The sequence below is a fragment of the Pleuronectes platessa genome, chromosome 14 (genome assembly GCF_947347685.1).
Source record: "Pleuronectes platessa chromosome 14, fPlePla1.1, whole genome shotgun sequence".
Taxonomy (NCBI): Eukaryota; Metazoa; Chordata; class Actinopteri; order Pleuronectiformes; family Pleuronectidae; genus Pleuronectes; species Pleuronectes platessa.
In genome coordinates this window covers 24,120,750-24,192,201 of record NC_070639.1, presented here as the reverse complement: position 1 = coordinate 24,192,201, position 71,452 = coordinate 24,120,750, and the positions used below count along the sequence as shown (strand labels likewise).

At 45.3% G+C, this 71,452-nt stretch overlaps 4 protein-coding genes across 4 annotated transcripts in view; 2 read left to right on the top strand and 2 right to left on the bottom strand.

Annotated features, from left to right (window-relative positions):
• The window catches only part of tnfsf11 (TNF superfamily member 11), an 11,916-nt gene extending 4,506 nt beyond the window's left edge, over positions 1–7,410 (top strand). The window contains exon 4 of the mRNA XM_053439844.1: positions 5,274–7,410. Within this exon, the coding sequence (XP_053295819.1) occupies positions 5,274–5,713 (440 nt within the window). The 3' untranslated portion in view covers positions 5,714–7,410. The remainder of the gene's footprint in view (positions 1–5,273) is intronic.
• Positions 7,411–35,583: 28,173 nt separating this feature from the next.
• epsti1 (epithelial stromal interaction 1) lies at positions 35,584–49,666 on the bottom strand. The gene is made up of 10 exons (XM_053439999.1): positions 49,421–49,666; positions 48,141–48,199; positions 47,937–48,020; positions 47,762–47,835; positions 47,558–47,641; positions 43,912–43,985; positions 42,797–42,881; positions 39,479–39,528; positions 38,925–39,121; positions 35,584–36,801 (listed from the first exon to the last, which is right to left on the bottom strand). Exons 1-10 carry the CDS (start codon positions 49,567–49,569, stop codon positions 36,656–36,658), a joined length of 1,002 nt encoding a protein of 333 aa, XP_053295974.1. The 5' UTR covers positions 49,570–49,666; the 3' UTR covers positions 35,584–36,655.
• Positions 49,667–50,720: 1,054 nt separating this feature from the next.
• idh1 (isocitrate dehydrogenase (NADP(+)) 1) lies at positions 50,721–57,923 on the bottom strand. The gene is made up of 9 exons (XM_053440363.1): positions 57,764–57,923; positions 56,598–56,727; positions 54,297–54,588; positions 53,282–53,384; positions 52,710–52,887; positions 52,443–52,594; positions 52,209–52,349; positions 51,944–52,106; positions 50,721–51,553 (listed from the first exon to the last, which is right to left on the bottom strand). Exons 2-9 carry the CDS (start codon positions 56,717–56,719, stop codon positions 51,460–51,462), a joined length of 1,245 nt encoding a protein of 414 aa, XP_053296338.1. The 5' UTR covers positions 56,720–56,727; positions 57,764–57,923; the 3' UTR covers positions 50,721–51,459.
• A 4,572-nt stretch (positions 57,924–62,495) lies between these two features.
• The window catches only part of kcnh3 (potassium voltage-gated channel, subfamily H (eag-related), member 3), a 91,147-nt gene continuing 82,190 nt past the window's right edge, over positions 62,496–71,452 (top strand). Inside the window, 1 exon segment of the mRNA XM_053440428.1 lies at positions 62,496–62,571. Within this exon segment, the coding sequence (XP_053296403.1) occupies positions 62,496–62,571 (76 nt within the window).

Here is a 71,452-nt window from a genome sequence, read left to right as displayed (position 1 = left end):
ACATTGTTAAACTGAACATTCCTCTTGATCTGAAGCTGCAGCCTGATTCAGTACATCATGGGTTTGAATGAAATCTGTCCCTGAAGAAGTCCTGGACTTTAGTGAAGGAGCTGAATGTTGTAAACCAGTGAAGGAGCTGAATGTTGTAAACCAGTGAAGGAGCTGAATGTTGTGAACCAGTGAAGGAGTGAATGTTGTAAACCAGTGAAGGAGCTGAATGTTGTAAACCAGTGAAGGAGTGAATGTTGTAAACCAGTGAAGGTGCTGAATGTTGTAAACCAGTGGAGCCAGTGAAGGAGCTGAATGTTGTAAACCAGTGAAGGAGCTGAATCTTGTAAAGCAGTGAAGGTGCTGAATGTTGTAAACCAGTGAAGGAGCTGAATGTTGTAAACCAGTGAAGGAGTGAATGTTGTAAACAAGTGAAGGAGTGAATGTTGTAAACCAGTGAAGGAGCTGAATGTTGTAAACCAGTGAAGGAGCTGAATGTTGTAAACCAGTGAAGGAGCTGAATGTTGTAAACCAGTGAAGGAGTGAATGTTGTAAACAAGTGAAGGAGTGAATGTTGTAAACCAGTGAAGGAGCTGAATGTTGTAAACCAGTGAAGGAGCTGAATGTTGTAAACCAGTGAAGGAGCTGAATGTTGTAAACCAGTGAAGGAGTGAATGTTGTAAACAAGTGAAGGAGTGAATGTTGTAAACCAGTGAAGGAGCTGAATGTTGTAAACCAGTGAAGGAGTGAATGTTGTAAACCAGTGAAGGAGCTGAATGTTGTAAACCAGTGAAGGAGCTGAATGTTGTAAACCAGTGAAGGAGTGAATGTTGTAAACAAGTGAAGGAGTGAATGTTGTAAACCAGTGAAGGAGTGAATGTTGTAAACAAGTGAAGGAGTGAATGTTCTAAACCAGTGAAGGAGCTGAATGTTCTAAACCAGTGAAGGAGCTGAATGTTGTGAACCAGTGAAGGAGCTGAATGTTGTAAACCAGTGAAGGAGTGAATGTTGTAAACCAGTGAAGGAGCTGAATGTTGTAAACCAGTGAAGGAGCTGAATGTTGTAAACCAGTGAAGGAGCTGAATGTTGTAAACCAGTGAAGGAGCTGAATGTTGTAAACCAGTGAAGGAGTGAATGTTGTAAACCAGTGAAGGAGTGAATGTTGTAAACCAGTGAAGGAGCTGAATGTTGTAAACCAGTGAAGGAGCTGAATGTTGTAAACCAGTGAAGGAGCTGAAGGTTTTAAACCAGTGAAGGAGCTGAATGTTGTGAACCAGTGAAGGAGTGAATGTTGTAAACCAGTGAAGGAGCTGAATGTTGTAAACCAGTGAAGGAGTGAATGTTGTAAACCAGTGAAGGAGCTGAAGGTTGTAAACCAGTGAAGGAGCTGAATGTTGTAAACCAGTGAAGGAGCTGAGTGTTGTGAACCAGTGAAGGAGCTGAGTGTTGTGAACCAGTGAAGGAGCTGAATGTTGTGAACCAGTGAAGGAGCTGAATGTTGTGAACCAGTGAAGGAGCTGAATGTTGTAAACCAGTGAAGGAGTGAATGTTGTAAACCAGTGAAGGAGCTGAATGTTGTGAACCAGTGAAGGAGCTGAATGTTGTAAACCAGTGAAGGAGCTGAATGTTGTGAACCAGTGAAGGAGCTGAATGTTGTGAACCAGTGAAGGAGCTGAATGTTGTAAACCAGTGAAGGAGCTGAATGTTGTAAACCAGTGAAGGAGCTGAATGTTGTGAACCAGTGAAGGAGTGAATGTTGTAAACCAGTGAAGGAGCTGAATGTTGTAAACCAGTGAAGGAGCTGAATGTTGTGAACCAGTGAAGGAGCTGAATGTTGTAAACCAGTGAAGGAGCTGAATGTTGTAAACCAGTGAAGGAGCTGAATGTTGTGAACCAGTGAAGGAGTGAATGTTGTAAACCAGTGAAGGAGCTGAGTGTTGTAAACCAGTGAAGGAGTGAATGTTGTAAACCAGTGAAGGTGCTGAATGTTGTAAACCAGTGAAGGAGCTGAATGTTGTAAACCAGTGAAGGAGCTGAAGGTTGTAAACCGGTGAAGGAGTGAATGTTGTAAACCAGTGAAGGAGCTGAATGTTGTAAACCAGTGAAGGAGCTGAATGTTGTAAACCAGTGAAGGAGCGGAAGGTTGTGAACCAGTGAAGGAGCTGAATGTTGTAAACCAGTGAAGGAGCTGAAGGTTGTAAACCAGTGAAGGAGCTGCAGGTTGTAAACCAGTGAAGGAGCTGAAGGTTGTAAACCAGTGAAGGAGCTGAATGTTGTAAACCAGTGAAGGAGCTGAATGTTGTAAACCAGTGAAGGAGCTGAAGGTTGTAAACCAGTGAAGGAGCTGAATGTTGTAAACCAGTGAAGGAGTGAATGTTCTAAACCAGTGGAGGAGCTGAAGGTTGTAAACCAGTGAAGGAGCTGAAGGTTGTAAACCAGTGAAGGAGCTGAATGTTGTAAACCAGTGAAGGAGCGGAAGGTTGTAAACCAGTGAAGGAGCGGAAGGTTGTAAACCAGTGAAGGAGCTGAAGGTTGTAAACCAGTGAAGGAGCTGAATGTTGTAAACCAGTGAAGGAGCTGAAGGTTGTAAACCAGTGAAGGAGCTGCAGGTTGTAAACCAGTGAAGGAGCTGCAGGTTGTAAACCAGTGAAGGAGCGGAAGGTTTTAAACCAGTGAAGGAGCTGAATGTTGTAAACCAGTGAAGGAGCTGAAGGTTGTAAACCAGTGAAGGAGCTGCAGGTTGTGAACCAGTGAAGGAGCTGAATGTTGTAAACCAGTGAAGGAGTGAATGTTGTAAACCAGTGAAGGAGCTGAATGTTGTGAACCAGTGAAGGAGCTGAATGTTGTAAACCAGTGAAGGAGCTGAATGTTGTGAACCAGTGAAGGAGCTGAATGTTGTGAACCAGTGAAGGAGCTGAATGTTGTAAACCAGTGAAGGAGCTGAATGTTGTAAACCAGTGAAGGAGCTGAATGTTGTGAAGGAGTGAATGTTGTAAACCAGTGAAGGAGCTGAATGTTGTAAACCAGTGAAGGAGCTGAATGTTGTGAACCAGTGAAGGAGCTGAATGTTGTAAACCAGTGAAGGAGCTGAATGTTGTAAACCAGTGAAGGAGCTGAATGTTGTGAACCAGTGAAGGAGTGAATGTTGTAAACCAGTGAAGGAGCTGAGTGTTGTAAACCAGTGAAGGAGTGAATGTTGTAAACCAGTGAAGGTGCTGAATGTTGTAAACCAGTGAAGGAGCTGAATGTTGTAAACCAGTGAAGGAGCTGAAGGTTGTAAACCGGTGAAGGAGTGAATGTTGTAAACCAGTGAAGGAGCTGAATGTTGTAAACCAGTGAAGGAGCTGAATGTTGTAAACCAGTGAAGGAGCGGAAGGTTGTGAACCAGTGAAGGAGCTGAATGTTGTAAACCAGTGAAGGAGCTGAAGGTTGTAAACCAGTGAAGGAGCTGCAGGTTGTAAACCAGTGAAGGAGCTGAAGGTTGTAAACCAGTGAAGGAGCTGAATGTTGTAAACCAGTGAAGGAGCTGAATGTTGTAAACCAGTGAAGGAGCTGAAGGTTGTAAACCAGTGAAGGAGCTGAATGTTGTAAACCAGTGAAGGAGTGAATGTTCTAAACCAGTGGAGGAGCTGAAGGTTGTAAACCAGTGAAGGAGCTGAAGGTTGTAAACCAGTGAAGGAGCTGAATGTTGTAAACCAGTGAAGGAGCGGAAGGTTGTAAACCAGTGAAGGAGCGGAAGGTTGTAAACCAGTGAAGGAGCTGAAGGTTGTAAACCAGTGAAGGAGCTGAATGTTGTAAACCAGTGAAGGAGCTGAAGGTTGTAAACCAGTGAAGGAGCTGCAGGTTGTAAACCAGTGAAGGAGCTGCAGGTTGTAAACCAGTGAAGGAGCGGAAGGTTTTAAACCAGTGAAGGAGCTGAATGTTGTAAACCAGTGAAGGAGCTGAAGGTTGTAAACCAGTGAAGGAGCTGCAGGTTGTAAACCAGTGAAGGAGCGGAAGGTTGTAAACCAGTGAAGGAGCTGCAGGTTGTAAACCAGTGAAGGAGCGGAAGGTTTTAAACCAGTGAAGGAGCTGCAGGTTGTAAACCAGTGAAGGAGCTGAAGGTTGTAAACCAGTGAAGGAGCTGAATGTTGTAAACCAGTGAAGGAGCTGCAGGTTGTAAACCAGTGAAGGAGCGGAAGGTTGTAAACCAGTGAAGGAGCTGAAGGTTGTAAACCAGTGAAGGAGCTGAAGGTTGTAAACCAGTGAAGGAGCTGAATGTTGTAAACCAGTGAAGGAGCTGAAGGTTGTAAACCAGTGAAGGAGCTGCAGGTTGTAAACCAGTGAAGGAGCGGAAGGTTTTAAACCAGTGAAGGAGCTGAAGGTTGTAAACCAGTGAAGGAGCTGAATGTTGTAAACCAGTGAAGGAGCTGAATGTTGTAAACCAGTGAAGGAGCTGAAGGTTGTAAACCAGTGAAGGAGCTGAAGGTTGTAAACCAGTGAAGGAGCTGAAGGTTGTAAACCAGTGAAGGAGCTGAATGTTGTAAACCAGTGAAGGAGCGGAAGGTTGTAAACCAGTGAAGGAGCGGAAGGTTGTAAACCAGTGAAGGAGCTGAAGGTTGTAAACCAGTGAAGGAGCTGAATGTTGTAAACCAGTGAAGGAGCTGAAGGTTGTAAACCAGTGAAGGAGCTGAAGGTTGTAAACCAGTGAAGGAGCGGAAGGTTGTAAACCAGTGAAGGAGCGGAAGGTTGTAAACCAGTGAAGGAGCTGAAGGTTGTAAACCAGTGAAGGAGCTGAAGGTTGTAAACCAGTGAAGGAGCTGAAGGTTGTAAACCAGTGAAGGAGCTGAATGTTGTGAACCAGTGAAGGAGCTGAAGGTTGTAAACCAGTGGAGGAGCTGAAGGTTGTAAACCAGTGAAGGAGCTGAATGTTGTAAACCAGTGAAGGAGCTGAATGTTGTAAACCAGTGAAGGAGCTGAATGTTGTAAACCAGTGGAGGAGCTGAAGGTTGTAAACCAGTGAAGGAGCTGAATGTTGTGAACCAGTGAAGGAGCGGAAGGTTGTAAACCAGTGAAGGAGCTGAATGTTGTGAACCAGTGAAGGAGCGGAAGGTTGTAAACCAGTGAAGGAGCTGAATGTTGTAAACCAGTGAAGGAGCTGAATGTTGTAAACCAGTGAAGGAGCTGAATGTTGTAAACCAGTGAAGGAGTGAAGGTTGTAAACCAGTGAAGGAGCTGCAGGTTGTAAACCAGTGGAGGAGTGAATGTTCTAACTGGGACCTGCTCTTCTCCTTGTTGCCCTGCAGAGAGCGAACAGGCCATCACCATCGACTGGGACGAGGAGCACGGCTACTGCCACAAGATGAGCTACCAGAAGGGCAAGCTGCTGGTGAAGGAGCTCGGCTTCTACTACGTCTACGCCAAGACCTGCTTCCGCTACTACAAGCTGGCGCCGGAGGACAGCGGCGTCCCGCCCGGCGGCCCGGACGTCCGGAACACGCAGCTCATCCAGTACGTGTACCGAGAGAGCATCAAGCAGAACAGCAAGGCCATCATGCTGATGAAGACGGGCAGCACCGTGCGCCTCAACAGCACGAGCTACAACATGTACTGCGCCCAGCAGGGCCGCGGCGTGCGGCTGGAGGAGGGGGACACCCTGTTTGTCAACGTGTCCAACGCCTGGATGCTGGACCTGGAGGGAGAGGGGACGTACTTTGGGGCCATCAAGCTGGGTAACTCCAACTGAGGAAGAGACGTGAGGAGCGGACGTGCTACTGAACATTCCATATGCCAAAGAACCACTGTTAGTGATTTACAATGTGCAAAGAGTGTGTGTTGTTTTTATTGTACATGTGTTATTGTTGTTTTTCATTTGCTCTTCACCAATTAGCCGTGGATTCCTTCATGAGAACATCTAATGGAAACGTAATCACCTCTTAGAACCCGTCTTGCCACTTAGCCCCCCCCACCCCCACTCTCCCAGAAACGAAGACCTTCATCCCCAAAAACACAGCACTGGACTTTTCTTTTCTCTTTATTGTTTTGAGAGTTTTTGTTTTTTTTTACAGTTGTGCGGTTTGTATTGAGACATCTCAGTGCAGATTACAACATGTTTGTGCACTAATTAAACAAACCACAGGGGAGCGAGCGAGGAAGTGAAGTGTGTTGGCAGGAGAAGTGCAGTGAGAAAGGATTTATCAGTGTTTATTGTTGGAAGAAGAACATTTGTAGCTGATGGAGCATCTGCTTGTACTTAGCAGATTATCACAGGATAGAAATAACACAACTTCCAGAGGCCTGTGTCCGACCCGCGGCAGCAGAGACACTGAGAGGTTCTGTACACGTGAGCAAGGCAGCGAGGCGTGACTCAGCAGCAGTTAGACGCTGGTTCAACTTCCAAACACTCCGGATTCCCCCGACGTCCAGGTGGGGGCGCTATAACGGAGAGGTTTGGAAACGCAGCTGGTTTTAGTCTGGATGAGCAGAAACTGAGACGATGGGTCTTTTCTGTCAAGTCGTAGCCGTCGCTGATTCGCCCGGCTCCTGTCACATGACCATCACGTGTACAACACAACATGGAGAATCAATCACAGGCGTTAAACAGTGTATTCTACCATGATGCAACAGTTTTCAGGTGTTTTCAGTGTGGACGCGGATTAAAACTGATTTAGAGACGAAACGCTCGTCGTGTGGATGAGGCCTTCGACTCTGACATCGTTTTTTTTTTAAAGCAACACAATCAGTTTAACAAGAAGAAAGTTGTGTGTTTGTCTGTCTGTCTGTGTGTGTGTTTGTGTGCGTGCTCCAGAGAGTTTTCTGTCTCTAATGAAATCTAACGAGTGGCCTGTTCCTTTCAAGTCATTTTGAACTAAGGAGGAAATGACACGTGTGTGTTGTGTTGTGTTGTGTGTTGTGTGTTGTGTTTGTGACGATCACCACGCGATGCAGGCAGCTGGCCTGTCTGACCACAGCTGACATGAATAGACTCTTCACCAGAGGAACCGAGTTGACTTTGGTTCATCGTTAACTTAAAATTCTGTTTTTCGTTTGGCTCTTCACGGAGGTAAATGGGAATATGCACTAAATATTTATTTATTAGCTCTAGAAGAACAGCGACGGCTCATTGGTACAGTGACGCCGCGACTGCAGAAATCATCTATATTTTATGACATCCATTACGCAGCACTTAGAGGAAATAGTAGACACGCTTTTTCTTATTAAAACACAGGGGCTTCATTTTAAATTCCATATTTATGTATCTTAATTTTTGACAATTCTGTGTGCACTCGCCTAGCCAAAAGCAATATGTAAGGATATGTTGCTTCTTCTACGAGATTGTAGCAAACCTGTAAGACCTTCATCTGATTATTGTTTTTTCCATTCAGTGTTCATTTTTTATTTATGTGTGTGTACGTTCTAATAAAAACAAAACTACTTTTGTAACGTTGTGTGTTTCCCGTGTGGTGTGTGTCGGGTTCAGCTGCTGTTTGAGGAAAGTCACCGGGTGAGTCTCTCAGCCGCTCTGTGGCCAAGTCACGTGGCTGCTGCCCCCCCCCACTCAGAGCGAGTCGGGTGCACCGCAACACACAGCGACCTGCACAACAAACACACACTGAATGATGAGAACCACTTTACTGGATCGTTTGTGCGTCGTGCTGATCATTGTGGCGGTGGTGGATTCTCCCATGAAGCCCGGTGCCGTGTGAGAGGGAGAAGCCATTTTGAACGTCTGACCCAGAACCAAACAATTCCTCTATTGTCTGCAGGTTTCACACGTTTGTTGTGCGAGTCGAGACCTCACACGTCTTCCAGCTCTTTGTTCAAACATCACTGAGGGTTTGAAATCAAATCTGAGGAGAACAGACTTGGCCGAGCTGCTGGAGGAAGTTCGACTTCTGACGTCAGTGAAGTCGGACGTGACTGCAGAGTTTGAATCATCCCAATGAAATGAAAAGAATTAACTTCTCCGAACCTTCCGAGGTGTTTTTAACAGAGCAAACAACAAACCACTTGAAACTGAAGCAGCTGAAGACTGGAGTGTAAACACCGGACTTCTCTAATGTGGCTCCGTTTGAAAGTGACTCTCATTTCTCAATTCTTGGAACCGAGCAGAAACCATCAGAATGTGTTGTGTCAGTAAACAGTATGGAAAGCTTGAGGTCTATTGGACCCCCGCCGAAGACACACACACACACACATATATATAGTACCACTCCACACATGCATAGACTCACACTCAGAGGTTTCACTTGCTCGCTGGAGTCATTGGTTCATAAAAAGCCTCATTTGGCAGAAGTAGAGAAGTTCAGCAGCTCATTTTATTGCTCACATGTGTAAAAACACAGTGAAGCTCACAGGGCCGATCCGTGTCAGAGCAGCTATGGACTCCACTCACACTACGGGACATTAAACGGTTTGCTGACTGGTGTTTTCACTCCTGCCTCCGGCTCGTTAGACGTTCCACTCCGACCGGCTGCAGACCAGCTCCAGTGGAAAGTCGAGTCCTCTCTCTCTCTCCGTCAGACATGAGTTCAGATCCTCTCCCTGTGGCTCCGAGGTGGAGCTGTTGATTCAGGAAAACAAAGTCATGTGTTGGAAAAGGGATCAGGGTGTTTTTCCCCCCAATAAGAAGCAGTGGAGGCTCTGGGAGCTAATGGTCTCCCAGTGAGTGTGGGTGCTGGGCTTTATGAGCCTCTGTGGTTTGGAGGAAATGGAGCTCTGAGCAGCTGGAGGTCTTTGTTATTGTGTAGCCAGGTTGCTTAGCGTCCTGCACACTTTGAATGATCCACACTCATGCTGTCGATGTATGAATGTGTGCCCCGAACACACACACACACACACACACTCCTCTGCTGAGTCAGCGTGGCCAGTTATTTTCACAAGCGGGGCCCTCGCCCTTTGTCTTCACCCCGATATAGCTCAGATGTTTCTGCTCTTTGATGTCTGACGTTCTTCCACCTCTTGGCTAATGCTAACACGAGTGTTATTAAAACAATAACACGGAGAGATTTACAGGCTACGCTGCAGACGCATGGGCGTGAGATAGCAGGAGGGTTGTTACTGTAACTGGGCCCTGTCATCTCCTGCATGAGTGTGTGTCTGTGTGTGTGTGTGTGTGTGCCAGACAGTTTATGTCTGTGTGAAAGTGTGAAGGTCGTAAGTCATGCAGGGATCAGCTGACACACCCATTAGCAATGGAAATAAAAAGCCTGGGCGAAGGGCTTGATGGTTAATATGTCGCCAGAACATTTTCAAATCCCTCTTTCTCTCTGTGAGTCTCATTTCTCTGTGTTCACTCGCTCAAATCTCATGGGTCCATCACATCTTCAGTTTTTAGTGTAACTGACCCTTTGACCATTTGACCCTTTGACCCTTTGACACGGCTTCAGCACCATGGATAGCACCTCCAACATCTGTGTGTCTGTGTTCATTGATTCCAGTAGATTCAGAGGTCTGTGAGTTTTAGTTTTCAGTGAATCGACACCGACATCATCACAAACTCTGTTCACATCTTCATCTACGTGATGCCTCCTGAGATGTTTGCTTTAGAAACGTCCTCAACCCACCAGCTCCCAGTGAATCCACCAGAGAATCTCCTGCTCCTCACATCAGCTCCTCCTGACTCTCAGAGGACTCAATACTCGTGGGGCCAGAGGGAGAACGTTCTCAGGAACTCTGGAGGCCCTCACCTGCATGTCTGCGTTCACACATACAGATGTTGTGGATCAAGTCTGGAGGATCTCAGGTCTGAATCCAGCTTTATGGAGATCAGAAAAGTGGAAGTTCTGTGACTTAACGTGAAATCTGACGTTTTATTAATATTCCTTCAATTTGAAGCTTTGAATCATTTCACCTGCTCGTTGAAGATCTGAGATTCTGTCCCAGACACGATTGTTTGGGAAACTTGTATTTTTCTGCTCATAATTAAACTCAGGCAGTTTCCGCCCGTTCCAACAAATCCCAGTCGTGTGTGAACATTCTTGTTGGTCTTTGTGGACTGGAAGGAGCTGAGATGCCCCTTCAGCAAGGAACTGAACCTTCAGCTGCTGGAGCTGCTCAGCGGCAGCGGATCAGTCTGTGGTTATTCTGGACTTCTCCCAATTGTGAATATTTGTAACTGCGTCTGTGTCTCCATGTGCAGCAGCGAACATCTATCAACCCTAAACAGGGAGAAACACGTATCATTACACAGCTTGTCATAAACAGACCCATCATCATGTTGAGAAAAACACAGCAGCCGGTTGTTCTGCTGTTGGCGCAGTGGACGAGCGGACGAGCCGACGGAGTCTCAGCAGCGTGGAGCCAGCATCTGGCCGTCGGCGCTGAAACCGAAAACAAGAATGTCTAAATCTGCTGCGCTCTGACGAACTTCCATCGGAAAAGAAGGTTCCCCGCCCTGCTCCGGAGAGACGGCCGTGTCTGGTGACTGAAACAAGAGGCTGGGGAATTTCACTGAAACTCACAACAATCATCAGACTAAGCCGGAGGTTCTGTGAAGCCACAACATCCAACTGGGCTGCCAGGTGAGGGAGGAGGGAGCCAGAGAGACGATTCTGAGAGTTCAGCTCAACAACCAGGAGAGGGACGGTGGTTTGTGTCCTCCAGACCCCCCCCCCCCCCCCCCAGTGACCCTCAAAGGAGGAGAGGGATGATGGATGATGGATGGATCATGGGATTGATGGATAAGTCTGGTTTTAATTTGTTATTTGAGGATATAAAAACCTGCTGAAACAATATGATTGACAGCTGAGACTGACTCCTGATTGGTCGAGGGGCTGTATTAATGGGGCCTCTCTACAGCGGCCTCCACCCCCTCAATCACTACCACGAAAACGAATAAATTAATTCTGTGATGCAAGAGTTGAATCCTGAACGAGAGCGACGGGATCCTGAAGGGATGTTCTGTCAGGTTCTGGTTCCAGCTTCTCTCGGGCTCGGACAGAAAACTGGGTCCAGACCTCAAAGTGGTGAAACCCCTTCAAGAACTGCAGAATCACCACAAAATGGTAAATAGATTAAACACTTGTAATTATCCATTTAGTTGTTTCTAAGAATCTGAGCTCAGGATCTACATTTTTACTAATGTTCCAGATCTGCTCCAACCCGCCGACTACTGGTTCTGGTTCATGGGAATCGTTACATTTCTGTCTGTTTCAGTGGTTTCCATTTAATTCCCAACACTTTGACCCGAGCCCGGCGGCGCTCAGGGTTCTGATCGCTGGTGAAGCCACAGATTGAATCATGAGACTTCACATTTCACCCAGAGGCACAGGGAGCATCAATAAAGTCAAAGACAGAGACGACTGTGGTCGAACTTCCACTGATGGACACAGAATAACACAGACACAGACAGACACACACACTCACACACACACAGATGCATGCATCCATGCAACCGCACTGGAGTGTGTGCACGCACTCACACACAGACGTGCGCACACAGAGGGAATCCCCGTCCGAGGGAAGCAGCAGCTCGGTGTGATCCCTGGATTAAATGTCTCAGATGATCTGACGTGGTGACACCTGCTCAGAGACAGAGCCTCAGGGCCTGAGGGGCGGATCCTCCTCAGACCACCTGCACCACACGGCCTCGCTCACCTAGAACACGCTCTGTGACATGGAGATGGTCTGTCAGATAATCTGTAGATTAATTGAATGTATTTTTATCAGCCCAGCGTCGGTGAGTGAGTTCTGAGCGATGACTCACACCCGAGGGTTGTGCCAGGACAAATTCAACACATGAGACCGAAATCAGCCGAGGCTCCCAGACTTCCCAAACCACCGGCAACAACAAGCAACACACCCAGAATCCAGACGAGCTGGAATGTCATTCATATGGTCCTGATTTCACCCCCCCCCCCCCCCCCCCCCCCCCCCGACCTCTCGAACATGGTCCGCCCCATGTGCAGAGGATGACTCGGCTGTTTGGCAAATCTGCTGAACCCAGATTGTGATTTACTGAACGTCACTTTATATTCTACAGGTTGTTGTTGAAGAGGAGTTACGTATATATTACATTTAATAAAAGATATTCTTGAATATTTGACATGACCTTCGAGGTCACGTTCTGCCTGTTTGAGGTCATGTGCGTAGCCGCCCCGCCCCCTTGTCATTCGGACCAATCGGATTTGACGTGATGTTATGACATTTATAAACATTTTGCCAATTACAGGAGGGAAAAATCCAAAAGTGTTTCCAGTAACCAGAATATTGCTTTTCTTTGTTTCCACCTTGGTCCATGTCATTTCTCTGGTTTTGTTTGTGTTGTGGTTTCGGTTCGAACCCGTCGTCCACTTCGGATTCAAACCTCCTCAAACTGAGACGCTCGGAAACATGTGACTTTCTGAAGCAATGACACGTGACCGGCGTTCACTTCCTGATTGGTTCTGACCTCGGTCGTAGTATCTTCTGTGACTAAGCAGCCGATGTTTACACCTCATGACCAGTGTGTGTGAATGGTCACATGATGGTGTGTGGAGCTAAATGCTTTTTGTAGTTGGAGATTGTTTTTGTTATAAAACCACTTTTTATAACTAAAACTTTGAAATCTAGTTTAGAAGAAACCTTTGAGTGTTTTCACAGATTGTTCGGTTCGGACATTTCAACTTTTAAGTTTCGTCCAAATCCAAATATGAAAAGTACAGACAAATGGACAAATATATATTTATTTAATTATATATATTATATATATCAGCTCCTGTAGTAAATAAACAGATGCTGTTGGTAGAAGACTCAGTTTTTGGTTCCATGACGAGTCAAAACTTCTAGTCAGATTCAGAATCACAGGTTTTTATTATTGCTTCTGTTTGTCTCCTTCGCTGAAGCCTTTATCTGATGACTCGTCAGTTTCTCAGCCGGTAGTTTGATTGGTCGGCTGCTAATTGGCCCGTTAGCTCAGTGAGTGAGTCGCCGGCTGCTCCTTTGTTTGTCTCTGTGTGCGACTGGTTTGCTGATGGTTTGATTGACCTGCGGCTTGTGGTCAAACAGTCATGGCTGCCCCCCCAGCCGGTTGTTTGTGTAGATTCAAAATATTATAATCTTGACAACCAGCGCATTGTGCAACGAATTATGGAGACAGCCTAATTGTTGGTCATAATGTAGTTTTCAGTTCTTGTATTTAGAAGAATGAAGAGTTTCTTGGAGCCAAACAAGTGACTGTCGATGGAGGACTGTATATTACACTGTGACCACAGGCCACAGGCACAGCACCAAGACGTTTTACTTTCCATAACTCGAATGACAAAACTTCCCCTTGACACTCAGATGAGAATCGATATCTCGGCTGGCGATCTTTCTGACTCGTTGTCAAACTAGGTCAGATTTGGCTCCACTGCACCGGATCAGATAAGATCTGTATCTCAGCATGAGAACCAACAAACCGGGTTGTGATCCGAGCGGCAGGTTTCTACCAGGCTCGCCCCGGGGCCACCACACGGCACAGCCTCACCACAGAGACGCAGCTTTACCAGGAAGGGCCTCAGCCTTCTCTATCTGTCAGATCCACACGGCTCATATCTGAAACCTCACGTCATCAAAACCTGCTCCCACTGGTTTTCCCCCAGTGCGCTGAGGGCTGTGAACTCACCGGGTGTCGGTGGATATTTGGACGTTGGTCTGACGTTGGCACATCAGGAGATGAGGTCTCGTGTTACACTGCGGACAATGAGAGGAAGGTGTCCTGCCAGAGATCTGTCTGTGGCCCGGTCGCCTCCTCGGTAAGAAGGTGTGATGCTGGAGGAATGTTCACAAACTGCTCGACGGAACATTTAGGTTGAACGAAGGGGAAACACAAGTACAGGCAAACTGAAGTTGAGTGTTGGACGCGTGCACTTCTAAGTGAGTCGAGATCTTTGGCGCAGATTGAGATATATATTTTTTCCAAAGCACATGGATCATAACAGGTTAATCAGGTTTAGAAAAGAGAAAGCTGTGGTTGAAAATGGAACTTGGACCGAGATCAGGAATGATGAGCCATCAGGAAACATCAGGAGGTGAAGACAGAGTTCAGCTCAGGCACCTACACGACTGACACTATACTGGTTTTGACACAGTTCAGTTCCTCAGAAGTTGATTCGACCTGAAATAAACCATTACAAAAATGTCTCCATTCCATTATGCAACTGCAGAAATTACTCTGAAGACATAACAGCTGCAGGAAGCTTTTATTCTTTATCTGCAAAAGTGATTAAGTCCAATAAAACGTGTAAAATGTTCTGGACAGTGGTGGAAAATGATTGTGTAGATTTAATTATTCTGTTTCCTTCTCCAGTTTTATGTTGGATAAAGAAACAAGATGATTCTGAGTTGCACTGAATTTAATCTTCATTCAATGCAACAGTGCAATTAAACATTAAATCACATCTGTCAACATTAATTTGTTTTAAACACCAACGACAATTAAAGTAGGAAATTGTTAATTATGCAACATGATTGATTTATTTCCTGCAAGTTGTTTGAGGTCACATCACTTCCTGTTCCTCTTGTTTCGTGCCCCGCCCCCTGATGACCTGCACATGTCCTAACATGTGACACCTGTGTCGTGTTGTTTCTGTCAGTTTGTGTTGTTCATCCATTCTCTATGTTACGATCATCACATGTGAGCAGGAGCCAATCACTGGACACCAGGGCATCACCTGACCAACAAACCACCAATCCTGAGTCTGCACGTGGGGATTGGAACCAGGAACCTTCCTGCTGTGAGGCCACAGTGTCAATCACCACCAGTATGTCCCAGTGAGTTTCCCTCTGCTGAGTTTTACCAGCTCTGTTTCCTGGTTTTTACTTTACCATTATTTAGACGTCTTTACTCACTGGACTGTGTGAGTCGTGTCCTCGGCTGGTTTTATTTATAATTCCCATTATGATGTTTAAATGAGTTTGACTCATGTCAACATTATGATCACTTTGTCACGTGACCAATGTTTCAAAAAGAATAAAAAAAACAACAACCTTGAAATGGTTTGATGTTCAATTCTGTCTTTTCTATTTTAAAGTTTTTCTTTTTGAAAAAGCTTCATATCCTCGTTATTAGTATTTTACATTCAGAGTCAGGTCATGTTTCGTCAAACAGCAGGTCACTATTGTCATATCTCAATTATTGTCTTAATCAGGGTGATATCAGAATATGAATGTCCATATGAACATGTCTATTGATATAAATGGATCAGTGCTGCAAACTGCAGTGCATCAATCTGTAGGAGTGTTTCCTGAGGGGACCTGTACCTAATAAACTGATCTTCACAGTATCTGTGATCTGCTGCTGACGGAGGTGACCACGGAACTCAAGGTATGTGCCTCCTCAGATCAGTGAGTGTTCAGGGGGAAGATCTGCTGAGACAGACAGGAAGTGCTCGTCTCTGTTGTCGGTGCAGGTTCCTGGAAACTCGTCCTCAGTGTAAACGACAACCTTCACACATCGTTTACGTCTGTGGTGAAGTGAGATGACGAAGACTCTTCTTTCTCCTTCGTTTGCAAACAACCTGTGACGACATCACATGAGTCCACGGCTGGACTGCTGATGTGTTTACAATCATAACACAATAGACACATTTTGTGTTGTCGACACAGCTTCCTCTGCACGTGTGTGTGTGTGTGTGTGTCGCTTCTCAGTCCTTTTAGTTTCCTGCAGATACATTTGAGGAAAATGAAGCTTTGCTCAGTTTCCTGCTCAAACTCTGCAAGAGGCTTGAAGATGTGCAGGTGGACTTCAGGACGGTTTGTAGACACGAGGTCGGGTTAGGGTTAGAATAGACTCTCTGTGGGTGTAATGACCTCTTTGACTCTTCTCAGGTTTGACTTTCAGAACCTTAAGAGAAACAATAATCTACACTCGAGTTACTTTAGCTGAACAAGAATGAACAACCTGGATGTCTGAGGCTAGAAGTCGTCAGGTTCATGTTGCAGAGCTGAATATTCAGAGTAATAAAAGTATGATGAAGAATAATCAGACAGTTTTCAGACTCTGTGTTTCACTTTTCACTTCTCATGTGAAAATGCCTGTTTCCTGTGTCTCAGGTGTGAACGTCCTGGACTTCATTAGAGAGCATCACTCTGAACTATGACAGATACATTTATAGATTTAATAATGTATTTGCACAGTGCTTTATCTTACACAAAGGTCATAATCTGTGCTTTGTACAAGTAAAAGCATAAAAAACAATAAAACTAATTATAAAATAACATATTATTCAAATGGTGAAGCTCTGGAGTGCAGGATTAAGTGAAGGCAAAGAGTAAATGGATCAGTTTTGAACTTAAGGTTTTGTTTCCTGCTGCCAGTCACTTTCCCTCGTCACAGACTTTATGAGTCAATTGGACCAAAGTCCTTCAGCAGAGAAAAGAATGAAGCGTCTGTCCTCTCAGCGTCGCCTCATTCAATCAGACACGATAAGAGACATCAGATAATAAACTGATTGTTTTCACTTGATGCACAGAAGAGACATTTAGGAGGTGTCGCGGTTAAGAGAAGTTCGTTTCCATGACTCAGAACTTCTGTGTTCCCACTTCCAGGTCCCTCCACCTTGGACGTGAGGCTCCTGACTGGAGGTAGAAAGTTGACCAGACCATCATTACAGCAAAGAGGTGCTTCTGTTATGACTGTGAGAAAACTCATCGACCAAGATGACCCCTTCACTTCCTGTGACATCTGAAACATCCTGTCGCAGAACACCCGTCATCATCCACGTGCTGGAGGCAGCAGAGCAGCCCACACTCGTCCCCGAGCCAGAGATCATTCCAACATGTTATAAACAAGAGAGTAATGCTCCAAGAACAACTGCTGTACATCCACTGGCTTCATGAAGCTGACGTCTTCATTACTTTATGTCTTTCCACTGCCGTGAATCATAATAATCTGATTTCATCGTCTGTCACAAATGGCATCTTCCAGATCTGTGGCTGATTGGAGGTGATTATGTGCAGCAGTTAGGAATCGTCCTGAATTATGAAGCAGACTTTTGATCACAGACGCATGATGTGATTTATTTTTCTCCGACTGCTCATCGTTCCTGACGCAATCTTTTCTCGCGCTCTTTCTCTCCAGCTTTCATTCACTCGCCCGACTTGTGTTCCTCTTTCCAGACGGCGTCATCGCTGGTTCTGGTTCTGAGTCTCTGTCTCTGTCTACTACGAGTGTCTGTGAAGCTGAGCAGACAAACCAGTGACTCTCCCTCGCTGGTGAACACACTCTGACATTCGTACAAAAGAAGCAAGATGTTGGAAGAAGGAAACACAACCATATGCACACACACACACACACACAGAGTTATACAACAGGATGCACACAGAGAACTAGTAAAAACCTCCACCCACAGAGTTATTGACATGAGCTTGTGCACCTCTGCCAAACATCCTTTTACCAGAATCCAGCCGACCTTGGGACGAGATCAAACTCCAGTCCCGTCCTGATTCCTGGATTAACCAGCAGCAAAACCACATTTATGAGTCGGAGGCCGAGTGCGTACGTTGTGAGGGATGAGATGCATCACCTGAGAAGGAAGACACTATTTATTCTCAGCTAATCCTCGCGCTGATTGGAAATAAATATGTCATGTGGAGCCGCTTCCCTGCAGCCACCCGTCAGCTCGTCTGCTGTAAACCACGGCAGCAGATTAGAGAGAGGAATCCAGGAATCAACCAGCGTCTGTCTGTGTGGTGTGTGGGGTTAACGTCAGTCTGGGAGGGGATGACACACACACACACAGAGACACACACACTTTGATATACACATAGGATTACATGCATGCATAGACACATTTAAACACACAGGCACTTACTCACACAAACAGCTGTTTAGAATTACATAGCCCGGGTGATGAACCCACTGACAGCGCCGCGACTCATGCAACATTCAAAGACACACGAGGACGTGGGAAAACAATATTCATAGATTTCTTGTAATCTCTCTTTTGATGTCTGCATGTGGAGTGTGGACAGTTGGCGCAGCGTTAAGACCATAATCTCACAAACAGGTATCTGATTCCCCTGAACTCGCCCGAGGGTTATTATTCAAGTTGCAGAATCAACAGAATCTGGGCACCGGGAGAGTTCAGTGCTCGTAGGGATCCTGGTTTCACGTATCATCTCAATCAGGTCTCCATCTACAACCGGAGCTTTCCAACACAACGCAACACTAATTGCTTTCGTGCTGTTATGCCCGATCGTTATGTTAGACGCACCGAGTCTCTTTGATATGATGATGCAAAAACCTCTACGGAATACATTTGGGACAATGCATAACTGCTCGTAACTTTCTGATGGTGCGTTTTCTTCAGAACTTCACCCAATCAGAAAGACGGAGCCCAGATATCTATCTCGTTCTTGCGATCACTAGCCAGAGCTCATGACCTCCAGTGAAGGTCGTAGCATAGAGCGACCGGCGAATGGAAAGCTTTGCATGTCAGCGCAGCTCCTCCTCACCACAGTCTCTTCTTCTACTAAATATTTGTAGGACAACCTAGCACTTTCTACTTTCGAGTCTTTTTGGTTCTGCACAGAAGTGAGTTTGTTGACATGCGGTCAGTCTTTATTTAATCTGTTTGTTGTGATGAGGTTTATATCTTCTTTTCATGAGGGGCCTGATAATTAGAAAGATAAGCTAAACTAGAAAGCCTGGTTTGAAGTTTCATCGTTGAATCAACGTGGATTATGCACAACACTGCGGTCGAGCCAAATATTTAAGTGCTAGCGTGTTTCAGAAGGAGATAGAGTTAGGGGATGTACAGCAGCATATCATTTACATAAAAATGGAGGTACCACTAAATATTTTTAGTACAACCTAGTACTTTCTACTTTGTGCCTTTTGATCATATTTTAAAACCTTGTTTGTTCTGCTCAGAAGTTATGGGCTTTGTTTCTTTCTTTATTCGGTTTGTTGTCTTGAGGTCGAGATATCGTTTTTCAAGAGAGACACGATAAGAAGAAACATTCATTTTAAACTAACAAGAAAGTCTATTTGATGTTTGATTTTAAATGTTGGCTGTTGAGACATATAATAAAGTACTAGTTTGATTCAGATAGCGAGATTTATTAACATTCACATTTCTAATGACTAGATGCACAGCAGGGTATCATCTGCATACGAATGGAGATGGAGCTACTGGATTCAGGTCAAGATGGTCGCAGCCTGAGCTGAGTTCACCAAACTGCTGGTGCGTTCCAAGTGGTTTCAGGTCCAGACGGGTTCTGGGTTTGTTCTGGAGTCTTCTCCAGAAAGTCCTGAAAACCTCCAAAGGAAGAAGCTCAGGAGGGAGAACAGGAAGGAGAACAGGAAGGAGAACACGAGGGAGAACAGGAGGGAGGCACAGGAGGGAGAACAGGAGGAAGAACAGGAGGAAGAACAGGTTCTCCACAGAGGAAGCTCATTCCTCTTGTATCTCTACCAACTATGATCTCATTCTGTTGATCACTTCCTAGAGCTCGGGACCTTCAGTGAAAGTCCTAACGTAGATCGACAGTTGAATCTGAAGCGTGACGTCACAGCTCAGTTTCTCTTCACCGGTCAACAGTCTCGCCTTCTTCCAAACACTTGGAGGAGAAGCTGGTTCTTTCAGCCTCGGGCGTTTGGATCAGAGAATCGTGTACGATCTTGTAAAGTCCTTTGATCTGCACACAAGTGAGTTTGTTGACGTTCTTTCATTCTTTATCTAATCGTTAGCTGTGTTGAAAGTGAGATTTATTTTGAACCGAGAACGAGAAACACAAACACTAGAAAGTCCACTTTGATGAAAGACAAGTCTGGAGGAGAAATGATCAACATACTCACAGCAGCATATCGTCTGCATAGAGACGACTAGGAGTAATTCTATTTGGTAAAAATGTAGAATATGTAAGATATTTGAATTACTGTGCTAATTGTGTATTATCCGTCTATTTTCATTTGGGCAAATGGTTAATAAACCATAAAATCTTCTGGAGGTTTATCAAGATTTGTTAAATCTGAAGAGAACATTGTGTTTTCTCAAAGTTTAATCTGTACTTGTTCTTATCTGAATTTACATGAAACTAGTCAGTGATGAAGAAGTGATGCAGAAAGATTCTGAGCAGAGTAAACATGGACCAGGGTTTGGATGGTTCCTCGGGGCGTTTGTATCTGTGTAAACATGTCAGTACTAATTATGATTATATATTGTATTATATGTGTATAATTTGAATAGCAACAGAATGAGATTAAACCTGAAGTGAACTCTGTGTTTTCTCAGAGTTTGATATCAGGACACAACCACAACTCATGTTCATGTTCTGCACGGACACGCCCAGTAAGAAATACTCTGAAGTGTTTTACAAGACAACTAAGTTCTTCTTTAAATTCTCGTCCACCTTTTAGAGCCTTTTTTTTTATAAATATTCAAATCTTTGCTCAGATCCGAAGCCAAACTGGAGGAGAGAGGGACACGACCTGTGTGGGCCCGGTGAGGGGGGGGGGGGGGGGGGGGGGGACCGGCGCTGGGCCTGGATCCTGTGGCGTCGCTCACATGTCAGGAATGAGCGCTCGAATTACTCTTCGCAAGACAAAAAGCTAATTTCAACCTGACAACACGAGACGGTTTAGATGTTGACGTTTCTCTGGATACCTGGAACCACACGGGGTTCGAATCCCACACTTCAGCACTTGGCCTCTGGTTTGATTCTGATCCAGTAAGTGTTTGTTCCACAGCCAGTGAAGAAGGAGGCAGTAGCTTTACTGTAAACACAATTATGCCAACTGCGGCAGGATTCAGTGACCACATGAAGGGAGATGGACTCTCACGCAAAACACACGCTCGGGCTCTCACACACTATACTTACTCACACACTCGTAAACCAAAGCACGGCATGCATCCGCACCTGCAATCGCACAACACAGACCCACTGGCTGCACACAAGGACACACACCTACACAGAGTAAACAACTTCCTCTGTGGTCGCTGTGATTAGAAAGAGTCCAACGAGTCCGGCCCCCTCACTGCACACACACAGACACACACAGACACACACACACACACACACACTCACACTCACACACACACACACACAGTTTGGCACCACAACAGACGAGGGGGGGTTTGCAGTCCAAACACTCCACAGGGGGCCTCACTGACGCTCTCCAGCACTAAATATCTGCAGAAGATACACAGGCTGTTTATGGACAACTGCTGCATGCAAGGCAATCACACACAGACACACACATACACACACACACACACACATGGACAGACACACACGCACAATGCCCAGTGTCTTACCTCAGACAAGCATTTGTTTGGTCAGTACTGTCATTTACAGAATAACACATCATTCTTTCCAGCGTGGGAGTGGGCGGGGCACTTTGGTTTCACAGTCACTGTATTCCCTCTAGGCAACACACACACACACACACACACACACACACACACACACAATCAGAGTCCTCGTCGCACACTTCTGTACAACACTAGTTCCCTTCCTCTAAATCGTGAATTCAGGGGAACCCTCAGCTTCATCTCCATCAGTTTGCACGTGGTGCAGATCGATGCTGTCAGAAGGTGAAGGGTTCAGATCCCTGGCTGTGGGGCTAGTCTCCTCGTCTTGGCCCTTTGACGCTGAGCAGACATTGATCCAGAGCGACCGGCTGTTTACAGAGCATCGTCTGCAGCCTCTACATGTCCCACAGAGCGGAGAGCGTCTGATTCTTCAGCTCAGAGTCCAGTGAGGCTGAGTTCAGTCACAGAAACCATCGTAGGATGCTCTGTTTGTCACAGAGCAACACTCAAGCTGCACACGTCTCCGCTCTACCAGAGGACCTCACTGCTCTTGGTAACTAAACAGGTTTCGTGCAACTCAGATAATTTTCAATCTTATCGTGATGGATCTGCTGCAGCATCGCAGGCACCTGGTTTATTTGCAGTTTGCAGCGCAGTGATAAACTTCTGTGTCAGCTCATAGAGAGCGGCTGCCTGTCGAAGTGAAAGCTCACATCTAGAGCGGCTGCTGCTGAACCCCCCCCCACCGACAGATAACCGAGCAATGTCCTCACATTTCCTCCCGGGCTTCCTGTGCCCCAACATGTGGTTCTAATGCTGAATGACAACGAGCTTCCCTGAATTTCAGATACTGTGAATTTGAGAGGCTTCAAACTCTCGTGGAAATTCACCACACGGAACAAACGATTTGATTTGTGGCCGAGTTGCAGGTTTGGAAACTGTTTTTTTGAAAATTAATAAAAGAAAACATGGGGCCTGTTTCTGTTATCTGCTGTTTGGGCCTTTTGTTATAAAATCTATAGTGAAATAAAGTAACATCTGCATTTCACATGTTCAGATCTTTGGCCTCAGGTATGAAGTGATGTGAATCTAGAGTGGAGGATGATTTTCAGATGAAAACAATCACTGTAGATAGAGAGTAGATGTGGCTTCGGTGTCCCCTGCCTCCATTACACAAAAGCAGTAATCTCCAAGGGAGGCATTTATTTTTAAAAGAGGCTAAAAGATAAATCTCTTATCGACGTTTCCCTCACAGAGCAGAAAGTAACAGAACCACAAAACCATTCAAAACACAGACACTTCCAGAGTTTGCATCTGTCACACTCGGGGAGCAGAAGAAATCCAAAAGCTGAAGAACAAGTGAACATGGTCGTCTGAAAAGAGCGAACTGAAAAGACCTTGAAACCGAATATTCCCTCTGCACAAACGTCACTGCTTTATTGAATCTGCTATTCACAGAGCGTCCAGGGGTTGATTTCCCTTCAAGCAAAGGTCGACAATTGGAGGAAAGTGTTTGAAGAGACTTCTCAAACAAAAACGGTTTTGAAATCTGCCTTTGCACAAATCCTCGGTCTCATTTTCCTGCCGCCGAGTCAGAACCCATTTCTCAGCCCAAGTGGTTGTCACAGCGCGACATGTCATCAGGCGGCTGACTGGTACCCACACAGCCGGCCTCTCAGGACCAGCGGAGTCCTGGTAATTTGATTTGTCTTCCCAATAATTGCGACAATTACGCAGCATCAGTTGAGCCCGTCGGCCCGGCCCCGGCCCCGGCCCCGGCCCCGGCCCCGGATGATTCTACACAGAGCCGACGGCAGGAAATGACGGAGGAGTCGAGCTGTGAGACAAGAGTCGGTGGATCTGGGATAGACGTGAGAGACAGGCCAGGAAACACTCACTCATACAGTCATGATGTGTGTGTGTGTGTGTGTGTGTGTGTGTGTGTGTCTGTCTGTGTGAGGCTTTGGCAGTGTGGTTGTGGTATAGATCTCATTTCTCAGAACGACACTGGGCATCATCTCCTTTTGAGGGTGTCACATTTTTCCCCCTGTGATGCTCTTGCAAACTTTTATATTTTGAGTCCACACACACACACACAGACACACACACACACACACAGACAGACCCACACAAATGAGGGGTATTTAGAGACAGCAGCATCTACTGTACATTCTTCAGCTGTACTTTTCCGAGGTGTGGCCTGTGCAGCGGCTCAGCGTCTGTGATTCATCGACCACACAGACGTCCAATCAGAAATCAGGACAGAAATAGAACGTGTGCAGTTGATGATCGTCCTAATCGCTGTCTCTTAATCCTCGAAGTGGGTCCTGGTCCCTCTGTGGGCGGGTTCCGCGGCTCTTTGGGTTCTTCTAGGTTCCGTTTCCTTCATGTTCCACCGTGACCTGGTTAGAAGAGAGAGAAGTTTGCGTCACGACTGAAGTTTCCTGGAAATCTCTTTTTTTTGCAGATTTGTCAGATGTGATCAGTTTGTGTTGTGTCGAGAGCAGAGGAGCTGATTCCACACGCCCAGTGGGATCGATGGGTGAACTGGTTGTTACAGAACAGAACCTCAGGAGTAACGTTTCTCAGACGTTGAGGCTTCAGTTCACAGGTTCTTCAGTCTCCAGGTGATTTCCTCATCATTTCATTTGGGCAGGTATTGAGTTGTTCGGGGGTAACGTTGAACTTTCCTGTAAAACTTCTTCTTTTAAGGAAACTGGGCCTCAGCTCTTGTTCTGGTCCTTTGTGTCTGTCACTACGTGTCTGTGGTGAGAGGAGACCGTCCTGAAATGTTGAAAACACAACATTTGTGGCATCTGAGAATTATTGAAACAAATGAAAATGATTGTGCCTTTTTTTTCCGTATTATGATGGTGAAATGTGCATTCATGAGGTTTGGTCATGGTAACACACACACGCACACACACACACACACACACACACACACACACACTCACACAAAAGTGGGTCAGTAAACACAAGGTTTAACAACCTCTGCTCGGAACCGACGCTCGTGTTTTGTGTTGATGTGACGGACAAGTGATTAAACCTGTGTTTTATCATCAGATTTTTTTAATTAAATAAAATTTAAATAATAGATTAAATATAAGAAGATTAGATGTTTAAGATTCTGTTTTGAAGCTTTTAATGAAACATCTTAACCTATTTATATTTTATAATCCTTCAATTACAAGTCATATATAATCAGTCTTCATTATGATATTAATGCTTTTATTTTATGTGTGTGAATCACTTTTTCACTTTGCTCTATAAAGGTAATAATCAAGTTATTACAATCATTATTTGTTTATTAAGTTAAATCGACGGATGCAGCTGAGGAAAGCGTTACGACCACATCAGGCATCGAACAGTGAGATCGAACCAACACTCATTTGCATGTGAACAACACAAATTATGAAACACCTCCTAAAAGTGAGACTTTCAAATAAACAATGTCAACAACTGCATTTAAATGACACTTCATGAAGAGACCTTTCTTGTACTGAACTTTACTGACTTTCATTTATAAGTAAGACGAGTGTGTCTCATCAGAAATCTAAGACGTCACAATAAAAAAAATAAATAAAAACAAAGCAACAGAGGAGAAATTCAGACAAAGAAGTAAACAGATCTAATTAGAAATCAGGATTTTCTTAAAGAACGAGAGAAGAAATGAAAACGTCTACGTCAGCGAAGCGCCGAGGGATTTACACAAGACTCCCCTTGTGTTGTTGTGCAGCAAAGTGTTTACACAAAGTGTAACTTAACTTGCTGGATGAACAAACACCAATGAAGACGCAGCGTCCAGACTGTAAACACGCTGTCCAAAGATATATTGTCCGATTTAGAAAATGCATTTAATCATCTTGATTTAAAAGGTTTTCTTGTGAAAGTGGTCGGAGCACGGAAAGTAAACAAAGTCTGAGAATGCAAAGCATTTATCATTCTTAAGAGTTTCTGAGGATGATTTCTGAGGACACCATGTTTATCACAAGTTATTTTACAAACTTTGAATATTAATAATGTTCTATAACCCCCGCAAAGAACATTTAAAGTCTGTTCCCCTGAGGGGCCGCTCTGTGAACCTCAAGGGGTCGGGGGGGCGACACTCTGCAAAACACACACACACACACACACACACACACACACACACACACACACACACACACACACACACACACACACACACACACACACACACACACACAGAGACAACAGTCTGTTTCCCTAAATGTCAGATTTAGAAGGACAATAACCACAAAGTAAACACAACAACGACTCGGACGACGAACACAATCTCATCAACATTCTGGACAGAAAGGATTTGCATAATGAAACCGATGTAGTTCGGTGGGATGTGACCACGAGAACGTACACATCACAATTACCCTGTGAGATCTGTGATGTATTGTGCGCGATGGGTCCAGGGGGACGAGCGGCTGGACGGACGCTGTCCTCAGAGACCTGTTTTGGTACCAAGACCATAATTGCCTTGAATTGGCTCTTACGCAAACGCAGCAGTGCTGAGAAAGCATCGCAGTGTGCAGATGTGTGTGTCCTTCTGCAGCTGGCTGTTTCTGCACATGCATGGGTTACTGTGTGTGTGTTACTGTGTGTGTGTTGTTTTTCTGCAATCCCCCGACTTGATGAAGTGGGGCCACTGAGCCAAAGCGCCGCTGAGAGTTCAGAGTCATCAGTGAGGAGAGAGAGACAGCGGGCGACCGCGGCTCTGGTCGGGACTGGAGCTCGGGTCAGGGCCGGGGCCGCGGGGGACGGGCTATATTAAGTCACCGAGTTTGTTTCAGGGAATGTTTTTAAGGAAAGCAGCTGACCGTGTGTTTGGGTTCATTGTGCTGTAGCTGTTTGTGTGTTTTTCTTTGTGCCGCTCCTGAATCCAGAGTTTCCTGATCTCGCCCGTCATCCTGATTTCAGCGTGAGCGATGTGGACGTCTGTAGGGGAGCGTTCGTGCAGTCCTGAATCTTTCTGAATCATTTACGTTTCACCACAGAGACTGGGCACATTGTTTTCCCACAGAGCGTTTTCATATTCCGTTGATCCCTCAGAATGTGCAGCTGAATGTTTTTCCTGCGGCTGCACAGGAGACGACAGGAAGCTCATTTGTCATCTGTGGACGTTTGAGCTGCAGACGTGATTTCTGCTGAGGACGTTTTTCACACCTTGTGTCGTTTGCACCTTCGGACTTTTCAGTTCTGTCAGAATCAAACACCAGGTGTGAAAGGATCCGACCCCAAGTGGTGGTCTGGGTCTGGATCAAATATGAACCCTGGTTTGGTTTGGAGAGTTCGGAGTTTGGAGCCAATCACAACAAGTTGAGACGTCATTAAACAATAGAAGGATCAAACAACTGAGGACGGCTTCTGTCCAATGGAAACCACAGGTTCTAGATTTACTAGATTCTACTGAGATGTTTGAGATTAATGTTCCTTTTAATCATCTGCTCACTGGAAGCCTCCATCTGCCTTCATGTGTGGCTTCTAACAGCTCCACATACTGTAAGTGCATTGGAACTAGTGTGGAGTACTGTAGTACTGTGGAGTACTGTAGTACTGTGGAGCACTCTGGTAGTGGAGTACTCTAGTACTGTAGTACTGTGGAGTACTGTGGAGTAGTGTAGTACTGTGGAGTACTGTAGTACTGTGGATTACTCTAGTACTGTAGTACTGTGCAGTACTGTGGAGTAGTGTAGTACTGTGGAGTACTGTAGTACTGTGGAGCACTCTGGTAGTGGAGTACTGTGTAGTACTGTAGTACTGTGGAGTACTCTAGTAGTGGATTACTCTAGTACTGTAGTACTGTGGAGTACTGTAGTACTGTGGAGCACTCTGGTAGTGGAGTACTCTAGTACTGTAGTACTGTGGAGTACTGTGGAGTAGTGTAGTACTGTGGAGTACTGTAGTACTGTGGATTACTCTAGTACTGTAGTACTGTGCAGTACTGTGGAGTAGTGTAGTACTGTGGAGTACTGTAGTACTGTGGAGTACTCTAGTAGTGGATTACTCTTGTACTGTAGTACTGTGGAGTACTTTGTAGTACTATAGTACTGTTGAGCCCTGTAGTACTGTGGAGTACTGTGGAGTAGTGTAGTACTGTGGAGTACTGTAGTACTGTACTGTGGAATACTCTAGTAGTGGATTACTCTAGTACTGTAGTACTGTGGAGTACTGTGTAGTACTGTAGTACTGTGGAGTACTGCACATGAAGGTGCTGATGCTGCTAGTGATACCATCATGTTGGGCAACCAAATGTTTTATTCATGTTCACCCCCCCCCCCCCCCCACACCTGACCACAGTCCCACGTCAGAAGCCGTCTACAAACCAATCAGAGTGAAGTACAGGTAGACTCCGCCCCTGTAGGGACCGCCCTCAGACTAGTTAACAGTAAAGTGAATCCGGACCCGGCTCCACGTGCACATCTGCCGGCCCGTGGGATTTTCCCGAAGTTCTTTCCCAGACCCGGCGACAGCTTGTGTGCGTCGCTCCCTCCATTCATGAGCAGGACCTCCAGTGCTGTCCCAACCTCCCAGTACACACCATCAACCTCCCAGTACACACCATCAATCTGTCAGCGTCACTGTTACTGTAAGGTCTGTTCCACTTGAAACAAGCCTCTAATTACCCTGCCAGTCGACTCCCACTGGACCACATACTGTACGCTGCGCCACCATGCCGCTGCACTGTGGGTCTGCGTCCACACGGAGCCGTGGCCTCTCGCTGCCGCTCGCTGTGTCGCTGTCGCTCATTCAATTCCCAAACCTGCTCTCAGAATAACCCGTACAAGAGGCCACAACACCGATTTACACCCGTGTCAACACCCAGCTGACACAAGGAGACAAATCCGAGCACCGGTTTCTAAGTTTGGGGTCTGGGGTCTGGGGTCTGGGGTCTGGGGCCCGGATGTGAAGCTGAGACCTGGTTACACACAGCAAACAACTCTTTCTTTCTTTTTTAGCTCTTCGTCAGTGAGTGGAGGGACGAGTGGGAATCGACACAGTGGCCCTGAAATGATTAGTGGTTTTCTTCCCACTGTGTGTGTGTGTGTGTGTGTCTGTGTGTGTCTGTGTGTGTGTGTCTGTGTGTGTGTGTGTGTGTGTGTGTTGTGATGGAGTGTAAGCAGTAAAATAGAAACGGGGCACCGTGTAAACCATCCTGTGGGCGGAGGAAACTTTAGAACCAATCGGATGATGACATTGCCTTTGGTCGCGCTGTTGACAGTTGCTAAGCTGGAAAGCTGCTATTTTGGCTTTTTGCACGAAGGGCAAATTACGGGAACACGTGGTGCTCCTGTATCAGCAGAGTGTGTGTGTGTGTGTGTGTGTGTGTGTGTGTGAGTGAGTGTGTGTGTGTGTGAACCCAGCAACCTTTCACCTCAGTATCTGCATCTGAACTTGTAACCTGCAGCTTGGTCCGGAGCCGGCCATGATAAACACGGTGAGTCACTTTCATTAGCAGTGGAATGATGGGTTCAGATCCCACTCCCTCGTCACAGGCCATCATTTAACTGAGATTTTCTATGGTTATGATTAAATTAGATCCAGAGCAGCAGTTCTCCGTTCATTTCCTCCGGTCACATTTTATTTCCTTTGCGTTTTGCAGCGATGGTGTCAGAGGCAGTCGAGCTGCAGCGGAGAGCCAGAGGCGTCCAGCGTGTCTGAGCTCACTGCTCTGCCTTCACCATGAATCTCACAGAGTTAGGAGTGAGCCCATAAATCATCATCATCATCATATCCACGCTCCGACCCGCTGTTGTCTGTGTGATGGATGCTTTAAGAAAACCAGGCTCGTGAAACAGGAGACGCAGAATGTGGACCACACAGGAAACGACTGAGGAAGAGGAGCCAACAACCTTCCCCTCTTCAGCGTCTCTCCAAACTGCAAACACTTCATTGTATTGTTTCACTTTGTATTTTTTACACACACACACAATGAGATAGTGTTTCCATTGATAATTAATTCATCCCAACTCGATCATAAAACCTGTCTAGATTTATTAAGATGTATAACCGCAGATAATCACAGATTCTCTTACTGGGCCTCTGGATTCAGTAAACCAGATTTGTGTTCTTACATTTCTGATACAGGTCATGATGAATAAAAGGAAATAAAAGATATCTGTATATAAATAAGATTAAAAAGAAACAGAATAATAGGTGATTATAGAGAATAAATATTAGTTTTGTTGTTGGTGCCCATCTTTTAAAAAAAGCTGTTATATAATAAAGACCTTTTTTAATCTAAGATAAGAAGAAGCAGCGCAAAGGGAAAACAGATTCTAAGATAAATAAGATAAAATAGACAAACTGTGTAAAATAAAAAAATAGGCTATTTTTATACATGTGCAAAATAAAGGTAAAGGTTGTGTAACTTTGTCCAATTTCTTTGCAATATCAGGAAGTCATGAACACAGCAGCTCGTGGTGAATCCTGCAGATGTTTCCTGTCGTGTCTCACATCTGCTCCTCCGGACCTTCTCCCTACTTTCTACTTGTGAACAGGCTGAAGAGACTCTGCAGAAAGTCTGGAGACCCCCCCCCCCCCCAGACACACACCCAGCCTGAGTTCAGCTTGTCTCCTGTCTCTTAATGTCTCATCTCTTCCTACATTTTGTTTCCTGTTCCCATTTCTGTGACTTTCACATTCTTCTCATCAGAAGCATGTGCAGAGTTTACTGTAGGTTTTTGTCTCGTGTCCCCAGGCTGAATGTCCCCCTCTGATAACTGATGGACTTTTGTGATGAGTAGGATGTGTGTGCCAGCAGAGGATTGTGAGTCTGTGGGAATGATGCACAGGACATGTGCTGCTGTCAGCGCTCTCGGCCACTTGAGACGCCCCGTATGTAAAGTCTAAGAGGAGCGTGCAGGGAGCTGTCTAAACCCCGAAGCTCCCAGACGGCCCAGTGTCCCTCTCGTCTCCTGGAGGCAGAAATAGCCTGAAGCTGAATGGACGTCAGGCCCAAGTCAGCCGAGCGCTTCACGTGTTGAAGGTCATTTAAAGGACCAGTACAGGTGATTCACAGAAGGACATGTTTCCTTCTCGCTGACCCTGCAGAACAGTTCTGGTTTCATGATGTGTTGAAGTTTTGAAATATCCGTCTGTGAGACTTCTGTCACCCCCCCCCCCCCCCCCCCCCCCGACGCGATGGAGGTTACTGTAAGTCTGCCTGTGGTGTTCAACGTGTTGAAACATTACAATTGTCAAATTTAAGATATTCCTAAGAAGAATTTGTTTGTGCGGTTGGGTGTGTGTGTTTGTGTGTTTGTGTGTGTGGATGATCCATGGACTGGGACCAGTTTGTATTGGAGCTACATTCTAGAAGCTTCCCAGTGAACTCTGTGGTTTCCTCCGAACCAGGACATTGTTTTCTGATCATTTTCTCTGGAGCACCAGAGTGAAAGTGTGTTCAGGTCTCTGTGTTGTTGCTGATGTCTCACACAGTGTGTTTGATATATCTACACATTAAAACTTAATGACTTCAACACATAAAACATGATGATGTATCTGCAGAGTGAAGCATCAGGTTCTGTTCATCCTCACAGCAGCAACAAACATCTCACCCACATTCCTGATTCACCTATGTGGCCCTGAAGTCTTTTATTATTTATCTGTGTCGTACACAAAGTCTTCAAAGCATCTCAAACAACAGACGCGGTCACAGACACAGTCACAGACACAGTCACAGACGCTTCGATGCTGTAACTTCACGGCTGCACAGAGGAAACTTGGCCGATCTCCTGAGGTGAAAACTGTGGAAACTTTTCTGCTAAATTCCAACGTATGGAAAGAATGCACCGTGTCATCATTCTTAACATTCAGTGGAAAGCACCTTGAATTACCAGAACATGAAGCAGAGTCTGAATCTGGTTTGGTTTATACTGAAGATTAAAAAAGGGCTTTAACATCAAACTACTTTCCTTAAACCACAATGTCAGGTGTGAAAGGTTCCTCGGACGTGATCTGGATCAAACTGGTTCGGTTCCTTTGCAGAATGAAAACACGTTAAATTCAGACTTAAAGACCAAAACACAGGAAGTTCATATTATTATTTCTTATCTTTATTTGTTCATCTTTCTTAGAGCTCATCATAAATCATCGATCCTTCTTTCTCCCTCTTCTAGTTCTTTGGATTCATTTGCTTCAACAGGTCTTTTTACAGCGTCAGATAAGAATCAGTTGTTAACTGTGAAGCCGCTCAGATGTTATCTCCTTACTTATTACTTATTACTTCATATCACCTCTCGTGCACGAGCTCGCATCATAACTGAATGCAGATTTCAAATAACTCATCTCCGGAGCTATAAAAAAACAAATGGAGGTGATTTCTGACTAATCCAGATTTCGCTTGGTGCTTTTTCAAACCAGTGTTTAATAATCTCCAGAGCTGCGTGACAGAGCGGCTGTTTCTGAAGCCGAGAAACTTCACTGTGATTTTCACCCAGAAGTTTTGGGGTGTGTGTGTGTATCACTACAGAATGAAGTGACCTCATTCTGACTCTGAACCACCCACTGGGAATCCCCCAACTCAACGCACAACTGTTTGTGGGCCTGTGTGTGTCTGTGTCTGTGTGTGTGTCTTTCTCTCTGTGTGTGTGTGTATGTGTCATATGCTGAGGTAATGGCCGTCCTCTGGAGGGACAGCTCATCCTCAGGAAAAAGAACGTTGGGTGGTCCCGTGACTTAAACATCAACAATTACACAAATGAAAGTCTGCAGTTGATGATGTTGCTGCAGTGAGAGTCTGAGGAATCAAACCACGGATTAACAACCAGAACCACGAGGCTCAAGGGCCGTGAGGTCAGGGAAGAGCTGGACCACAGCTTCTGTTTGAGCTGAGTTATTATTTCTTGTTTCAAAATCTGAAAAGTCCACAAAATGAGAACAAATGGACACAAAGCAACTATAAAGTCGCACAAAATCACCATAAGGAGAGACAACATACAGAGAGACACAAAACAACCCTAAAGACACAAAGTGACCACAAATCAACTTCACATTTATTTAAAAGACATAAACACACAGAACCAACACAGACACATAACGACCCTTTCAAGATGTAAAACAACGCAAAAAATGAACAAAAACCACAAATGATTGTTAAATACAAACAAATGTCAATCAGATTGACGAAGACACACACAGAAATACACACACGCACAATAACCAAAGCACACATAAAGGCACAAAATGATCACAAAGCCAGATGAAGCAACTACAAACCGACACAAATCAATTGATGCAGAATCACAAAGAGATGCAGAACAACCTGGAAGAAACACAATGACTCGACTGGTCCAGTTGTGCCGTGGTGGTGCAGACTCGGCTCTGGACTCTGGACTCCCTGCAGAGCAGCAGACCCTCACCTGCCTGAGGCCCGGAGCCCAGTTCCAGAATCTGTCCGAGACTCAAACAAACTCCCTCACGAGTGTAAAGTGTGTGTCTTCGCCCGGAGGCCCCGACACGCTGAGCTGTGAGGGTTGTTGCAGCTGTGAGGCCTGGCTGCACCGACTGGAGGTAATGAATACAAGCTCAAGCCTTCCAGTGTATTCAAACAAATCCCACTTTCATTTGATCTCACTGGAGTCCATCTTCCACTAACACACACACACACACACACACACACACACACACACCTAGTGGCCAGGAGGCGGAAACGGAAGGTCTGCATGGAGAGCATTAGCATGAGAGCTCTTCCTGTTCGCTGTGACTTATCTCTGTTCAAGAATAATGAGCAGACAGGAAAAATATCAGTATCCACCCCCCCCCCCCCCCCCCCCCTGGGAGGGAGGTGGGTGTGTGTTTGCCCCTGAGTGTGTGTCAGTGTGGTACTTGTGTGTGTTTGTTTTGTGCAGTTTGGGTGTTAACCTCTCTACTTTGAAGCTCTGGGAAAGAAACGTTCTACTCCTGCACCTGCACCCTTCCTCTCCTCCTCCTGCTGAACCACACCTCCTGGTTCAAACCTCCTGGTTCCTCCTGTTGGACCGAACCTCCTGGTTCCTCCTGCTGGACCGAACCTCCTGGTTCCTCTTGCTGGACCGAACCTCCTGTTTCCCCCTGGCTCCTCCTGGTTCCTCCAACTGGACCGAACCTCCTGTTTCCCCCTGGCTCCTCCTGGTTCCTCCTGCTGGACCGAACATCCTGGTTCCTCCTGGCTCCTCCTGGCTCCTCCTGGCTCCTCCTGGCTCCTCCTGGTTCCTCCTGGTTCCTCCTGCTGGGCCGAACCTTCTGACTCCTCCTGGCTCCTCCTGGTTCCTCCTGGCTCCTCCTGGCTCCTCCTGCTGGACCGAACCTCCTGGCTCCTCCTGGCTCCTCCTGGTTCCTCTTGGTTCCTCCTGCTGGACCGAACCTCCTGGCTCCTCCTGGCTCCTCCTGGCTCCTCCTGGCTCCTCCTGGTTCCTCCTGGCTCCTCCTGGCTCCTCCTGGTTCCTCCTAATGGATCAAACCTCCTGGTTCCTCCTGGCTCCTCCTGGTTCCTCCTGCTGGACCGGACCTCCTGGTCCCTCCTGGTCTTCGGTCCGTGTGCAGAAACAACGTTAACATGAACCTACTGACCAAACTAGGTCATTGGTCAAAGGATTCCAAAATGAGTAATCCAGGTTTGGGGATTTGTTTTGGTCTGTGATGACTGTGGTTGAGGTATGAGTCGACTAAACCTCCTTGTGGTTAAAGTAAACGTTTGACTGATTGAAGGAGACGCTGATTGGACACGAGTTGGAACTTCAAAAGACACGTATTTTAATTTTAGTTTGAGTTTTTATAAAATGTTTACAGTTCAATGTGTGAGGACAGAGCTTAAGAGAAACCAGCGGCGTCAATATGATGTTACAGGACGAGGTGGAGATCAGGTTTTATGATTTAACATCTTCTGACTTTAAGTTCTGCTTCATTAGTTTTCAGCTGAAGGATGAAACCATTAAATGTTGCTCTGAGTTTGGTCTCCACCACCATGTGCTGCTCACGTAGGTTGTCTCCGGGTGCAGGAAGCTGCGTCCGGCCTGTGGTGTGGCAGGAAGATCAATCTGAGAAACCATGTGGATGAGATGAGCAGCCCATGGAGAGGTGGGGGTGAAATACACCAGAGTTCTTCTGCAGGATAATGATGTAACTCTTCACTGTCTTTCTAAAGTTCTGCTTACAGCAAAATGCATTAAGAACAATTATATAAACAAACCAAAAAAACTACATTAACTTTTGAATCTAGAATAGCTCTTTACAGACGTGTGCATTGTGTCAGGGAACCAGTTTACATCTTCAACCTTCAACCTGCACGACCGGCAGCTCTCAGACCAGTTCGGGGCTTTTTCCCAGAAGCAGGTTGACCGAGTTATGTGGTGAAGTAACACGAGTTCAGCCCATGTGAAGCATTCGAGGGGATTTCATGCTTTGGTCCAGATAACTGAGTGAAACCTGCTTCCTGGAACCGACTGCTCTCAGAGCAGTTTCCATCCGATGAGGCCGAGCCGCCCTGTAAGAGATCCTCTCAGCCCGGGGACACGTCCTGTGAGGACACGTCCTGCGGGGACACGTCCTGCGGGGACACGTCCTGCGGGGACACGTCCTGCGGGGACACGTCCTGCGGGGACACGTCCTGCGGGGACACGTCCTGCGGGGACAGGTCCTGTGATTCCCACGCCAGCGTCTCGTCCTGTGGATGAGGCGAGGGCGGCACGTCCCCACCGCTCAGTGCACCGCTGCCCACACACATGAAAACACAACCAGGTCAGGTCGGGGGGGTTTCCTGTTTACTGCATAGTCACGCACACAAAAGGTGAAAAACACACATTCCTACACAAACCCTGCAGATTAAGGCCTAATCTCAACATTTACTCTCAGCTAATCTTCCTTTTGATTTAGTTTAAGCAACACAATTAAATCTATTCCTCCCAAAACTATTCTTCCACAAACCGCGGCATGATATGACAACATCACATTATCACATTAGAGGTTTTTAAAATGAGTTTGACTGTGGCCACAATGTAATCTGATGTGATGTGGGATTAAGTCCTTTACAAACACAATATTGCAATTGTAAAAAGTTTTATCCAAGGAAGGAGCCGGAGCCAGGAGGTGGTTAGCTTAGCATAAACACTGGAAGCAGGGGGAAACTGTTAGCCTGGCTCTATGCAAACTTCAAAAATATCTTTACCAGTAACTGAATCTAATAAATGAAGCCATGAGGGTAAGAACAGATTAATGTTGGTATCTCCAGGTCAAACTCGTAGCTGCTCTGTCTCTCTGAGGGAAAAGTGGGTTCACAAATCTTTCCTTTCCTTTGATAAAGAAAAAATGTCAATGCTTAAATTTACAGATCTGTGTTCTTCTGTATAATTTCCTCTGGAGTGTCCTGGAAAGAAATCTTTAAAAACTTTAAACACAGAGACAAAGGTGCTGCACACAATCCAAACTTTATTCAAAGAAAACAACATTTAACACGTAGGAGATGTTTTATTATCTGAAGTCCTCTCGTGTGCAGAGCAGAGTTCAGACGCTCTGGATGACATCAGCCCTGAATCGCTCCCTGAATGACTTCATGCTACAGAAGAAAAGGGGATTTTGTCGGTCCCCCGTGTGGAGAGCACCACCCTTTGTTCTCTGTTGCCTCGGTCAGGTGATAACATCTCTGCTGCTCCACTCAGCCCAGTTACAAAGCTGCCATTTTTAGCTCTGACCACAGCTCTGTGTCCCACCTGGAAACCCCACCCGGCTTTTATCAGCGCACCAGAGCGACTGAAACAGCAGGATTTCACAGACGGGTGTTTTATGGACGTCCTCCGAGGTTTTTTACGACTCGATCTACATCCTCACTGAGACGTTTCCGTTTGGAAACTCGTGAACTCTGCTGAGGAGACGTCCGGCGTCCACACCAGATCAAAGTTAGGAGACGCCTCTGGACCCGGTTCAGCTTGAAAACCCGTTGATTGTTTTTGAGTCTGAACCTGGGAGATCGTTTTATTTTGAAAAGGTCGTCGTGTGCAGCCTTGGAACTGACTCTGATCTCAAAAGGTAAAATCTGATTTGACTCTGTGCCGGTCCTGAGAAGCTAGAGACGCTTCACATGTGACTCTGATTATAAAACAAACAAAAGACATCATGTGTTTGGGTCGAGCATTTCTTCCATCTGCACACACTGATTCAATTAAGAGCCCAAAATATGATCTGAAGCTGATGAGTCACGGCGATGACCTTCAACTAAACTGGTGAAAACGCTCGTGGGCTCCAAGTCAGGGCCGCGTCCCAACATGAGTCACTGGAGCAGACAGATACAACCTCTCCGTGATTAATAGCATAATCAAGAACACATTACAGGACGCTCCTCTGTAGGCACACGTCCTTCATCCATCACCCATTTCTACATTCCCTCTAACGTCACAACGCTGATTACACATTCTATTTACGTGCAACTCCCGAACCACCAAACCCAGTATGAATAGAGTCGTCCCATTGGAGGAGCATGGAACTCAAGACAAGGTGCAGACGAGCATCGTGACGGCCGACTCGAAGTCGCCGTGGCACTGGTGGAGGATGTCTGTCAGGAATTCTTTGGTGTAGTTTGGAAACATGTTCTCCAGCTTCAGCAGCTCCCAGTCGTAGTCTGGATACTGGTCTGGAAAACAAACAGGAAGTAGAGCCCCTGTTTTAGAGCTCTGCGACCACTTTGCAATAAATATTACATTTTAACCGGATTGATCGAAATGTCACAAAAGCTCAGTTCTCATGGTGAAAATGTACGTTTAGATAAATGAACATTCCCCCCCCCCACACACACACGTCTCCCTCCAAGGCACAAAAAGAATCAGAGCAGAAACATGAGATGTTTCGTCAAAGTTGTTCATGACCTCGAGCAACTCCTTTTTGGAGCAATGTTCTGGACCCAACAGGAAGTCGGCCAGTTTCAAGTTAGTGGTCATTTATTTCTGATTCACAGCCACAGACTGATCTGAGAGCAGTGATCTAGAGCTGTCCACAACGAAAGGTTATTAAACGATTAGAGGGTTTTGATTGATGGGCGTGACCATGGTGTCGCCTCAAAAGGAAACAGGAAGTTCTTATAGTTTGAAACTTCACGAGTCCCAGCCTGAAGATCTCTGCAGCTGCTGGACTCAGGGAATGTTCTGGACCTTCATGATGTGCAGGTCCGATCATCGTCCATTTACAGCTTTAATACGTCATCGTTCCCACAAGGACTCTGCTGCAGGACGGTTTGGTGTCATAGCACGGATCACTTTCCTGTGAACTTTGTACAATTTGTGCAAATAACATGAGGATTAGAGGGAAATCCTCGAAACGCTCAGTCCTCAGCCATTTGGATGAAAATGCACTAAAAGACGAGAAGGAGAAAAGTGGAGATCAGACTCCCGGTAGTCCTCCCTGGTGGTTCACCCGGGTTCACCTCCGTGCACAGAGAGTCCGAGCCGGCCGTCAGCCGAGCGGACAGGAGATTGGCTCGGACAGGTAAAGACAGAACAGGAAGGACCTGATCCACAGACCGGGGCCTGCAGCCCAGCGTGGAGCCAGAAGGTTGTGGGATCCCGACCAGCCGAGCTCAGCCCTCAGCGGCCGAGCCAGGACCGGAGCTCTGAGCGGCTCGGGGGTATTTCAGGTCTGACCCCGCTCTGGTGAAATCTGGTGTTCGAGGGCAGTTATTCGATAATGAAAGGCTTCAGGAGAAGTAGGACAAAGGACGTCTCACAAACTGAACTTCACGCAGGGAACTAAACAACTTTTTGGAATGTGGCTCTTTCCTCTCCGACTACTAGTGTTTACTTTTCTTCCACCATTAAAGGAGTCGTGGTGTTTTTCTCAGTGGTTCTTTCCTCTGCTGCTCTACAGGTTTCCTGAGAATGAGAGGTCTGTGGAACAGGAAGTATCTCTCCAACACAGAAACACTGAAGCTCCTCAAACACCTCGTGAGGCGTCCAATCGCTGCTGCTGCATCAACAACAACACATAAACAACCAGGTAAACAACTAAAAGAGGATTTCTGACTCTCACTCTTTTGTGTCCCTGTGAACTGGATCTTCTACAGTGGAAGTGATTGTTGGTCGCAGCCCTCCAGGTATGAATTGAAACCTCCTCGTCTGTTGAACAGAACAATGTGTGAGACGAGGGAGGAGTTTCTGAACGTGCACTCACATGCAGCCGCAGGAGAAGCTTCCATTCAGGAGCTCATGAGCGTGACGTGTTTCTGTTTCCCCTCTCGCCTGGTGCATGGCAGGTATTCGTGGGGGGTTGGCAGCGGGTCAGGGATCTCACTGGGTGTCGGTGCAGGCCCGTCACATAAGAGGTAACAGTTTGTGACTCCATGCTGCAGACTCAAGGTCTGTCAGTGGTTTCCTGGGTTCATCGCTGCTGCTGAACTTTCCTCTTCGACTCTCAGGCCACATCGTGAAGCCGAGCTCTGCCTCGTCTTTACAAACTCACACTTCACTGTTTGATTTGTGCTCAGTGCAAAGGAAACGACTTCCTTACTCACGCTGACGTTTCCCACAAACTGAAGCAACAGCAGGATTTAAACGCCGGCAGCTACAGTGTCACCTCGTACCACACACAACTTCCTGCCTGCACGTAAAGCTTTTGATTTAACGCAGACTAAACAACACAATCACAGAGTTCTGAGAAAGGACGAGGCGGGCAGCTCTGTCATGTCTGATTTAAGTTCGGTTAACCAGCGCTTAGAGAAAACGGCGTGAGAAACAGGAGGGAGGGCGTTTCCCGGTCTGGGCTCACCAGCTTCCTGTGTCCAGCTCTGGTCTGGATCTGGTTCCAGGTGAGCGGGGGGGGCTAGTGGTCCGGTTGAGGTAGACGGCTCGTGTTGTAGATGGTTAGAGGCCGACCGGTGCCACTCGGCCCCCGGAACACCCCCCCTCTCTCCCTCGCTCCCGACGCCTCGACCCTGGAGATCGTCCAGAAAGGCCGAGTTCACCCTGTCAAAATAAAATGAATCAAAGAAACAAGGTTCACATAAAAGGAGCTAACGTGGAACTTTAGAAGCCGACGTGCTGACAGGCTCCACATGATCGTGAGCAGGATGTTTGAGAACATTCTAAACTTCTATATCCACCGGGCCTGTTAAGTGCTCACAGACCTGAACGTGGACTTATTTTAGTTTTATTCCAACAGGATGAACAAAACAAACGATTAATCTCATTGGCTGGAGTTTATAGCTCCGACGTTTCAACATGTCCATCAAACAGAGTCTCAGTTTCACTCCTGCACCGACGTGCGTTTGATGCTGAGCTGGAAACAGAACCTGATTTAATATTAAATATGAAAGTTCCTACCTCTTGTGTTCCAGGTGCACGTCTCTCCCACTTTTCACCGCAGCCTCACTCTGACAAAAACAGAACAGGAATCAAACCCACGGTAGAAAAGAAAGGACGTCTAGAATCTTATCGGTAATAACTTTACAGGTCATTATCAGGAGCTGTGTAAATACATAACTGAGCCACTTCAGTCCTGATAGAGAAGCTGTGAGAGCAGCTCTCTTTGATGTGTATATTAAAAATTAACTCACTTTTTATCCATCAAAGAGCCGTGCATTAGTTTGATTGTTCTCATAATCGCTTTGTGTTTTACATGTGATGTAACGCACAGTATAATACTTCAACTTGTGTGACAACCTGCTTTAATTGTGAAGATTAGTTTGTTTGAAACTCCTCAGTCATGGAACAATAATGATTTATTTATATTGCTCACTGTGAGTTGAGCTTCCTGTAAAGACGCGCCCGGCACAACGCGGTCATCTCCGACCCAAACTAAGAAGAACACCTGTTAACCTGTTGTGTTAGTGTTTCACATTGTTGGTGCATGAGTTTGTGTCGTGCACGTAAACAAACTGTTCCTCTGGTCAGCAGTGACCGACAGAGAAGAGGACTTCAAGCGTATGAACAATCAACCTGATTCCAAAAAGACTTGATTCATCAGGTTGTTTGTCAGGATTCACACGACCTGTTTTGATGAGTAACACCGAACGTAAACAACCTCTGGACTTTGTGATGTGTTAAATTCCACCGTGAAGCCGGAGCGTGGAATTCAGAAAACAAGCACCAGGATCACGAAGGACAAACAACAGAGAACCTGAGCAGGGAAGTGGAAAATATGATTTTTCTTCTTCCTGTATACAAGTTTGATTAGGTGAAAATAAACATTTTAATATTTTACAGATCAGCCTGTAATCACTCCATGAAAATGTTATTTTTTTCTCCTTTTCAGAATAAAGGCACTCTCCTTCACCTCCACCTCCACCAGCCTCCATCTCCTCAGACTGTGCTCCAGCCCTGAGAGAGCTCAACGCTCGGGGAAGTGGTTATTGAAGATGGCACAAGAGGAAGAAGGAACACATAGAACATCTGTACTGCTCCCATCAAAGCTTTAAGTCTCCCACACACACACACACACACACACACACACACACCACACACACACACACACACACACACACACACACACACACAGACACACACCACACACGCCCACAAATAGAGGAAATGAAGGAGAGATCAATCTCTCTCATGGAGCCTCTGCTGAAGAACAACAGATCCCAGGGTCCTGCTCACCACCACATCTAAAGTTTGACTTCTGCTGCTCTGTGGCCGCAAGCTTTCATCTCCTGATCTGGGATGTGGAGGAGGAGAGGAGAGGAGGAGGAGAGGAGGAGGAGGAGAGGAGGAGAGGAGAGAGGAGAGGAGGAGAGGAGGAGAGGAGGAGAGGAGGAGGAGAGGAGAGGAGAGGAGGAGGAAAGGAGAGGAGAGGAGAGGAGGAGAGGAGGAGAGGAGGAGAGGAGAGGAGGAGGAAAGGAGAGGAGACAGAGGAGAGGAGGAGGAGAGGAGGAGAGGATGAGAGGAGAGGAGAGGAGGAGAGGAGGAGGAGAAGGAGGAGAGGAGGAGGAGAGAGGAGAGGAGAGGAAAGGAGAGAGGACAGGAGGAGGGAAAGAAGGATGGAGACAAGAGGATACGAGAGGAAAGGAAGAAAGAAAGAGAGGAAGCAGGAGAGGAGATAAGAGGAGAGGAAGAAGGATAGGAGACAAGAGGAGAGGAAGAAGGATAGGACACAAGAGGAGACGAGAGGAAAGGAAGAAAGAAGGAGAGGAAGCAGGAGAGGAGACAGAGGAGAGGAAGCAGGAGAGGAGATAAATGAGGCGAGATGAAACAAGACAGAACAGGAAAAGGAATTAAAGGAGAGGAAAAGAAAACAAGAGACGAAAACAAGGGGAGACAAGTGAGGACACTCTGGAGACGACGAGATGAGACGAGGCGAGACGACGTGAAACGAGAAGGCGGCAGCGAGGGAGAGGAGAGTGTGTGTGTCTGTCTGTGTGTGTGTGTGTCTGTAACCCATTCATTTAGTGTGTGTGTGTGTCTGTCTGTTTGTGTGTGTCCCGCCATAAAACAGAGACTTCTTTATTACTGTAACTGCTTTCTCTTTCTTCCTGCACCACAGCTTGACCCTCGCTCTCTCTCTGTCTCTCTGCCCACCCCCCCCTCTCTCTCCCCTCGCCTGCTGAAAGATTTGCATCAGGTCCATGTGAGAAAGAGAGAGAGAGAGAGAGAGAGAGAGAGAGTGAGGGCGAGAGACAGGAGAAACGCACAACAATGAGAAAAGCCCCCGAAAGGAAACGTTTCCTCTGTCGACTGAGGGGAGCTGCGTGTGCACTTTCACCAGGGCTGTCAATCACCACGCACAGTGACGTGATGAAGACGTGATGAAGACGTGATGAAGACGTGATGAAGACGTGCACGCTCTCTGCTGCTGCACCACTGACAGACCGGGAGGAGCAGCACAGACACGATTAGCACCGAGTCGCCGACAGAAGCTGTCAACGCTCTCTAATAAATGTCTTCTCAGCTGAAGATAGACGAGAGCTCTTCCCTGTGAAGACCTGTCTGTCTTCCTCTTGATCAGGAGACAAGTGATTTACAACCAGGGTCAGTGGACAGTGGAGTCATGTGACCCAGGAGCTTGGGCGTCCTCCAGGTACTTTTACTGGTAAAGGGTGTTCCACTGGGCTGCGTCCTCGGCCGTGCTGTGTCTCACAGTGAACTCTGGGAAGTCCCTTGAACTCTGCGAGCCGTCCACTCGATCCCTCCCAGGAAAGACAAACACACGGAGAGGAAGAGCGGCTGAGAAAAGAGAAGAAGGAGGCAGAGAAAACAAAGGAGAGTGGGAGACAGACGCATTAAGAGGCAGGGGAGAGGCTAACGCAGAGGTCCACTCCTCTGTGGGTTTGTACTTCCTTTCCCTCCACTTTGCCCCCCCCCGCCCTCGGCTCTGACCAGGGGACGATAGAGGGGGGGGGGGGGGGGGGGGGGGATCGAGCTCCTCGCCCCACCCGAGGACCCTAGTCAATACCAGCACGGCCCTGGATGATGAAAGCTGTGCACCCGGGGGTATTTACTCAGAACACAGACGTGTCGGTGTGAAGAGCCACAGAGCTCCGACCACACAGCCACAGATATGAGGCTCGGCATCGAACCCTGGGAACAGTGTGTGTGCACATGACGCGTCTACATGCAACGCACATACAAGTGCACACACACGAACACACACACAAACACACACACAGACACACACAGACAGATATCATGCAGTTGCCGGCTCACTCTGGATGACGTGTGTGTGGCCCCGCCGGATGCCAGTGGATCCCGGGGTCCCCGATCAAACCTCTGCAGAAATCTGTCCGTCCTCCTGCAGGAGACACACACAGGCACATTTCAAACAAAATGACGGGGGGGGGATTCATTTACTCCACAGACACTCCGCGGGCCCACAAGGTCGACCAAGTTTGTTTGTCCCTCGCTGACACCGCTCTCCCGGTTCCCCAGCGTGTCCCAGTCCATCTCCTTTGTCCCGTCTCTAAATGTCTTCATTGTTTTCCTCAGGTTCACAGATTCTTGGGCTGTCTCCGTCTCGTGTTTATCTTGACGGGAAGCCAGGGATGCTACTTGACAAACATTTCCCCCCCGGAGTCAGCCGCGCATAATAAAACACTGTTGGAGGATTTGGCATCGATAACTTGTGTAGACAGAACATAAAGGCGTGTTTCCACTGATTTGCACGTGAGAGTAAGTTGTGTAACGTTTTCTCTTCGGAGTCGGGACTGAAGACAGAAGTGAAATGTCTCCACGTTGACTTTCTAACAAAGTCTGTGTCAGAAGAAGAAAAGATGCCTAATACAGTTTTTAATAAACTTTTGAAACACCCAACTTTCTTCCTTTTTCCATTACCTAATGTGGCGGAGGAGGTAGAGTGGGTTGTCCACTAACCAGAGGGTTGTATGTTTGATCCCAGTCTCACCCCATTCCACATGCTGAAGTGTCTTTGGGCAAGACACTCCACCCCCGGTCCCTGGCATTGTGCAGCGGTGTATGAAGGATGTGTGATTGAGAAAGTGCAGCAGTGTAGGAACGTATGAATCAAGCCTGGAGCAGTGCTGTATAAATATTAAACTATATAAAACTATTAACCATTAACAAACCAGTTTGACTGTTAAACTAAAGGTGAACTGGTTCATGTCACTGGTTGATAAGCCCGGCTTGATGAACTGATCACAGGTCAGCCGAGGAGCAGCTTCCTGTGCAAAGCACCAGCGGTGGTGTCACCTGATTCTGCGTCTGTGACTAAGATCCATTGCAGAGCAACACAGAACAACACAAAAACAACACAATACCACAGAGTGACAGTGATGAGGCCCAGGTGAACCTGATCCTGGTCTGACCTGAGGTGATCCTGCTGGAGCTGCTCCCTCCTCCTCTGCTCCTCCTGTCGCTCCTTCTCCTCATGGCGCTCGGCCTGCAAACGCATCACAGCTCAGAACACGGGACACGTCACATGCAGCCATCACGCGTGTGCTGCTTCTCCCAACATGCAACATGCTACATATGATCATCTCAGTGATCGGTGGGAATAGTCACGGTTAAAAGTCCACTACTTCACACACATTCATATGAGGAATTGGGGCAATTCCAGGTTCAGTATCTTGCCCAAGGACACTTCAGCACACAGACGGGGGAGACTGGAATCGAACCGCCGACCTTCTGGTTGGAGGACGACCCGAATGCTACTTGTGCTCGTCTGATATGAAAGAACACAACTTATGATAACATGAGATGAAGTTTATGAGCGTGTGAACAATTCCCACTTCAATAATTATATAATAACCATCTATTAATTCATTATAATAGTCAAACACATACGGACCTTTTCTAATCATCCTCTTTTCTATTTGTATTGTTCAACATGTTATTCACTAAATCATATGTCGTCATTCCTCTGTCACTTCAGATATATATCTTTATATCTGAATCTAATTTTTATGATTTCAGTCTTTATGGTTTAAACACTGATCCTCAGTCTGCTGATCAACGTCTCTCTGTAGTTAGTCTATAGACGTGTAGTTAGAACACATGTAGTTAGATCACGTGTAGTTGGATCACGTGTAGTTAGATCACGTGTAGTTAGTCTATAGACGTGTAGTTAGATCACATGTAGTTAGTCTGTAGACGTGTAGTTAGATCACATGTAGTTAGTCTATAGACGTGTAGTTAGATCACATGTAGTTAGTCTGTAGACGTGTAGTTAGATCACATGTAGTTAGATCACATGTAGTTAGTCTGTAGACGTGTAGTTAGATCACATGTAGTTAGTCTATAGACGTGTAGTTAGATCACGTGTAGTTAGATCACGTGTAGTTAGATCACATGTAGTTAGTCTATAGACGTGTAGTTGGATCACGTGTAGTTAGATCACGTGTAGTTAGATCACATGTAGTTAGTCTATAGACGTGTAGTTGGATCACGTGTAGTTAGATCACGTGTAGTTAGATCACATGTAGTTAGTCTATAGACGTGTAGTTGGATCACGTGTAGTTAGATCACGTGTAGTTAGTCTATAGACGTGTAGTTAGATCACATGTAGTTAGTCTATAGACGTGTAGTTAGATCACGTGTAGTTAGATCACGTGTAGTTAGATCACATGTAGTTAGTCTATAGACGTGTAGTTGGATCACGTGTAGTTAGATCACGTGTAGTTAGTCTATAGACGTGTAGTTAGATCACGTGTAGTTAGATCACGTGTAGTTAGATCACATGTAGTTAGTCTATAGACGTGTAGTTAGATCACGTGTAGTTAGATCACATGTAGTTAGTCTATAGACGTGTAGTTAGATCACATGTAGTTAGATCACGTGTAGTTAGATCACGTGTAGTTAGTCTATAGACGTGTAGTTAGATCACGTGTAGTTAGATCACGTGTAGTTAGATCACATGTAGTTAGTCTATAGACGTGTAGTTAGATCACGTGTAGTTAGATCACATGTAGTTAGTCTATAGACGTGTAGTTAGATCACATGTAGTTAGATCACGTGTAGTTAGATCACGTGTAGTTAGTCTATAGACGTGTAGTTAGATCACATGTAGTTAGTCTATAGACGTGTAGTTAGATCACATGTAGTTAGTCTATAGACGTGTAGTTGGATCACGTGTTGTTAGATCACATGTAGTTAGATCACGTGTAGTTAGATCACGTGTAGTTAGATCACATGTAGTTAGTCTATAGACGTGTAGTTAGATCACGTGTAGTTAGATCACATGTAGTTAGATCACATGTAGTTAGTCTGTAGACGTGTAGTTAGATCACATGTAGTTAGTCTATAGACGTGTAGTTAGATCACGTCTATAGACATGACCGACTGTCTGCTCCACATGCATCTGTCTACTCGCTGGATCTCAGGACATTCCTATGGCTTCACAGAGGTCGTGGTGCAACAGGAAAGAGTCTGTGGGGAACCACTCTGGTCCTCGGCATCAATCCCCCCCCCCCCCCCCCACATTAACAGTAGCAGCCCATTAACCGCTATTAGAGGACGAGCATGGTGGGGGGGGGGGGGGGGAGACATGTCTGAGAGCACAGTGAGGAGCTGAGTTGTGAACCTCAGGAGAACATGAAGCTGTGGTGAGACAGACGCTTGTCTCTACTGACATCTAGAGGACAAACGTGATTCTGTTTGAGGGAATCACGTCACTGTCTTTAATGCTGCAAAACTAATGTCTTGTTTCTTCATTTCATGGAGTTTTGTGTTGTTTTGTTGCAGTGGCCACTTGCATTGTGCACCTGTTCTCTAAGATGAGTCTGACTTTGTGTGTTCATAATGTACGGTGGCCCTGGGGTTCAACACACAGCAGCATTGACCTGTGAAGGAAAAGGTCTGTGGCTGCGGTCGACACATTCAACAGGAAGGACATCCTGACAAAGAGATTTCACTTCATGCACAGTCATGGAGTTCATGTGGCACGGTGGAACAGTGGCCTGCCCCCTCTCGGAAGAAGGTTTCCGGTTCGAATCCTACCACGTGAGCCTATGTTTCTGTGTTAGCTTGTGTTTTCTCCCACAAGGAAAAACAAAGAGATTGAGGTTAGGACCCACAGAACCAGATAATGGATGCATGGATCTGGCGGCGCGGTGGTCCAGTGGCCTGCCTTCTGGGTTTGAACCTGACGGCTCACTGGGCCTTGTTGTGTGGAGTTTGCATGTTCTCCCCGTGTGAAGGTGTGAAGACCACAAACTGTCCATATGAGTGAAGAAGCTGTTACTCAGATAGGATGAAGCACCTCTTTATAAAATATATATTATTAGATTATAAACATTATCAGAGTAGATATTGATTTTAGTCAGTATCTTGAGTCAAATGCAAAATATTGAGACTTTTAATTTGTATTTCTTTACCCATTATTTTGCTCGATGCCTTTTCTGACCTCATTGTCTTTGTGCAAACCTTTAACAGTTTCCCAGAATGCACTGCAGCCTCAGCCCTCGGGCCTGAGCAGTGAATTCCTGACGAGGGACTCTGGGCTTCGTCTGAACTCACTTTGGGAAACACAGGAAATCACGAGCTGACAGAACCAGGAACACGTTCGAGGGGCGGCGGCCTAACCGAGCAGATTATCACCTCATCTCAAAGTGAGTCTCTGAAGTGTGTCTATATGGAAATATGTGATGTGGGTGATTTTTATACGAGGGTTGAATTCTTTATTTTCATAGATAATAATGATCTTCTAGAAACACGGCGTTTCTTTCACTCACATGAGGTCACTGTGACCTTTGACCTTGGATCTCCAGAGAAACGTCACACCTTGTAAATTCAGATTTGTTAATATGGGCTATAACCAAATCAAATTGAATTGATTGATTAATTAATTATTTCTAATCTGGTCGTCCTTAAGTTCCCTTTGGGTGACCCTGGTAAACAGGTGATGACATTGACCTTTGGCCTCCAAACTCTAATCAGTTCATCTTTGAGTCCGACTTAACTTTCGTTTCAAATTAGAAGAAATTATAAAAATGAATTGTTCATTTTTTTTCTCACCTTCATCCTCGCTTCATCTTTCATCTTCTTTAGCTCCTCCTCCTCTTCCTGTCTCCTCCTCCTTTCCATCTCTTCCTGTTTCACCTGGAAATAACAACCAGGTTTGTTTCAGTGTACTCTATGTTTGTAATATCCTGGATTCATGGGAAATATTTATGCTTGATATTTATATTTAAATGTTTATAAATCTGATGAAGCTTGTACCCTCTTCTCCACTTTGGAGCAACGTAGCGCCGCCTGCTGCCTCTGTCTGACCTCCTCCAGTGTTGCCCTTCCACCTTGAGGAACAAACAGCAGGTCAAACCACATCAGGGTAAATATGAAGTTCTGCTTATGGTTGGATGCTCGTGTTGCTCGTTGTGTGAATCTGATGTTTTACCGAGCGTCGCCGGCACCTCGGACACATAAGAAACTCTCTGAGCCTCCCTCATCCTCTGAAACGTCTCTTCTCCTCTTTGAGCCACTGAAACAACAGAAAGATTCATGACGTGTGATGTGAACTCCAAAATGTACAAGGATCAGTATGATAATAATAATGATCATGATAATAATGATAATACAGGAGGGGGATCGGCAGCCCTACCCGCTTCAATCTCGCTCCGCCGGGTTAGATTAGGTGGGATCATGGTGAATCCGCTTGAGCTGAGACACAAAGAGATTATTAATAATTAAATGAGCGTTTAGCGGCTCTGTCAGTCGTCTTTTTGTTTAATAAACTAGACACGTACTAAAAGTTACTCACTCACTTTAAAGAACACATCTGTTTGAACAAGAAATGACCTAATTGGGCACTTTACTGGATCAGGAACTGGCTCCTCGGTTTCACATGTGGCCCCCGCGTGGCCCCTGATTGTTTTTGTGTATGTTTAAGTGATTTTTTAAAATATTTTTAAAAAGTATCAGCATGAAGTATTTTTGCTTTACTCAAGTATTTTTAATTTACGATCCAACACAAGCTCACAGGGAAACATTCAGAGTTTCATGATTAACATGAACATAACATATGATCAGTTTAAATGATGCTGTGAGTTAAAATGGCCACCAGGTGTAAATCTGTAGGAATGAACTTCACGTTAAAATACTTTCACGTTACATTACATGTAAAGTGACAACAAGGAATCCTTTGATTAGTGAATCCTCTGAAGTTTTCTTTTATATGTTTGAAATAAATGTGTTTTATTATTTAACATTCTAAGTATTCATTAAATATCTTGTTTTTGATTAACACAAATCATTATTTTTCTTTCTTACTTTATGAACAAATATACATTTTGTATTTCTACATGACTTTTACACACATGGGTCAAAATGATTGAGTGTGAATTCACTCCAGAACACCTGACATTCATTTCACACATCTGATGCATGTAAGTCTTATTTTACAAACCATTAGTGGGAAATAGAAACCGACAGCTAGTGTTTTCAATGTGTCATAGATAATATGATGCTGCGTTCAGGTGACATCTGACTCGTATGATTCAGTTCAATTCAAACCGCAGCAGGAGAGCGAGAGAGAGAGAGAGAGAGAGGAGTTCATGGATAGACATGTAACTATCAACATGTTTATTAATGTTATTTCTACGTGTTTTTCTAAGTGATTTATTTGGGTTAAACCTCTGAAGACATCAAGGAGACAAACTTCTGGAATTTACTGGAACCCGTGAAGGCAGCATTTCTCTTTCGAAACACAGGAAACGAAAGTGAAAGTGAAGAAGAATTAAAAACCACAGAAATCTGTGTGAAAGATTAAATAACAACTTCAGATCAGTTATAGAATCTAAACATATGAATAAAAACCATCTAAACCTGTTTCTGTAGCGAACCTCCTGATCTCGTTGATTGGATTAAAAAGTTCTCACTCACTATTGAGGCTGTCTGTCTGCTGCCGGAGGACCAGCTGCGTTTATCTGTGCGTCTCCAGATGTTTGGCTGTTTGCAGATGTTTCTTCTTCTCTCTCGGTCAGACGGTTGTTTCTGGGGTTCAGCTGAGGAGGACGAGGAGGATCCATCATGAAGACACTGTCAGTCCAGCAGCTGGCTCAGTCTTTGACTCATGACACTTGTCCTCGCTCTTCTGTATAAATAGTTTGCCACTGCAGCCAATAACAGATCAACGCAGCAGCGCCACCTGCTGGAGTGAAACCATTGTGACGAAACCAGTTTTGTCACAATGGAAATTAAAGGCACAGTCACACAAACATAAACATAAACCTTAACTTCCTGTAACTATATGAAATATTAACCATGAAACTCATGTCGCCTGTTAAATTTATTGTTTTTCCACATATGCAAACTCAAAGCAGGTTGTTGTTTCTGTAGTTGTTGTTGTTGTTGTTGTTGTTGTCATCTGTTGTCATCTCGCTCTGAACTCTCAGGGTTTCAGACTCAGTGTCTCAGGTGAACTGTGAAATTCTCTCATGTAAAATCTCTACTTTGGCTTTTTATATTATATTTGTGTGGTTCAAATGATCTTGTGCTCATCATTGAGTCAAGGTGTTTTTAGAATTTATTATTTTTTATTAATGTTATAATAATAATAATCAATATCCCATCACATGGGATAGATCCTGGTCTCTTCTTAAATACCAGAACTCACAGTTTTTTACATGACTTCAAATAAAATGTTTTTTTCTATTTTCACCTCTAGGAAATTAAAAGAAGCAGTTTTCACCATTTTCTGATTTTGAAGATTATACAATTTATATATAAGATTATCAGCAGATTAATTGATTAGTTGCAGATTTAGTTGTGTTTGTGTTTTTGTTGACTTGTGTTGGTGTATTTGTATTTCACACTTAAAACACACATTGAAAAGTAGCACAGGCTAAATGTGTTATTATTGTACACATTCAAATCATCTTTGTGTTATTGCCTCCGTCCTCATCTCAGTGTTGTGATGTGAGCATGTGATCGGGCTGCAACTTGATTTGATAAAACTTTATAAAAAGACGTTATAATTTTCAAAAAGTATGTAAGACATTGTCTGGCAAGTTTATTAACTAAAAAACCTTTTAAATATAGATATACAGGAGTTTAAATGGTTATTTAGTTAAACATTTTAATGGCACGATTACTCCTAATGTTTCATATCTACAGGGAAGAGAGAGAAACTCACTTTATTGTAAAATTCACTCATCATTTCATCTGAAGAACGACGCACACGTTTCCTCAAAATCTCATTTATTAAGAGTCATGGTTTCACACAGGGAACCAACGAGTAAAGTGATGATTACAAACCGACGTGATGACAAAGTGGAGATTAACAGACACACAACAGAAGTACAAAATAAATACACTTCATATACCAACTGAGACTGGTAAAGTTAATGCGAGTCTAAAATCTGAGAGCTCATCACGTGGTCTGAAGAGTCAGAGCCTCTGTGTGATCAATACAAACCACAGCGTCAGTTCATCTCTGCTTGATGATGTTTAACAGTAAAATGTGTTTGTGTGCACGGACTCTACGCCGGAGGTCTAGATGGAACGTTACAAGACGTGGAGACGGGAATCGAACCTGTGACTTTGACAGGAATGAGGCAGTGAGGGTCAGACTCTGTCCCGTCTCACACAGATCAACAGACGCTTGCTGCAGGGGACCTGGTGCATTAGTGTAAACAAGGTCGTGCGTCCAGCAGCTTCACTCGTGGACGGGATGAATGTTTGAGTTGTGGTGTCTTTTTGTCTACTAGTGTTGCGTTAACAGGAACTCGTCTTGCTTCAGGACGAGGCCCCCGGGTTAATTGGACCCTAAGTTAAGGAATGACTGGATGTCCTGGCGTCCTGCGCTCGCTGCTCCGGTGGTGAACGCAGCGGCTGCGTGTTCGTCTGTGTGCATGAGGATTGTGTTTGATTTGATGTGTGTGTGTTTGTGTTGAGCTGCAGAGTCGCAGGAGGTTGTGCGATCACAGTTTGGGTTGGTTGGTCATCTTCATCTTCAGGTTTTCTGCCAGTTTGTCCAGGAACTCGAATGTGTTCATGTAGTCAGCGCGTTTCACACTGCATCAGGAAGAGAGGAAAAATGAATTAATAATTGAATATGATTTCATTTTACTTTGAAAAGATACTGAGTTTTACTGCAGGGTTTCCATTTCCTGTCCTCAAGTCGGGATCAGACTATCGGTGTTTTGAAATCTGGACTGATTTTGAAATCGGACGCATCAGGAGCTAGAGGAGAATCTTTCATCTCTGATCTCAAACATGGTGACACAACATCTCCTCTCAGTTCTCATGAGACAGAAGGTGAAAACAGAAAGACACAATGGAGACTTGCTCTGAGCTAGAAGGACGTGTGTGAGAAATCAAATAACCATGATTTGAAATAGATTTAATGAAGAAAGGACAAAACGGAGAAACCTAAACTGGGTGTGTGTTTTGGAGGAGACTCACTTCTGGAGCCCCTTGATGCAGATCGCCAGGTCCTTGGTCATGAAGCCGGCCTCGATGGTCTCGATGCAGACGGCCTCCAGGGCCTCGGAGAACACCCGCAGCTCCGTGTTGTCGTCCAGCTTCGCTCGGTGGAGGAGACCCCGGGTCCACGCGAAGATGGAAGCTGCAGCAGACACAAGCGTGTGGAATATGAATCCAGGTTATCTGTTCAGGGGATTTGTGTGGCCTGCTGCTGGAAGCCCAGGTGTGAGCACCAGTCTCCTACCGATGGGATTGGTGGAGGTCTCTTTTCCCTGCTGGTGCTGGCGGTAGTGGCGGGTCACGGTGCCGTGGGCGGCCTCAGACTCCACCGTGCGGCCGTCGGGACAGATCAGCACGCTGGTCATCATGCCCAGGGAGCCGTAGCCTGGAAGAGTCACAGAGAGAATCCACATTAGAGAAACGTTTTAAACCAACAAACCATCTCCAGAGTTGTTCTCCAGCTCGTCACATGTCCCACCTTGAGCCACCGAGTCGGACTGCACGTCTCCATCGTAGTTCTTGCACGCCCAGATGAAGCCTCCATCAGACTTCATGACCTGAGCCACCATGTCGTCGATCAGACGGTGCTCGTACCAGATGCTCTTTGCCTCAAACTGAGCTTGATACTCCCTGTGACACAAAGAGGCCGCTTGAGATCTGATCTATGGTGGGAGTGTGTGTGCGTCTTTCAGTTGTGTGTCGAGAGACAGACGGTGTGTGTGCGACTGTGTGCGTCGGTCCTTACTTCTCGTAGATCTCCTGGAAGATGTCCTTGAAGCGCCCGTCGTACTTCTTCAGGATGGTGTTCTTGGTGCTGAGGTACAGAACCTGGCCTTTGCTCAGAGCCATCTGGAACGAGCTGTGGGCAAAGTCCTTGATGGATTTATCGGTGTTGTACATCGCCAGAGCCACGCCCCCGGTGCCTGGACACACACACACACACACACAAATGAGTTCATCACAAACACACACGCACAAATACACAATGATAAACTTAGTGTGTTCATTGTATGATGTGCAGTTTGATATGTTTAAACTTTATTCAGCTCAGTGTTTGGTTTATAGTGATAAAACCAGAACAGGTTATTAAATACAATATTATAGAAACTAAAATAGATGAGCTGGATCTTATATTCTCCCGTTTACAATGTGTAAGAGAAAATGTTCTTGTAAAAGCTTTATTGAAAGTTTATTGACTTAATATCTACATTATGATCGTTTAAGATGATTTTCATTTGAGGCAGAACTAAGATGAATCCTGTCTGACCCTCTTAGTAATTGACATGTGCGTGTGAAGAATGACCGAATGTCTCTTACCCTCAAATTGATTAACCAGATATTTAACCGGCTGTCCGTCTGTGGGGGTGTAGGTGATCTCCACCTTCCCCGGCCCGGGCACCACGAAGTCTGTGGCTTTGTACTGTGGAGGAGATCAGTGACTGGATTAATACTAGAAACCACAAGGCTGTTCACACCTCAGAGGAAACAGGAGTGGAGTCAACATGGTGAAGTATATAACCCTCTTCATCGCACTCATTACAATAATGAAACATTTTATTTGTATAGGACTTTAAAGGCTTAAAAGCAAAGTGGTTTGAAACTTGAAACTTTAATAAGAAGATGGTGAAAACTGCTTCTTTTAATTTCCTAGAGCTGAAAGTACAAAAAGACATTTTATTTGAAGTCATGTAAAAAACTGTGAGTTCTGGTATTTGAAAAGAAACCAGGATCTATCCCATGTGATAGGATATTGATTATTATTATAACATTAATAAAAAAAAGAGAAACCTCAGCTGATAGGAATAGACACCTTGAAACTTGACAGCACATCAGTAAGTAGATGCACAAGTATTATTTTGTTATAAATACAAATAAAATAAAAAGAGAATAAAATGGAAAATATGCTTCAACTCCAACAGATTTCTATAAAATCATAAAATCATAAAAGCTGAATAGAGTGCAATGAGCCCTAACCCTGAGGACAGGACTGTTGACTTTGGCACAGTGTGATGTCACAGCAGCTCGGACAGGCTGCACACTGTGTTCCACAGGACTCATGAGCAAACACAATTATTAACGGAGTCTCTCCTGACGAACCCACAATGTGAGACACAAGTGGAACCGGCTCATGGAAGAGTTCACAGAGCGAGCAGCCAGTTGGTCACAGAGGGCTGAGGATGAACATCACTGTCCTCAGGGTGTTTCAGGAATAACAGACAGTTTGTAAGATAGAGATGATTTTAAGTATCTTCACACAGGAAGTTACTCTCTCATAACTTCTACAACTATCATCCTGCTTCACTTTGGCAGCTCACACAGCAGGAGGACGCACCTGGTCTCCGTGGGCGTGTCTGCCGATGATGATGGGCTTGGTCCAGCCGGGCACCAGGCGGGGGATGTTCTTACAGATGATGGCCTCTCGGAACACCGTGCCCCCCAGGATGTTACGGATGGTGCCGTTGGGCGAGCGCCACATCTGCTTGAGCTTGAACTCCTCCACCCGGTGCTCGTCTGGCGTGATGGTGGCACACTTGATGCCCACGTTGTAGCGCTGGACCGCCTCGGCTGCGTCCACCGTCACCTTGTCGTCGGTGGCGTCGCGGCTCTCCATGCCGAGGTCATAGCTTTCAAGAGAACACAGAGAGACTGATTGAACCAGGGGCACCGGAGAATCAGCTGTAAACAACTTGTTCTTTATATTCTGCAAACATATTTTGGTCAGTAAAAACAGTTTAATGTGGATGCACAAGTATGAAATATGAGAATAAACTCAAATCTAGTTCTAGTTCTAACAGCTTTGTTACAGCTCAGGAACGACATCAACGTGTGGAGAGAGAGAGAGAGCCAGCTTGTTCCCGGCTTGATGAATAACTCAAACTGCTGTCAGGGCTTTAGTCGCTCCTTATCTTTGCTAATCATATTCCTCACATATTCCTCATATTCCCATCAAGACCATCCATTAACCTCCTGCCCCAGTTCCTCCACCAGCTACTGCAACTCAGATTCTTTCAGGTCTGACTGTAACTCAGAGATCTGCAAAACACAGGCAGCAGATGAAGACAAAGGGAAGACAGGGAATTAGTTGTGTGTGTGTGTGTGTGTGTGTGTGTGTGTGTGTGTGTGTGTGTGTGTGTGTGTGTGTGTGTGTGTGTGTGTGTGGGGGGGGGGGTCCACTGTTTCTCTGTAAGGAAGTAGTGAGAGAAGTAAGCACACTTCATCTAGATACTTATTATTCTTATCACGCCCTTCAGAGCCCGTGTTCTTTCTCGTGCACTCACTGGCTTTGTTTAAGAGCGGCAATGACCTCTTACCCACTTTCTCTCTCTCTCTCTCACTCCCCCCCCCCCCCCCTCGCCCCAGAGGCTGACACCAAACCACAACAACATGACGCACAATAACTGATGACTGGTGGATGAACCACAGAGATTAAAGTAAGTAAAGTGTGGGTGTCTCGGGGGGGCAGGGGTTGATCACATGTCCAGCACCCTGCTGTGTTAGTGCACGTTAACTAACTGGTGGTAAGTGGGCAACTGGCACAGATCAAGATCATGTGACCTGCAGGCTCTCGTGTGCAGGTTCTCAGAGGGTCTGACAGGCTGGTCAAAACTTTATGGACTTTTCAACAGCCCTTCAATAAAAACCTGTTTTTTTTTTTAACCCAATAAAAAAGGGGAGTGTCTCTGGTCCCATTGCCAGTAGAGAAGATGCTTCTCTGTTTTGAAAATGGAGGCGCTCTTCACATGCACTTCACAGAGAACCTGCTCGAGGCCTGTGAGACGGACACAGTTCACCCTTTGAGCTGCGTGTTCACAAAGTAAATAGTTTTCTATTCTACAAACTGTCCTGAAGACTTGTGAACAGCAGGTGGATCATTGTTTGATTTTCCACCTCCTCCTTTACTACTCATTCAACACCACGTGTGATTAAACGTGTTCTTACGAGACCTGTTGCACAATAAATCATCAACTTTTATACGTCAGTACAAGAAAAATACTGTAAAAATCTATCAAATCTGACTAAAACAGAAGGAAACCAAACTCTGAAGAGCTGACTCTTTGTGACCACGTCACAGAAATGACTGATTCATATAGAGGGATGAAACTTCCGTGAGTTGAACTTCATGTAATGGTTATGAAAGTAAAATACACCTCGGGACAAAGTCCACACAGGAGATAAGAAGAGTCGTGAGGTTAAACGAGGAACTGGACCCTCCTGTCACCCGAGTGCTGTAAACGCACACAATGACAACTCTGCAGATGAGATAGCGACAACCTTAGAGCAAAAGAGTCGTTAGAGTCAAGGCTCAAGATAAACCCCACCCGGGTTTCTAACAAACCACTTCTTCAGGAGCCTATCAGATGTTCTCATTAGAGTCTCTGCTTTTCCTGCTTTCTAAACGAGTCAAACTAGAAATCCCAGCACTGCAGGATATGTCACTTTCACTCGTCCCTGCTGGGAGCACGGTAGTTTGCCCAGTGCACACGTCCCCCAAGCAAAACTTTAATCACACAGCGTTTGTCTACTAAAGTATAATCTGCATAAGGGTCTTCACAGAGCCCAGAACAGATATTTAAAATCCTGTGAGTTTGCATGTGTCTGCAGCTCCACTGTAAAGACACCGGGGCGTCCTCACCTGTGCAGGTCGAGCTCCAGGTAGGGGAAGATGAGCTTCTCCTTGATGAGCTCCCAGATGACACGAGTCATCTCATCTCCCTGCATCTCCACCACGGAGCCGGACTTGATCTTCTGAGACATCTTAGAGGCTGGTGGGACACACGGGGACAAAGAGAGACGTCAGGAGACAACATGTCAGAGAGAGTGGATGAAGTATTCTATTAGTTTACACTGTGTGAAAATATATTTAATCAGCAAATATTCAGATAGTAATGAATCGTTTAGCTTGTTATCTCAGTTCCATGAGTTTCTGGAGGATGGTTTTAGTTTTCCAACAGAACTTGATGAAAAAGATAAAGTGTGTTTAAGGGACAGAGTTTTGTGAGTGTGTGTCTTTTGCTGCAAATGAAAATCTGGATCTCGTGATTCTCCTGGTTTCATGAGGAGACTGTCTTTCATTGTTTTCAGTATTTCATGAAAAAGACGACTCATTAATTACTTAACAGAGAAAACCACTGGAAAACGAATCCTAATGAAAATAAGCCCAGAAACCGACACCACTGTGAAAAGTGTGACCCTGTGAATGACTCCACAGTTTCCTCAATGAATGAGTTCTTTGAATCTCTGCACAAACAGTGACTCAGCACGAATTTGCTCCACAATCCTCTTAAGTGGGAGTTCCAGTGTGAAGCCTTGAGGCTCACGTTGCACCAGACATCTGAACGTCCACTGTCTTTTCTACGAGAGAGGAACTGGACCAAGTGGGACATGTTGGAGTTACGTAAGTCTGCAGCCTGCAGGTGGTGGCCTGATGGGGAGGAGACACACACACACTCAGCCAATCCAGAGCAACACACTCCATTCATCCCCTGTCTCTGCTGTTATTATTGATATTAAAGATGATTAATGTGTCGTTTTAAAGCAGAATCATGAAAACAGGAAGGAAGCTGAGGCCTTAGAGGATCGTGATGTTTCCTGCTGTCATGTCCAACACGTCGTTTTCAATAAAGATCATCAGGTTGAATATTATTTACTCCAGAAAATAGAGGAATGTGTTTATTTGTACTTCCTGTAATTAGCTTGTTTATGTAGTAGCATCATTGATGGATTAGCTCGATGTTCTGAACGACGCAGCAGCGGAGACGCGGTGGTTTCATCCGGAATAAGAAGGTTCGTGGATCTCACCTGGTTCCGGTCTGAGTTCAGCGACACGAGCAGAGACGAGCAGCGGAGGAGGGTGAAGGTCTGAGCGGTGCCAACCGGAGAACTGAGCCCGGAGAGGAGACGCCTTCCTCCCGGTCCCACTCACTTCCGCCTCCAGGCTTCACCCACAAGGACACAGGGCCAATCAGAGAGGAGGAGGACGTGTCTGCAGCCAATCAGATAAAACCACGAAGAGGAGAGAGGGAGGGGTTTGGCTGGGCGGGGTCTGTCAAAACTGATCATTTATTAAACTTTTAAAAAATACATTTACCTTTTCTTGTTCACAATATCTTAAATATGTGTTGGTTTTAATTTAAATTTCTTTAAAGATTTTATTAGTGGAAATACTTTTTCAAAATGTTCTGTTTCTTTGGGATTTTTTCATAGTTTAAATCAACAAATGAAATCAAATAAACATAACAATTGAAAACTAAAATAGAGAGACAAGAAAGTAAGTAAGTAAGTAAGTAAAATTTATTTATAGAGCACATTTAAATACAGCATAACTGACCAAAGTGCTGTACAATGACAATAAAAGGCAAATAATACAATATAACAATACAAATTGACAATAAGTACTAAAAACCAATACAAAGTGCAATAACATTCAATAACATTCAATAACAGGAGGCGAACAGTTAGGGGGAAAGGAAGGCCAGGGAGTAAAAGTGGGTTTTTAGCCTAGATTTGAAGGCAGAAATGGAGGGGGCGGATCTAATGTTCTGAGGGAGCTGGTTCCACAGACGTGGAGCGGCGACAGCAAAGGCCCTGTCACCTTTCTGCTTGAGCCGTGAGCGTGGCACGTGCAGAAAACCTTTGCTAGAGGATCTGAGGGACCTTTGGACTGACTGGGGCTGTACAAGGTCAGTGATGTAGGCTGGGGCCAGCCCATTGAGTGCCTTAAAAACAAATAATAAAACTTTAAACTGTATCCTAAAAAGAATGGGGAGCCAGTGCAAGGAGGCCAGAATGGGGGTGATGTCCTCACGCCTCTTGGTGCCAGTTAAAAGACGTGCAGCTGCATTTTGAACCAGCTGTAGACGTCTGAGTGAGGATTGGGGGAGGCCGAGGTAGAGGGAATTGCAATAGTCCAGCCGTGATGTAATAAAGGCATGGATTACTATCTCCAGGTCTTGATGATATAGGAAGGTTTTGAGGCGGGAAATCACTCTAAGTTGGTAGAAACTAGTTTTGACCACATTACTAATCTGTTTGTCAAAACAGAGTTCAGAGTCGAGGATGACACCCAGGTTTCTGGCGTAGGGTGTGACAAATGGAGTGAGGTAACCTAAATTATTTAGAGTAGTGCATCTTGCCTTGGGGGGGCCAAAAATGATGACTTCTGTCTTGTCACAATTTAACTGGAGGAAGTTGTTGGCCATCCAGTTTCTGATATCTTCAAGACAGACCAGGAGAGATTGGATGGAGTCCCTAGATTTTAATGGCAGGTACAGCTGTGAATCATCTGCATAGAGGTGAAAAGAGATGTTATGCTTTCTTATAATGTCACCGTACAGTAAATAATAAATAACATGAAATAATAAATAAAAAAACAAATAAGGGTAAATGGTCCATGATGTAAAACGAGGAAATGTTAAATAAATGACATAGGGCATTCAAATCTGTTTATCACATGAAGTTAAATTCCTTTACGAAAGCTCAAACTTTTATGTTTGACTGTTTCACCTGAATTGCGACAGTTTCCCTTAGATTACTGAAACAGCGCCCCCTAGAAATGCCTTCTGCAGTAAACAGAGAGCGCGTGTGGAGTTGGAGGGTACTGCACCGCTGCAGAAGATAAGATAAGATCAAACTTTATTGATCCTCACACCGCGGAAAGGAAACACGTCAGAGGAAGAGCAGGTGGTGAACCGAGATGACGTCACTGATGAAGTGAAGCGTCAGTGACGGTAAAGAGAAACAAGTGATCATCAAGAGAAGTTTGTCTTCTGATCCGAGACAGAACAGAGTCAGTGTCAGGGTTCTTACTGATGTTTGTTTCTCTGAGGAGCGAGTTCCTGGATTAGAAGCTGCTGCTTAGTGAAATAACATGGAGATAGGTCTGGAGAACATGTGGACAGAAGAACCTATGAGCTGGAGAACATGTGGTCTGGAGAACATGTGGTCTGGAGAAGCTGTAGTCTGGAGAACATGTCGACAGAAGAACCTATAACTAGAAAACATGTGGACAGAAGAACCTATGAGCTGGAGAACATGTGGACAGAATCACCTGTGGTCTTGAGAACCTTTGGTCTGGAGAAGCTCTTGGCCTCTGAGAAGTTCTGTGTCACGTATCCATTGAAAAGTTGTGGAGCTGAGACCAGGTGAGTCAAACACAAGGATCCTCTCTGCTCTGTGTTGTGTGTTGTTGCTCTTCGTGTCATCTTGTTTGTAGCTCATGTTGTTGTTGTTGTTGTTGTTGTTTGTGTTCAGGTCTTGTGTCTTCTTTGCTCTTCTGTAAAGTTGTGCTGAAACTCATTAGCTTTAGCTTCCTTTGGGTTGTCGAGGCACCTGCTAGATGAGAGGAAGCACGTGGATCTAATCCACATATCTACACTGAAGTACACAATCTGTCAGTAAGTATTGTGTAGTGTGTAATACTCAGCCTGTTGTGTTTGGATGAGGTAACAGACTTTGCAGAGCAGCCTTCATAAGCTTTAATATGAAAACATACATAAGAGGTTTGTCTCTGACACGTGATGTGTTTGGTTTCAATGTGAAACTGTTGTTGTTGTTGACTTGTCATCTTGTGGTCGGAGGAAACAAAGTGAAACTGCATGAAACCACATGTTTTACTATTTTAAAATATTCTGTTTAAAATCTAAAAGCATGAATATTTAATTATAACCAGAGTTGCATGTCACATTTTGAGCTTTTTTAAAGGAGGAAGCAATAACCATTGGTCTAAAGATCAAATTATCTTCTGCATCTTATTCAAGATGTTGTGACACCAGTTATAAAAATATAATCCTGTGAAGAATCTCTGCAGGGGAACATCAGAGCAGCAAAACTTAAACAAGTAATAAAAGACATAATAATGATGATGATAATGATACAGAGCACAATAGAAATGTATTAACAAAATGAATACAGCACTTAACTGAGATTGCTCGGTACAACGTCATAAATTATTAATAGTAGATTATATATGCATGGTATTTATACAGTTTGATGCACTTGAGGTGAAATCTATTTCCTCTCCTGATGGTGTGAGTCCGTTTATCAAATCATTTCATGTCCAAACCTGCTTCTGTTCTCAACCCATTCCCACTTCTTTCATTTTATTTAAACCCTGAATCTGTTTAGTCTTGTTAGACTTATTAATACAATAAGATGTGAGAAAATAAGAAATGATAATTCACCATGATTAGCCCATCTCTTCTCACAGGCTGTAGATCATCCAGAACTTACTGCTGGAATAAAGCTGCACGGCCCCAGGGTTGTGTCTCTGTGGCCATTAGAAGGTTTTAGTTTATGAATATGATGGAATTGACACATCAAATTAACAACCTTATGTCAGCCCAGTTCAAATCAGTAAGATTATTGATCTTATAACTAAACATCCTCAGATCTGCAGCCTTCAGGAAAACATTAAAACAGACAAGATTTTAATATGAGCTCATTCATCTGCATTTGAAATTAAAAATACTTTAAAATGCTGTTCATTTCAACCGAGAAGTCTAATATGTTAACACACATGTACATTATATATACTTTATAGTTTTTAACTTGAACTTGCAGTGTAACACCAATAGATGGCAGCATTTCACTGCGCAGTGAGAAGCGAGTCTCCTGCTGCACGGAGCCATGTGGTCCTGAGGAAACACGAGAGGCAACTCAATGGTTTCCTATATCTATCATTTAAAATCTAAAAAAATAATTAAAGAAAAACCTTCTATTGTTACTTTAATATCATATTTATAATTAAAATGGATGCATCGCAGTGTAACGTGCAGGAAAGTGGATCTTCTTTGTTCTCTAAGCAGTGATTTTAAAAAACACGCTGGTTTAGTGTCATGCAAACATCAGTGAAAGGAGCCCCCCCACCCCCCTCCCGTCCCTTGTCATCAGGAACATAAACTGTAAAGACCCGGTTTGTTTCTTTATTATCTCAGTGAGCAGCAGACACAGCTTCTCTTTGTCTCGCACCTCCACTTTGAAGCAGGACCTCGGCGTCATGTGACTGCATCTGCTCTCAGTTGTGGCAAGATAACCACGCAACGAGAGAGAGAGAGAGGTGGGGGGGGGGGGGGAGAGAGAGAGAGGTGGGGGGAGAGGGAGAGAGACAGAGAGAGAGAGAGGTGGGGGGAGAGACAGAGAGAGAGAGAAGAGAGAGAGGGAGCTGAGGAGGAGCTTGCTGGTATAAGATTGACTCCACGCACCATCAGCACCAAACTTGCCTCCATCCATCCTCCCTGGCGCACTCGCTCTTTTCCACCGCGCTCCGTCCTTTTCCACCCCTGCTCTGGTTCTCTCCTCCGCCGGTAGGTGCTCAGGTGCATCCCGCGGGTTCACACGCGCTCTCCGCTGAGTTGATTATGGTCACAACCCCCGCGGTGCCAAGGTGGAGCCACCGCGCGTATCTCGGATCGGTGCGCTCCTCCAGGGGCTGGGATGCGCACCGGGCACCTCTCGCTTCCTGCCGGGTTTCGGGTCTGACCAGGAGTCTGGCCCGGGGCGCCGCGCCAGGAGGAGCCAGTCCACCCGGAGCAGGATGCCGGTGATGAGAGGGCTGCTGGCCCCGCAGAACACCTTCCTGGACACCATCGCCACCCGCTTCGATGGCACCCGTGAGTACCCAGAGCTTTGTACCTGGTCCAGACCTGCACCTCATGTTCACTTCAAAGAGGCTGCACTGTGTTGAACATGTCCACCACATAGATCCACGTGTCAACTTGTAACATGAGGAGTTTTCTCTTGGGTGAAACTTTCAAACTTGTAACTACTTCCACCTTTCCACTCTGCCTGACAGAAGGATTCAGTGATGTGAATCTCAGGCTGTGATTTCTGAGAAGATGTGATCTGCAGGACATAGTTTCACGTATTCATTAGAACAAAACACATTTTGATTTCACCAGTGTTCAACCTGAAAGTTTTACGAATGCACATGGAAGCCTGCAGGTGCACGAACAGCCCTGTGTCAGTGTTGTGTTGTTTTCTTCTGGTTGTTTGCAGCTTCATGCATTAAGGTTGTTCTTGCCCGGCTGGTTGTGGTTCTATGATTCAGGCGACGGTCACTTCCATCATGTCTCTATCGTCTCTGCACGTGTGTCCAGGCTTCACTGTCCTCCAGCCTCCACGGCTCTGACTCCAACCTGTTTAATCTGCTCACTATCATCACACAGCAGCTGAGGTGATGCTGGAGAGAGGGATGCATGTATTGACCCTTTATCTTTTCTCCTTCTCTGGCGCGGGTGTCTTGTGAACAGATGCGATGAGCAGCCCGTGTGTGTTCGGGCCCCTGCTGGTTAGGTGGGCGGGCGAGAAAGGCTTGTGTGGCGTGTTTGTGTTTCCTTCTGCGTGGATCACTCAGGTCGATGGGAGTTTGTGAGTCTGTCTTTGCGTGAGGGGCCGAGCAAGTGTCGCCCCGAAACCTGTGACATGTAACAGCAGGACAGAAGAAACGATTATCTGACCACGCAGCAGGCAAGTGGCTCAAAGGCACATCCAGAGCTCCCTTCTCTTGTTCTCCCTCCTCCTCTTGTTTCCTCTCTCCTCTCTCCTCTCTCCTCTCTCCTCTCTGCGAAGCACAGAAGTGAGTTGTTGGCTTTGTCTCCGAGGCTTCTGGGAATCTGCTGTGAGGATGAGAAGCAAAGAGAAAAGACCAACGACTCCTCAGTGCTGTCTTGTCCTTTGTCTTCACCCTCTCTGCTGCTCTGTGGCACATGACAGAGTCGCTGCAGACCCACAAATACTTCAGGTCTCAAACACTGTAATCATAGATTGTTCTGCATTATTCAGAGGAGACGCTGCGTGCGCACAAACGCACACAACCTTCCTATAAGCTGACACACAAGTCAAACAACGAGATGGAGCTGATGCCCTTCTCCTCCACATGTTCTGTAGATTAGCCCTCGCGGCTCCATCACAGGACTTGACGAGGTGCAGATAATTACACGTCTCCAGCCGTGCATGTGCAGTCTTTGTAATTAACTGGCATGGATGTCAAGAATTCATTGTGGCCTTTCTGCCTGTCAGAGGGGGGCGGGGGTGTTGAGATGAACGGCTGTGGGGGTGGGGAGGCTGGGAGTGCGAGATGCAAGAGTGTGTGTGTGTCACCGCCCTGGTGGGAGGAAAGGGTATTTCAGGACATCTAAATATAAATGGATTACAGGGCTCGCTCTGACAAACTAACGATGTGACTTCAGTTCCTCGTTAATTCAAAGAGGAGTCAGGAGAAGGACGGTGTCTTTGTGTTTCCTGTTGTGTGTGTCTGAGGCTCTTTGTTGTGTTGACAATCGAATGGGAATCACCATCACTTTAAAGAGCCACTCGTCTCTGGCAGGAGTCGACCTGAGAACTCATTCAGTTTGTGCAGCTGCTCCATTGTTCACTCGTCTCAGGACTGAACTTTTACTAGACGAGGAAAAAAGCTGTTTTTTAAAAAACAAACAGATGTTTGGAAACAATGGTGTCGACTCACCGCCTCCTGCTGATTGGATCTTTTCTGTCCCTTTTCCAATCAGCCTTCTCTGATTCGTCAGCCGTCATTATTATCAAGTGTTACTGACCCTGTATTTTACAATGATGCAACTGTTAACATGGAGGAGACGAGCTGTTATCTGTGTTATCTGTGACATGTGTGAATGTGATATGAGCTCTGAGGCGTGTTGGTAGAATCTGCGATGAGAACAGTTGTTGGTTCGAGTCCTTATCGTCCTTTATTGATTGGAACAGAGCCAATCTGAAACATAACAAACTCATCAGTTCAACATCAAACGCACATCTGGTGTGACTGTGCGGCACAGTTGTGCGTCATGTGGATCATTTCTCTGCGTTTGACTCAGGATGTGATGCTGTCATTCAGACTGATACACATGGCACATGAGCTCCAACGTTAAAGCCACAGCACTTGACCTTGACCCACACTCACACACATACACACACACACAGTCGCACACACCTTAATAAGGAGCCGAAGTGCTGCAACACACTGCAGTTATACATCACAGCTTCTGAATCACAAACTGTGAGGAAGGTTATTATTTATAGAATCCTCTCATGACGAATATCGTAGCCAACACCTCAGACGCTCATGAGGAAAGATAACATGCACACGTGTACACACACACACACACACACACACACACACACACACACACACACATGCACCTTTTATAAACATGAGATCTGTCATGACAGAGCACCCTGTGAATTTGTGTTTATTTATTTTCATCCTGTAATCAGCACGCTCCTGCAGAGTTCTCATCTAAACCATAATTTAGAATTTGTTCATATTAGAGGATGACAGTCTGGAGGAAGCTGTGGAGCGACAGAGAGACTGAGTTCTCTGAAGACTCAGCGTCGACCTCAGGCTCCGTTCAATCAACGCTCATCTGCTGCTCTGCTCCCAGAGCAGCAGCAGCTGGGTGGGACTGCACCAGGCAATTGGTCCTATTAATTGAGTGGGTCTTGGCTTGGTCCTAATCAGGTTAGGACCTGCGCCCTGCTCTTAACGAGGACATGTGCAGACCAGCGCCCTGCATGTGCTTCCACTGACTCTGGATCTGCTCCCCCCCCCCCGTCCTGCCAATAGCTGAGATTTAGCTGCAACAAAAGGAGAATTAACATTGTTATGTATTTTCAGTGAGGTTGAGTTGTGTTCTTTGCATAAAGCAACAACATTTTAGATTTTATTTGTGTAAAATTGAAATACAATCCAGTTTTGCATGAACCTGGTTGTGTCAAACTCAGTGAATCTCTCACATCCTGTTTTCCAAATCAGAATCAAATCATATCTTCTGGGAAACTGATTAATTTGATCCTAATTAAACCACATTTATTAAAGAATCCTGGTGTGTTGCAGTAAATGAATCAGCAGCGAAGCAACAACCGTGTTGTTTGGTTCGATAATGAGCTTAATTCCATAAAACAAAATGCAGAAACGTCGTTCACGTCTTACGAGGATACAAATCTGATTTCATTTTCTCCTTTTCACGATCGCTCATCTCCATCTTCGTCTTATCTCCTGACACTGACTTCATCTCAAAGCCCATTTGCTCCAGTCGCAGAGAAATAGGCTTTGTGACACTGTGTCTCTCTAACTGTCAAATTATCTGACATGTCTTCTCCTCCCTTCATCTGCTGCTGCCGCTTCCTGTCGTTCATTAGCCGCCTCCCACCTCTCCTCTTGTTATTCACGTCATTCGCTGGATGTGTGTCGGTGGGAGAATCAGTGGACGTGGCCCCGAGCTGCAGCGAGGACGACTGTCACCACTTTCCTGTGCCCTGTGTTTGTGTGTCTGTGTGCGTCTGTGTGTGTATGTTTGACAGCACGGATAAGCGGTGCAGCATTGTGGCGTCTCGGGTGTGTGTGTCTCCAGAGGCGCTTTGTGTTGAAGCTCCCTGGTGGCTCCTTGTCAGGCAGCAGCAGATGTGATGATCGGCCTGATAATGAAGCCGGGCTCCGTCACCACGTTCATCATCTTCACTGAGCAGCGAACACAAAGTGAAGCTGGACTGTTAGTTTCTCACAGTTGTGTCTCTATTGTGTTAGACTAAAGTGATTGATGCATTTTAAATTCAAACAGAGAACACTGGTTGAGCAGCATATTAAAGTTTAAATATTGCATCCCTCATACGTCCTAAAGCAACGCTCATAAAATTCAAAATTCAACCAGATGATGTTCAAAGGGTTTGTTCACATTCACATTGTCTGAGAACCAGAAATATTTATATACAATTCTGTGTCAATTGTTTCTCTCAGAACCAAAAGTCAGTGAATCATCCAAAAACATTTGGATCTATCCTCTGGAAACCATGAATATAAAAATATATTAGATTATTAGAATCCATCCCACAGGGGAGATATTCCAGCTTGGACCAAAGTGGTGGACTGACAATAATAAGCTAGAGTCGTGTAAGTGATCAGTATGAAACTGTCCATACAGCTTGTATATCAAATGAATCTGATTTCACAAAAGGAGAAGAAAGTCTTCCACGTGTTCAAATGTATAATTTATCATTTTGAGTCTTTTACATTCACGCGTCCTCGAGGACAGATCAGTGGAGAGCTGCTGAGTTGAGGGTGAAGGTCTTTGGTGTGAAGCCTCTGACACACGGAGGCCGAGGGAGGATGAGATGTAGGAAGAACAAGACGCTGGTGGTAGAATAAAGATGGAACATTACAGAAGCTGCCCCTCGATGGTGCCTGTGAGATGAGCTGCAGGTGATGGAGGCAGAATCAGGAGTCAGCTGATTGAATGGAGACGGGGGGGCAGAGCGACCTGGATACCTCAGCGTTGGAAATGAAGGGAAAAGGTAATTTCGATGAAAGTGTAGGAAAATTGAAGATCTTCATTTTCATCATACTCTGGTACAAAGAGGCTTCTCTCTCCAAGCCACATCTATTTATAGGTGTAAAAAATACATAGAAATGTAGCTTGAAAACAACTGTAGCAGCAGCTTTAGCATAATGAGTATATACAGAAGGTTTAAAGTCATATTGATAGGAGGAAAAACTGTATTATCAAAAGGTGCAAAACCAGAATGAATGATCTTCATCACACTGGCAACATGTGGCCTCTGATGTAAATGAATTCCCATTAACGACTGGGATTCTTTCAGTGGAACAAAACAACCGCTTGAAAATGGAATAATACATTTCTTTCTAGGTCAACGATGATAAACAATCATATGAATTTAAACAAAGGGTTAATTAAGACAGTTTATGTCGTTAACCAGTGTGAAGTGTGTTGGTGCTGTAGCTCAGCCTCTTATCACCAGTGAGGCAGAGCAGCAGAAAGACGGGGGAGGACTCCATGATGGGAAAGGAAGAGGGGATGGGCGGGTAATGGTTTGGGAGGGGGGGGTAATGAAGGGGTGTGGTAACAGCAGATGTGATCAAAATGCAAAACAGGAAGATGAAGAGGACGGATTGGGTTTTTATTCTTATAGCACCGAGAATTCAGAAAATATTCAGACGATCCCACCAGTTGTGATGGACTCTGTTTTTTAACTTTACATAACTTTAACATTCACACAACAACCTTTACAACACACTGGAGGAGAGACACCACCTCCTGTGTCTCCTGCTCAGCCTCCTCTTTGATGGAGGGAGGTGCCATGTTGGTTTCGTGACCTCGAGCGTGACCTCGTTCCTCTGCTGCTGGTTCACTAACTCCACTCTTCAGCCTCTGGGAGACACACACCCAGCTGCAGGACTCCACTGGAGACCTGCTCTGCTCGGCCTCGATAACACGTCTCCTGCCGCTGATCCTGGACGATGTGTAATGAGAGCTGGTCCGTTAGGTGTGTGGTGTCGGACCGGGAGGAGAATCAACCACAGCGTTAATCAGACGAGCTCTGAAGCACATTCATCATCACGAGAGCTCCTGGGACCAGAGAGCTCGGCTTTGAGAAGAGCTCGCTTCATTATTTCTGAATTTAACAGTGTCCATTTTGCACTTACACTTCACCCTCAGTCACATGATGATGAAGATGATAATCAATGATGAGAGAACTCGCTTACTCAATTAGATTTTTAACAGATGGATAATTTCCACTATTCAGTGAAAAGCTCCCGGAACTGAGATCTACACAAAGATTCTACACACAAAGAAACACTACAAACACACACAGACACACACACACACACACACACACACACACACACAGTCGGCTGCATTTTCTGACAGCAGTGAGTGACTTGAAATCCATATCTCCCCAAACTCCAGAACCCAACTCATCCATTATTTACAGCTGCTGTTGAAACTGGAAGTTTTCTCCGTCCAGCTGCTTGTTGCTGCGGCTGCAGGTGAATCTATGAAACACTTTCTCCTTCAAGCTGTTTATACAAAAGCTAAACATCTACAGCAGATCTGTGATCAGCGGCTCGATTAGGTTCCGATGCAAAGTGATTTAAATGGAGGTTACGCTGCATTGTGAGTCTACGGCTGTGGTTCATGGCACAACTGCCTCAGATGCATAATGTCCCAGAAACGTCCCTTACCTCCATCATCGATCTGTGAGTTAGAGTTTCACTTGTTTTTACCTCAGCCTCTAATTCTTTCACTCCTTCACAGCACAATCTGACCTGCTGGGGTCGATCAGTACAGATCATTGATCAACTGCATCCTTTAACAATACATATTCATAATTTATAATACACATTTTGCATGTGCAGGTTCACGAGGAGGTAAACAGTCAACCTGGTTCAGCTGTCGTCAGCTCTCCTGCAGTAACTCTCACAACCTGTTGCTACACATGGATCAGACCAACCACACCAAGGCAATTTCCTGTATGTGCAAATATACATGGCAATAAAAATAATTCTGATTCTGATGAAATCAACGTGCTCTGTCGAGGAGCAGCAGAGAGAGGAGGTGGATCCAGATAACCTTTCTGCTGTGAGTGTCCGGGCTCTGCTGGAGAGCCTCTTGAAAAGCTCCAGAGGAAAAGGTGTCAACGTGTCAAGTTGAATTTTGTTCTCTTTTCTCCACCTCATTGAAGTTAGTGTGTGGTTTCTTCTTTAAGACCCAGAGACGAGTGATGGAGCAGCCGTTGTTTTTACTTCAGCGATGTCAGAGTGTTATTGGAGCAGTTTTTCCGTTGTAGCCGTGAGGAGGACGCGGCGCTGCCACGTGAACGATCGGCTGAGGGAAGCAGGAACAGGTCGAGGTGCAGCCGGAGATAGAAATAGAATCCAAAGCAGGAGGTCAATGAAGATGTCACCGTGTGCGGAGGAAATGATGGAGGCATAAGACATGAGTGTGCAGCAGGAGGAGGAGGAGGAGGGAGCCAGGGACTTTAATGGCAGTAAATGAAAGTGATGAAGCCAGAGTGACGGGGGGGCACATCAGAGCGCTCGCTCTGAACTAATACGTTCAAATAGGAAGCAGATGAATCCAGGCTGCGGCCTCATTAAGCTCGGACTCGCCAGCGCCTCGTGGAAAGGGCAGAATCATTTATGTGAACCGGGTCTCGGCCGAATAACACAAATGAAACAAATAGATGCAGAAACTAAAATGTCTTGTTTTGATCGGGGTCACTCTGGTGGATTTCATGAAAAGGTTTCCATAAGCATTCATTTGGCTAATTTTTAATTCTTATAATTTCTTTAGAGTGAATCCGATCTCCCTGATTCTCGTTTCTTCAAACCACAAATTAAAAGCAAACGCTCATCCAGCGTCTTCTGAACCTCACAGCGAACACTAAGCTCTGCCTCCAGCGACAGTGACTAATTCCTCCTTCCACCGTTATGTGCTCTTAAACTCTGGCCTCCATCCATATTGTAATCTCCTCATTTCAACCTCGGAGTCAAAGTGGCAGCATCAGGCGGGGGAGCAGATGCAGGCGGCTGCTTTGAACTCGATGCCAAACGCTGTATGATGTGTGAGTCACGGCGCCACCAACCTGCACGGATCAGAGGGCGTCTTCTGATGAGCTGCAAACCCATGGTGTACAGTGGATGTGACGCGTGACACAGTTAGGAAGAGGGAGTCGTAAAGACACTAAAGACCGGAGATCAGTTTTAGGTTTGTGAATCGTCTTGTTCGGGATCATTTCTCTGCAAAGCACCAAAGTTCATGCTGCTCTGATGGGAGAGGCTGTGGATGTAAAGCAGCCTGAAGTCACCAGATGGAGCCTGATTTCCCCGAGGGCGCCCTCCTGTCTCTGGGTTTAAATACGTCCTGCAGGCGAACACAGAGAACACATATGGATGTACAGCTCTTATAAAGCCACGGGGTATTATTCTGTCAAAGATGCAAAAGAGCAGAGGAAGTCAAGAGGAGGCCGATGAAGGAAGATGTGAGAGAATCAGGACGATCAGGGTCTCAGTCCATGAAGAACAGGAATCTGACACTCGCTCCTTCTCCCTCTAGATGTTTCATCGACAGCATCATTCGTCTGATATTATGTCACAAACTAAATCTCTGGTTCTGCAGCTGAGATCTGAAGACGTGGATTCACACGTCGGCACAAACAGGTGCTTGTCAATGAATCACTAAATATCAGAAACTGACTCAGCAGAAAAACAAACTGTAGAAGCAACATGATGACGTGATCGTCTCAGGATGGAGTCAAAGGATGAAATGTCGTTAAAAGAAAAAGGAAATATGTGATATATAAAGAGGAATAAAATAAAAGAATACATTAATAGATACAAATGGAAATATAGTTATATAAAAACTTTCTAAAAATGGTTATTTCAACTATTTTGCATTTATTCATGTATTTCTATGTATAGTTTTAGATTCTCAAATTAAGTATTAACCTTTTATATATATTCTTAACTTTTAAAACTTATTCATTATTCATATCCCTTTTGTTTACCATATTGCTTTTGCTTTTCCTAATAAATTCTATTCGACGCACTATTGAAAATAAACATTTAGTCTCGAGCCACCATGAGGTCGACATTTGCACTTTTTATATTTGTCTGATGGTGAATTGAAACTTCAAGTTGTACTTTGAGTTTTGATTTATGTCCAATAGAAATATTTTGAGATG

Coding starts and splice junctions, on each gene's coding strand:
- idh1 (XM_053440363.1), bottom strand. CDS start 56,719: ATGTCTCAGAAGATCAAGTCCGGCTCCGTGGTGGAGATGCAGGGAGAT. Junction 54,589..56,597: donor CTGGAGCTCGACCTGCACAG/GTGAGGACGCCC, acceptor TTCTCTTGAAAG/CTATGACCTCGGCATGGAGA. Junction 52,595..52,709: donor TTCCAGGAGATCTACGAGAA/GTAAGGACCGAC, acceptor TTTGTGTCACAG/GGAGTATCAAGCTCAGTTTG.
- epsti1 (XM_053439999.1), bottom strand. CDS start 49,569: ATGATGGATCCTCCTCGTCCTCCTCAGCTGAACCCCAGAAACAACCGT. Junction 48,200..49,420: donor GCAGACAGACAGCCTCAATA/GTGAGTGAGAAC, acceptor TTTGTGTCTCAG/CTCAAGCGGATTCACCATGA. Junction 48,021..48,140: donor GCGGAGCGAGATTGAAGCGG/GTAGGGCTGCCG, acceptor CTGTTGTTTCAG/TGGCTCAAAGAGGAGAAGAG.